The following is a 72,089-nucleotide window of genomic DNA, read 5'->3' as shown; positions in this document are numbered from 1 at the left end:
TTTTCCCCCATAGTGGAGGGTTTTGGCCATAAGGCAATTGATTCTACCCGCTCTATAGGTTACCTTGGCCGTAGGGAGGATGTTGACCTTAAACACCTTGGAAATGTCCCCTATAATGATGGAACTACCTCAAGAGTTAAGACCTTCTCCCATGAGAAGAGGATCCATCTCCCATCCATTCATCCTATATAAACCTCCCTTTTTCCCAATCACAAGCTAGTGTTAAGTTTGGTGTGCTAGTGCTAATTAAGTTTGGAGTAAACAGCAAGCTATTCATAGTTGTAACTCTCTAGTTGTGTGAGGGAGAAATGTGAATTTGGTTTAGTGTAAAACCTAAGGGGAAGAGCCTTAAAACTACTATTGTTGAGGCCATCATGGAATGCTAGCAGAAGTGTGTGGGAACCTGGTTTGTCAGAGGAGAAGGGCAATGTCAAGATAATGGTTGTAATCTCTTCTTGATTCAATATATATGCGACTATCGATTGATTTCCTACATGATGTGTCATCTTGCATGTTCATGGATTAATGTTTCTTGACTTGTTAAGTAGGTTGAATTAAAATTTGTCTATTATCACGGTTTTTGTTTGTTGTTGTTTACTTGTTTAGGGTTTTTGAAGAAGGAAGCAAGAGATAGTTGGAGCAAGCAAGCAAGAACATCATCAAACATGATAAGGGTACTAAGAGGTAGGTCCTCTTAATTGGTTCTAACCTAAGGTAATCTTCCATAGAATGTATCACTTGTGGCTAGACCCATTATGCTGGGCTAGCTATAGGATTTACCTGATTGCTTAAACAAGGAACGCCCTTTGTATGGGATGAGGTTGCCCAAAAATATTTTGATGATCTCAAGGCTATCCTCGTAAATGCTCCTTTGTTGCATCCTCTGGATTATTATCGAGATTACTTCCTTTACCTAGTTGCAGCCCCTAGCACCATTGTTATGGTCTTTGTCCAAGACAATGACGAAGGAAACGAACATGTTATCTATTACCTTATTCGTAATCTCCTCGACACTAAAACATGTTATTCCCATGTAGAGAAGTTGGCTTTATCTATTTTCCAGGTTGTTCAATGCTTTCGGCACTACATCCTCTTATGCATGACTACAGTAATTTCTGAATGCAACCCCATGACCTACATCCTGACTCGTGAGTTGCTGGGGTTCAAATATTCTAAAGGGATTGTCATCCTACAAGAATTTGATTTGGTATTTACTACTGTAAAATCTAAGAAGTCACTCGTCTTCGCTGAATTGATTTGTTCCCTTCCTTCTAAGTCTCTCCCTACTGGTGCAGATGAATAGCTCCCGGACGAGACTCTCTTCCTGATTAGCAACCTTTATCCGTGGTATGGTGATATCATCGTGTATCTCCAGACATCCACATTCCGATCCGCATTGACTAAGGATGTGTTGTGTGTGGAGCTTCATTGTTCAGAGGTCTTTGTTTCAGCCGGATGTATACCCTACGAAGTTTGCACACCCCTCCACTCGGGGGGGACTTGTCCCCCCCCGCGGGGGTCCAGGGGGGCCGATCCCCCTCGGCTAGGGGGTCCGGGGGCCAGCAGTCCCCCGACGGGGGCTCGAGGGCAGCGCTCCCGAAGCTAAAAACAAATGTAAAATTGCCTTGTAAAAGTATAGTAATTTCTAGTCAATCTGGTCCGTTCATTACGCGGATGATCCGACGATAGAACTTATGTTTAGTTTAGGGTTTTTTTCCCTAGAAGGCAACCCCTCTCTTTGTATGAGGGTATTGTATTTGAGGTTATGAAATAGATGTGTATTCTGTGAGCGAGAAATAGAGAGGTGAGACTGTGAGAGAAAACAGAGGATATTACAGCGGATTTGTTGTAGGTTATGTCTCTTCATCTTGCTGGATAATAGAAAGGAAGGACTGGCTATTCGGGGTGGACGTAGCCCAAATTGGGTGAACCACGTATATCTGTGTCTCTCTTGTTTTGTGCGTTTTCTGTGTTTATATTTCTGCAATATTTTATGTGTTCCATTGCTCTGTAATATATAATTTTCTAACAAATGGTATCAGAGCCGAAGGTCTATTTGGCTGATAAACTCGCAGGAAAGAAGGGTTCCTGGTTCGAGTGGGAGCAATGGCGGAAGATGGTAAGTTTAGGGTCGAGAAATTTAACGGCCAAAACTTCTCGTTGTGGAAGATGCAGATGGAAGATTATCTGTATAAAAAAGATATATACCTACCATTGGGCGGAAAAACAAAGATGCCGACGGGTATGAAAGACGAAGAATGGAACCTTCTCGATAGAAAGGCACTCGGAACAATACGTTTGTTCCTTTCTGCATCGGTCGCCTTCAACATTTCGAAGGAAACCACGACATAGGGTTTGATGTAGACATTGTTGAAACTATATGAAAAACCCTCGGCCTCAAACAAGGTATTTCTTATGAAACGGTTATTTAATATGAATATGTCGGAAGGTGGATCTGTTGCAAACCATTTAAATGATTTTAATACAGTTACAAGTCAGTTAAGCTTTGTAGGGGTAAACTTTGATGATGAAGTTAGAGCTTTGTTATTCTTGTGCTCATTACCAGAAAGTTGGAATGGTTTGGCAATGGCCATTAGTAACTCCGTTTCTGGATCTAGTACTTTAAAGTTTGATGATGTTGTCGGTGCTATCCTTAGCGAGGAAATGCGACGGAAAAGCTCCGGTGAGACATCGGGAAATGCTTTGAGTGCAGAGTCTAGAGGAAGAAAAATGGAAAGAGGAAAGAGCTGAGGATATCGCAGTAAATCAAGGAAAGGCAGATCCAAGTCCAGATCGGGGATAGTGTGCTGGAAATGTGGAAAGAAAGGACACCTAAAGAAAGACTGTAGATCTCGGAAGGGAAAAGAAGGAGATTCACAGCAAGAAAACAATCATGAAGCAAATGTGACAGGTGAGGTGTTACAAGATGCTTTGATTCTTTCTTTCGAAAATATTACTGATTCCTGGGTGGTAGATTCAGGGGCTTCATTCCATGCCACACCTGATTAGAAATACTTTCATGACTATGTTCAAGGCGATTTTGGACAAGTTCATTTGGGTGATGATAAACCCTGTAAAATCGTTGGAATGGGTAAGGTTCTTGTAAAACAGCAGAATGGAAACCAATGGCTATTAAAGGAGGTAAGGCATGTTCTAGATCTAAAGAAAAATCTAATTTCAACAGGACAGTTAGGCGGTGAAGGTTGTGTGACAACTTTCACAGATAAAGCTTGGAAGGTCACCAAAGGAGTCTTGGTAATAGCAAAAGGCGAAAAGGTTGGTACATTGTATTTATGCAATGGTATTTCTAACTCTGTTAATGCTTTAACTTCCAAAGGAGCAGATGCAGCATTATGGCATCATAGGCTCGGACACATGAGTGAAAAGGGGATGAAGATTCTTCACTCTAGGAATTTGTTGCCAGGTTTGAAGAATGTTGATTTGGACTTCTGTGAGAATTGCATTTATGGAAAAAAGAAGAGAGTCAGATTTCTCAGAGTTGGGAAAGAAAAGTAGAATGAAAAATTAGAGCTTGTGCATACAGATGTATGGGGACCTGCTCAGGTATCATCTCTCGGTGGCTCTCGTTATTATGTTACTTTTATTGATGATGCAACTAGAAAAACTTGGATTTATTTTATTAAGAATAAATATGATGTATTTGATACTTTCAAGAAATGGAAAGCTTTGGTTGAGATTGAGACAGGAAAGAAATTGAAGTGTCTTAGATCAGACAATGGAGGTGAATATTGCAGCAAAGAGTTTGATAGGTACTGTTCAGAACATGGAATTCGCAGAGAGAAGACAGTTCCAAGAACACCACAAGAAAATGGTGTGTCAGAAAGGATGAACAGAACAATCATGGAGCGTGCAAGGTGCATGAGATTGCATGCAGGATTGCCTTTACAGTTTTGGGCAGATGCTGTAGATATTGTTGTTTATCTAATAAACAGAGGGCCTTCAAGTTCCTTGGATGGTGGTGTTCCGGAGGAAGCATGGACAGGTAAAAAGGTAAACTACTCTTTTTTAAAGCCTTTTGGTTGTGAGGCCTTTGTCCATATTGATAAAGAAAATAGAACAAAGCTTGAGGGAAAGTCAAAGAAATGTACCTTTATTGGATATGGTGTTAATGATTTTGGTTATCGCTTATATGATTATGAAAATCACAAAATCATTAGGAGCAGAGATGTAATATTCAATGAAAAGGTCTTGTATAAGAATCAGTTGCAGGAAAAGAAGAAAGAAAACGAAAGCAAGGAATACGCAGTGCTTGATGACATCACTGAAAAGGTAAAGGTGCCTGAAAATAATAATAATCAACAACAGCAACCACCACAACAACAACAGGCACCCCAAACACCTAAAAGTGGTGTTAGAAGATCTACCAGGATAAGTAGACCCCCTGAACGATACTCTCCTTCATTATATTATTTAATGTTGACTGATTCTGGTGAACCCGAATGTTATGAAGAAGCAATGCAGGTTGAAAGCATGAAGAAGTGGGAGGTAGCCATGGAAGAAGAGATGGACTCCTTAATGCATAACCAGACTTGGAATTTAGTCAGGTTGCCTGCAGGAAAAACTACATTGAAGAATAAATGGGTTTACAGGCTGAAGGAAGAAGATGGAGGAAAACAGAGGTACAAAGCTAGACTTGTGGTGAAGGGGTTTGCACAGAAGAAAGCTATTGATTTTGATGAAATATTTTCTCCTGTTGTTAAAATGACTTCAATCAGAACTATTTTACGTCTTGTAGCAGCTGAAGATTTGCATCTTGAGCAGTTAGATGTAAAGACAGCCTTTCTCCATGGGGATTTGGAGGAAGAGATATATATGTAGCAGCCACAAGGATATGAGGTGAAAGGGGAGGAGAAACTAGTGTGCAGGTTGAAGAAGAGCTTGTATGGCCTAAAACAGGCTCCAAAGCAGTGGTATCTAAAATTTGACAAGTTTATGTCTGAACAAGGTTATACTAGATGTCACTCTGATCATTGTATTTATCTGAAAAAGAAAAATGATGGCAGCTATATGATATTGTTATTGTATGTGGATGACATGCTTGTTGCAGGATCTAACATGCAGGAAATAAATGTACTCAAAAGAAAATTGGCAAATTCATTTGCAATGAAGGATTTGGGAGTTGCAAAACAAATCCTTGGTATGAGAATCACTAGAGACAGAAAAAATCGCAAATTAACATTGTCTCAGAATGAGTACATACAAAAGGTGTTGAAAAGATTTAATATGCACAATGCAAAACCAGTTAGTACACCTTTTTCTAGCCATTTCAAACTTAGTAAGGAAATGTGCCCAAAGACCCAAGAAGACATGGATTATATGTCTAAAGTTCCATATGCATCAGTAGTTGGAAGCTTAATGTATGCAATGGTTTGCACAAGGCCTGATATTGCACATGCAGTGGGAGTTGTAAGCAGGTACATGAAAAATCCAGGAAAGGAACATTGGATGGAAGTGAAATGGATTCTCAGATATTTGAAAGGTACCACAAATCAAGCATTATGCTTTGGTGGTGCAAACATTTCTCTACAGGGATATGTTGATGCAGATATGGCAGGTGACAGGGATAACAGGAGGAGCACTACAGGATATGTATTTACTGTTGGTGGAACTGCTGTCAGTTGGGTTTCAAAAATCCAAAGTGTTGTTGCACTTTCAACAATAGAAGCAGAGTATGTTGCTGCTACAGAGGCTAGTAAAGAAATGATTTGGTTACAGAGGTTTATGGGTGAATTGGGTAAGGAGCATGATAAGGGCACGTTATACAGTGATAGCCAAAGTGCCATTCATCTTGCAAAGAACTCAGCATTTCATTCCAGGACTAAACACATACAACTCAAGTACCATTTCATACGATCAGTGTTGGAAGATGGAGAGTTGAAGCTGGAAAAGATACACACTAGCCAGAATCCTGCAGATATGCTAACAAAAGTTGTAACCAGGGAGAAACTGGGAATATGCTCAGTTTCAATTGGTCTTCAAGGATGACGATGAAGATGAGAAACAGCCAGGTCCAAAGAGGAGTCATTGTCCAGCAAATGAAGCAGCGGTGGAGTTTCTACAATCATTCTCCAAGTGGGAGATTGTTGTGTGTGGAGCTTGATTGTTCAGAGGTCTTTGCTTCAGCCGGATGTATACCCCAGGAAGTTTGCACACCCCTCCACGTGGGCGGGTGTGGCGGGGGGTCCGAGGGCCAACGGTCCCCCGGCGGGGGCTCGGGGGCAGCGCCCCCGAAGCTAAAAGCAAATGTAAAATTTCCTTGTAAAAGTATAGTAATTTCTAGTCAATCTGGTCCGTTCATTAGGCGAATGATCTGACGGTAGAACTTATGTTTAGTTTAGGGTTTTTTTCCCTACAAGGAAACCCCTCTCTTTGTATGAGGGTATTGTATTTGAGGTTGTGTAATAGATGTGTATTCTGTGAGCGAGAAATAGAGAGGTGAGACTGTGAGAGAAAACAGAGGATATTACAGCGGATTTGCTGTAGGTTGTGTCTCTTCATTTTGTTGGATAATAGAAAGGAAGGACTGGCTGTTCGGGGTGGACGTAGCCCAAACTAGGTGAACCACGTATATATGTGTCTCTCTTGTTTTGTGCATTTTCTGTGTTTATATTTCTGCAATATTTTATGTGTTCCATTGCTCCGTAATATATAATTTTCTAACAGGATGATCACTGAAGGATTCGACATCACTCCCAACCCTAGCGTATTATTGGTGATACTTTATACTGTGTCGGTGTCAATTCAGTTCTTTGCTGATGCCTTACACTCGAGGAGGCTGAAAGAATTCTCAATGCCTACCACTCCAGGGCATGTGGGGGTTATATGTCTGGCTACGATGCCGCTTGAAAAATCCTTCGCACTGGTTATTTTTGGCCATCCATTTTCAAGGACTACATCCTTGTTGTTCACAAGTGCCATGAATGCCAAATTTACGAACACAAGATGCGTGCCCCACCGGCTCCCATACACCTCGTCATTATCGTTGGTCCTTTTGCCAAATGGGGCATCAATTATATGACATGTAACCCTTGTTCAGCTGAGGAGCATGGCTATATTATCATTGTTGTGGATTACTTCACCAAATAGGCCGAAGAGATGCCTATATATTCTACAGATGCTAAAACGGTGGCTCAGTTCCTTTTCAATCATGTTATTTCCAAGTTCGGCGTCCCTCAAGCCATTGTCATAGACCATGGCTCCCATTTCGGAAATTACATGATGGTTGAGCTGACATCCGCATTGGGCTTGTGCCATGATGGCTCAACCCCATATTACCCTTAGGCCAATGGCCAAGTTGAAGTCGTGAACAAGGTTTTGTCATAATGCTTCAGTGTACTATTGGGATGCACAAGTCAAATTGGCATCTCATGTTCTTTTCAGCTCTATGGGCTTACCAAACCTCGACCAAATATGCAACTGGTTTCACACTGTTCTAGCTATTATATGGTCTGGAAGCAACATTGCTAATCAAATGTGAGATTCCTTCACTCAAGCTAGTTGTTGAACTTCTCCCCGAGGCAACACCTCAGGAAGAACGCCTCTTATATTTATAACAACTGGATGAGACTCGTTGTCTCGTTGTATTGGTTATTGTAGCATAAAATAAATAGGTCAAGTCCCATTTCGATCAGTCAATCTCCCCTAGGGTGTTCTCTGAGGGTGATTTGGTCTTACTGTATGACCAAGCTAATGATAAGTTGGGGGCAAGCAAGTTCAAACCCATGGGGCACGGGTCCTACATTATGAAATGTGTTTTGCAAAAAGGGGCCTATGAGTTTATTGATTATGATGGAAATCCTCTGGATAAGCCCTGGAATGGGATTTACCTCAAGAAGTACTATGCTTAGGTCATCTTGCATGGTTACTTGTGTACATTAGTGTGTCATTCATTTTTGTGTAGTGTAGTTTGGTGTGTTAGTTTTCAAATAGCTTTCCTGTTTACTATGTTTTCCTTGCTTTGCAAATGTCTGCAACTCCTCACATCGGTTTCGTTGATGGTGCTTTCTGTAGTACCTGGAACATATCATATGTGGCATGGGCTATTTATGACCGTAATGGTGAGTTGATTAACCTTCAAGGTATCTGTTTAGGTCATACAACTAACAACATTGTTGAATACAGTGCGGTCATGAAATTGTTGTCAGAAGCCATTACTCTTAACATTCGAGAGTTGGTTGTCAACTTGGATTCACAGCTTGTTGTCCTTCAACTCAATGGGAAATATTCTATCAGAAACCCTCAAATATTGAGAATGTATCTCTATATTCATCTACTGGAAAGAAATTTTGATTACATTACATATCATCATATTTCTAGGCGCATGAATACATTGACAGATGCATTAGCTAATTATGTGTTGGATAGACATTTACGAAACATGTGAAAAGATAAAACAAACCATTTGTACCATATTAAGCAAGAAAATACAGCATATCTATATATATATGGTTATAATGTTTGATACATCAAAACCACAAAAAATAACATGTGTGTCCAAAATAACATCGACAGTTTGCAGGCCTGATATATCCGTGGCAGGTAGGCCTCCAAAAATGTAAGTGCTGGACATAGGACCTAATCAACATGGTGATCGTGGTAGCATGACACGGCTCACACAACATGAGTCAGCAATCGGCGGATCCGATCTGATACTCCCACAATGTGTCTCTGGTACTGGCGAGGAATGTCTCCCACCCGAGCATACTCTGGGATACCATGAGTCAACCCCTCAAGGTTCCTCGTGATCTCCTCCTCATTTTCACTCCCCTCCTAATAAGGAGCGACAACATCAATCAGGCAGGTGACGCGCCTGGCTATTGGGGACATCCTAGTAGGGCACTCTAGTCCAACGTCTGCATTAACAAAGTGAAATGTTATAAACACATATATACCAAAAAAAAAAAAAAAAATCACAGAATTAAAAAATTGATCTTTTACCTTCATCGTCAAAATCCTCTCCATCTGGTAGCGGGATGTCCAGGTCACCACTGAAGTCAGTGCCACTGTATGGCCAGTCCTCCAGATGATCTTCTATCGTTGTAGCCATGAAAAGAATGCAGGTTTGTATGACATATGCTAGCCCCCAGTGATCCTGGGCATCAAACGACTCCAACAACCATCCATGGGTCACATGGTATGGGAGGATCTACCTCAATCAACTAGTATTGGAACAGTTGCACCCGTTCCAAGAAATAGGTCACTAGTATAGATCTGAATCAAAATTGCTTCAGATTCCCTGCCTTAGCTTTAGTCAGCTAGCATTTTATGTTGATCTTCATAGCCTATGCCCAGTTGAATATTGTTGGTGTTGTGCAGTCGATAGCATACAGGAACTTCAACTTGTTAGTCTCATGCACTGCCTGGAACCCCGCCACTCTGTTGATAATCAATAGTAGCACTCTTAGTGTTAGATCCTGAACAGTGGAAATATCAATCTTTCCACTCTTGGATTTGAGGGCCTTACAGTAATGTTCAGTGAGTAACATGGATATCCTTTCCCCAATCAGTCGTGGCCCGTATAAGTTGACTGGGTCCCCTCTTCAAGACAGTCCTATGATGAAATATATGTCTGAAGTTTCTAAATCCATCTCCCGGTCACCAATGACGAATATTTCTTGATTTATGTCCCAGAGACTAATCAGGTACTGAAGAAACTCAGGTTGGGCCCGCATGCCTGGTGTGAGAAAGAATTTGAGGAACCCACATGCCCTCAAAGCTTCCAGGCAATTTGGATCATTCAGTGCCTAGGTGTCCACATCTTCATGCTCCCATTCTTTCCAGTCTACCATTTTCAGTGATTTTTTCCTGCAAAAGCCATAGCTTTGAGTCAACAATCATTTTTGGCCCATAAATTTTGAGTTTCAACGGAGGTTTTAAGAGGAAATAGGGTTTTTCCCTATTCATGGTGCCAATGCACCTATTTTAAAAACAGTTGCACCATTGACACGATAGGTCATGTTAATTACCCTTGGTTGGCGCGATTCTGTGCCCGGAAGTCGCACCGACCGAAGGTGAAAAACTTTTGATAAATCCTCCCTCAAAAAACCTAAAAATGGTTAAAAACAGGAATAGAAGGCATGAAAATGAAGCTCAGGGCTTTGGCTCTTACCTATAACTGGCGGCTCGGCAAATGACCTCTCGGATCTCTGGCAATCTGCTCCTGAACAATTAGGGCAAAAGTGAGTAAAAAGTCTTTCATAGTAAGGTAAAATGGTAAATGGTAAAAAATATTTACTTTTCCTCCTTTTTATTCAGTTTTTCATGAAAATATTAGGTTTTTGTAAATATTTTAACCTATTTTGCCTCAAGAATTGGATAATGCACTTTACCTTCTTGCGCAGTGATAGGTGGTGGATGTTCGATGATGATGCTGAGTCATGTTTCAGCTCTTTTCTCGACTCGTAAAACTCATATGAAAATATTGTCGAGTATTTTTCCCTTTTGACTAGTAAAAGGGAATAAAATGGGGGGTCCACTTTCAACCTCTTTTCCGACCCTTTAAAAGAAAGAAGATAGTCGAGCCCTTATCATTTCGAACTCATTAACAGATGCAAAATGTCATTAGCCTAGTATAAGTTTACCCCCTTTTCAGCCTGGAATGCACTATTTACGAAAAAGGTACTCCTTAACTGAAATGGTCAAGTGGTTCTCTCAAGTACTGTTTTCTACCTTTTCGGACTCGAGAGACACAAATGTACGAAAAGGGACCATGTGGAGTTTTCTTTTTTGTGTCTTTTTCAAACTCTCTAAACATGAAAATGATATCGAGTTATACCTTTGTCGGACTCATTAAAATATTAAACGACATCGGATTCGTCGTCATGATGCACATGAGCTTCTCCTTCCTAGGGCTCGTTAAACTTACTAGGTTAGATTCGTCCGAAGGATGAACTTATAGTGCAAGCATATGCTATCCCATTCAAGCTTGCGATTAAAAAATAATTGGGGTACCTTCCAGAAATGGTGGGGGAAAATTTGGAAATCTGATCAGTTGTGTCAGCAGCTCACTCTTGAACATGGCACTTTCTACTTCGTGTCAGGTTGGTATATCCTCTTTTGTATCGTTGACCTTCTTGGGTTGGGTCGTTCATTTTTTCCTTCCATTTGATCTCTGCCATGTCATCATGACCACTGATCCTATGGATCCAAAAGCTGACAAACTTCTAGTCGTGTTGACGATATGTTCAAGAGTTGTCCTTCTGTAGTTATATTTACCTCTGATTCTCTGTATTCCAAAATCATTTTGCATCTTTTTGTCTCACATCGATGATGTGGGATACATTATGGCCCTCCTTCGACATGGTCTCTTTCCATCGACTTCAACTCATTATCCAAGAAGTTCACCAAGAGACTCCTTTCCAGTACCTTAGAGATTGCATGTCCTAATGGCAAGTTCTTTGCACTCGACAACAAGTTTACATCATTGGCTTTTGATCGAGTGGTTTCACAGGTGTTCCACTTCAATTCCTTTATTCACATTCTGTGGATTGTGTTGATAGTACCTGGAGGGCCATTATCATTATTGGTGGTTTCTCTTGCGCTTATTAATAGTTTACATCATTGACTGGTAATCAAGTGCCTTTCTAGCATGTTCGACGTCAACACATCTATTCACATGTTAGAATTTGTACTTTGATTGGGTCGTGTTGGAGCGCAAGACACTGGGCTTAGATCACAAAATTCCAAGTTGTGAAGTGATGTGACATGGTTATGTTGATATACATGTCTCTTTCAGATGGATGGCTACGACCGTACCATGAGTTATCATCTGTGATCCTTCTCAATATTGGATGGTTGTGACCATAACTTGGTTTCATTATGATCCTCTTTGATGGATGGTTGTGCCCATACCTGGATCCATTTGCATGATCATTCTGTGGATGGTTGTATTCATGCCATAATTCATGTATCATTTGACAGAGTTCTCAGTTCTGTATCTGTATCTGTACTTGCTTGAGGTTTTTTGATGGCAGACTACAGTTCCCCCCACTGATTCATAAAGCATTTCATCCCTCACTCTAGTTTGGCCTTCACTCTTTAGGGGGCATCTGTTACACAAAATTTTGTCACTGTCCTTATACTCCCCATTCCTTGATCCTAGAGGACCTCTAAAGTGAACCCTATATGATTACCCTTCATGAAGAAACTCCCATTGTATCCCTCTTCATTAGCAAAGCAATTCCCTTTTGCACCATTTTCCTAGAATCTTCTATTTTTCCCAGTTTACAAGACCGATGCTAATGGTCCTTGTCCTCCTCGCACTGATATGAAAGGATTAACACTATCCCTAGTGCCGATTGGAGTGACTGAGCTTTGTTCCAATCACGCCAGTCCTCTTATGAAAATATTTTTAAATAAAGAGCCGAAGCTTTCAGCTCTAGAAGCTTCATAATGGAAGTTTGGTAAATGGTTTGGCCAGATGGGGTCGAGGATGTTAGTTTAGGCTCCTTTCCCCTATAATGATGGAACTACCTCAAGAGTTAAGACCTTCTCCCATGAGAAGAGGATCCATCTCCCATCCATTCATCCTATATAAACCTCCCTTTTTCCCAAGCACAAGTTAGTGTTAAGGTTGGTGTGCTAGTTCTAATTAAGTTTGGAGTAAACAGCAAGTTATTCATAGTTGCAGCTCTCTAGTTGTGTGAGGGAGAAATGTGAATTTGGTTTAGTGTGAAGCCTAAAGGTAAGAGCCTTAAAACGACTATTGTTGAGGCCATCATGGAATGCTAGCAGAAGTGTGTGGGAACCTGGTTTTATCGGAGGAGAATGACAACGTCAAGATAATGGTTGTAATCTCTTCTTGATTCAATATATATGAAACTATCGATTGATTTCCTACATGATCTGTCATCTTGCATGTTCATGGCTTAATGTTTTTTGACTTTTTAAGTAGGTTGAATTACAATTTGTCTATTATCATGGTTGTTGTTTGTTGTTGTTTACTTGTTTCAGGTGTTTGAAGAAGGAAGTGAGGGATAGCTGGAGTGAGCTAGCAAGAACATCACCAAAGAGGATAAGCGTACAAAGAGGTAGGCCCTCTTAATTGGTTCTCACCTAAGGAAATCTTCCATAGAATGTATCAGTTGTGGCTAGACCCATTATCAGGATAGAGGATTTGTTTGTGTCTGCACTCATAATTTTACTTCACCACAGTGGTGGCATAGCTTGGCCACTTACTAGAGGGATCAAAGAACTGACAGTAACATTCCTTGAGACCGTCAGATGAACCAAACAGGTGACTAGGACAGATGAGACAAGAGGTTTTAGAATGGTGGGTTTCACTGGGACTGAGGTAACGGCCTGTTGGGAGGTCGGGTTTGCAATGAACATACCTATAGTAGGCATGGTGCCAGATGCTCAAACAGGGTTGTGATAGAGTGATGAGGCACTAGGTGTACCTGAGACCAATTGTGCTAAAGTCACATAATTAGGTGGAAAATCTCAATACACACTGATGGAAATGCTCCTCGTATAGGGAAAACCTTCAGGAGGAACTTGATGTTCTTCCTCTTAAACAGTGTGTGGAGTAGAAACTTCCGATTGATCTAGAGAGGTAACTGGAGCATCGCCTTCGGATTCCATAGCTAGGAACAAATGACGATGAATGACTAAAGATGTACGAGGGGATAATTCCAAAGGAAGACCCGACAGATCATACAGACTGTACGGACGTTGTAGTAATATCACAACAGGGTGGAACAAAGGATTTGGAGGATATATAACCAGTCCAAGCTAACCGTCAGTGGTCGGTGAACTCTCAGGAGTCTGGATGGGATTGTCCGGAGATTTCGGGCCAATATCAGCAGGTGACCCAGTATCTGAAGTAGGCGGAGGACGAGATGACAAAGGTTGAATGCTCAGAACAATTCTGAGTTCAACACCTTGGTCCTCGAGTGACTCTGGTAATTCAGGAAAAGGCTCCTCAGACAATCTTTTAGATGGAGGAGAGGAAGAGGAACTAGGTGAACCAGATGGTTCAGCCATGATGACCTTGTCTTAGTTAACAGGAAAAGAGAGATAAATTTCAAGGCTTTAAAATGTACTTTTAGGGAAAACTCACGATTTGGTATAGAAAAGACTAATAGGATGTTATAAGATCGCGGGAAAAAAAAAATTAAGACGCATAAACAATTGGTGCTCTTACATATTTTAAGAGTCGAGAAATAAGAAAAGATGACTTTATCAATTTCGATTGTAAACGAGCTCGAAAGGACAAGCGCTTGAATGATCTTTTAAGTTTAATGAGTCAAAAAGATCAAATGACTACTCCTAATGATCTGGGTAAAAAGGATTACCAAGAAACTGTGAACTGTAGAATACCTCCCCGCGAACCAAGAAGTACAGGCAGGTAGTCTCCCCGAATGTTGTCTTCGGTGTATCACGTTTGCAAGGCGGCAGACACAGCTTCCTATGGATAAAGGATTGCGTCCTAGAGGGGTGTCTCGTTATATACTTGATGGTACGGGGAGCACAAGTCTATATTAGTGTTGTCTAGTGCCGAAGGTAACGATAGCTACTAGGTTTAAATATGTCGTAACATGTCTCTAGCCTAGACATTCTAGATGTGATCGTTAGGTTTCAAATGCACCTAAGGTTAATTGAATTCATTTTAAATTTTATCTTGAATTATGTCTCAGTTTTCAAGCCTTAGTGATATGACTCGAAAAGCCCTAAACGCAACTAAATGAGACAAGGCCCTTTCAATTCAATGAATTGTCTACACTAGAGAGGGTAAAAAACAAACTCAAATGCAAACAACCAAGCAGCCGAAACCAAAATGATTTTTCACTATTTCACTTTTCGAGAAAATAAACTAATGAAAAATACATTCCAATTCCTAATTTCCTAACAAGTACACTCGAACAGTCCTTTCAAAAGTAAAGAGAATTTTTTTTCTTTTCAAATGCCAATGCAATCGTAGTCTTCAATGATGCTAACTACCGTAACATATTGATGCAGCAAACTAGAATTTTTTACTTTTCATGGAATGAAAAAATGAATTTCTCATAAAACACTTCAGTGAAAAAAGTTCCGAGACAATTGATTCTCAAGCAAAATGAAAAACATGAAAAGAGAATCTCTTTCAAACTAATGACACGATGACTTTACCAAAGACAAGACAAGCAATGTGATCTATGCTGGAAAAGAGACGTTTAGACAAGTAAATGAGACTTTTCAAACTTGTGTAATGGAGGTCAAAGCCATAGAATGACCATAAATGAAATGCAAGGAGTAAATGCACTAACAACTTGACTCACTGAGTTCATAATCAGCTGAATGGATGACAACCTAGATGCCCTAGGGCCACAAACCATCTAATTACCCAAGAAATCAAGTGAAAAGATGTCAAATCAACAAGCAAATAAACCAAATGAAAAGCAGCTTTCTAGTTAGGGAGAAGACGATTTAAACAACTTACAAGGCAGAAATCAAGAGAGCAAGACACAATGGCCAAGATTTGGGGTGAACCCTAATATTCACTTATAGGCATCGGCGCGACTGCCTAACTGAAAACAGGCGCTAGAAGGGGGCCGGCACGACAATTTCTCAGCATATCATGCTGATCAGTGTAACTGGTAGAGAAATAAGTGCACTGAGTGAGGATGCAAAGAAAAAAATAAAAATTTTCAAGAGTTGGGACCAGACTTGCTACTATGAATTTCAAACCCAAAGTAGTAAGAAAAGCAAAGTAGACATAACTAAAGGGAAATGGTGAAATTAGAAAAGTTCACACAAAACCATGAAATTCCAATCAAACAAAAAAAGGATTGGATCCCCAGCAGAGTCGCCAATTTGTGGTGAAGTAAAATTATAAGTGTGGACACAAACAATTCCTCTAGCCCGATAGCGGGTCTAGCCACAAACAAGACATTCTATGGAATATTTCCTTAGGTTAGAACCAATTAAGAGCGCTGTTGACCGGATAAATCATTCTTGCGGACAAGACCGATCTCCCTAGTATCAACAGATATCTAGCAACAAGCAAGACAAGCAAATCTACCTTTCTCTAAATATATTGCGATTCATTAATAAAAACTAAGAGGTGTTTTAGACCCTACCTTAAATCCAACGCTAGTTTGTGGCAGCCATACTTCGATCGTCTGAAAGAGTTTCCTTTTAAGAACCTGCAATCACAAACAAGCACACATCAAATAACACCTGCATAGCTAATATAATAAATCATATTCATCATGGTGATCAAGGAATCCATGAAATAAACCATAAAACACAGCTTATTGAGAAAAATAAACTTGATTGTATTAACTTTGAAAAAAGAAGAACTTTACAACCTTTGGTGCCTTGATGTTGTACAAGCTCCTCTCAGGGTCCGAAACAAGAATCTCCTCTACTTTGACAAGCCTCACACTCTTCCAAATGAGATCAACAAGGTATGTAATATTTCCTCACAAAATCTCAATTAGGAAGACTAAGTTCCAACAACATTTCACCTCAAAAATCTTCAGCTTTCAACCTCTCCAGTAACCAGCCCAATGCTTCATTTTATAGTGCAAAGGAAGGAGGTTACAGGTCCACCTATGAAGGGATAGAGTCCTCCTTCAAAGGGATAAGCTCCTCACATCAAGGGGTTAGCTCCTTAAGGTATGGGATGCATGAACCTTAAAGGAGCAAACTTGCCACCTCAAGATTCCTTCTAGAAACTTCCAGAAATGACTCAGAGTGGGTTTTTAAGAATGTACTTGCTCCTTTTTTACTTTTATAGGGGTCCGCACCCATTACAAAGAGACAGAGCGGTCAGGTACGTAGGGGACATGACCATTAGGTGTGGGACCGCAGGTAATGCTAAGAGAAAGTGCAGAACCATAGTTTTGAGAGACTTTTAAGGGTTTTCTCTTATTTTCAAGGTTTGACATGAAGAACTGAGGTTTAAGACTTGCAAAGGAGGAAATTATGAGTGATGATAGACTCACACAGATTGTAGAATGTCAAGGTGACAATATTTTGTGCAAAATATTGGCCCCTAAAGTGCGAAGTCTGTAATAGATGAGGATAGCATTTGTCATCTAAGAAGAGTGAAGTACTTTATCATTTAAAAGATCATCTTGTGGACACCCTAGTTGGAACCTCTCAAAACATTCAATACAAAATATATATATATGTGAACATATCATCGCTGAGGTAGGCATTCCCATGCTCAGATCAAAACTGACTAGAGAACTAACTAAACTGCTCTGATACAGGAATGATTTTGTAATACATCACAAGTATAGACATATGTAGACACAGTATGGGCGCAACCATCTATTTATGAATAGTCTACTGTATAATGAATAACAAAATTCCTCGCAACCTGGATGGTGGAAACTAGATCTAGGGTCTTGATTTCTGCTTCCCAAACTAGTACGATTCTATCCATGTGAATGAATGTGTCGAAGTCGAACATGGTAGAAACCACTTGATTACCAGTCAATGATGTGAACTATTAACAAGTGTGAGAGAAACCACCAGTAATGTTAATGGCTCTCAAAGTACTCAGTACAATCCATGAAATGTGAATAGATGAGCTGATGTCGAACATGTCATAGAATCCTTTGATCGAAGGTCAATGATGCAACCTATCGTCGAAGGCGAGAAACCTGCCATTGAGGCATGCAGATTCCAAGGTACTGACGATTTCTAGATCATCTTTCTAGATAATGAGCTGAAGTCGATAGAAAGCGATCTGTCGTAGGCAAGCCCACAACACGAAATCATAGATCAAGTTTGAAGAAATATATTTAGCAAGGACTAACTCGAGGATGGTCAATATGGATGACATATATTTTGCAGATGAATGGTTTATTTGAACTGACCTCTTGAACACATAACGACACTGCAGATGGTTTGGTGACAATTGACCCAAAGCTAATACCCAGAAACCGGCTGAAGACTTTCAATATGGTTTGATTAACTGTTAGGCAAAGGATTTCCCAACCTAGGTGAACAAAAAGTGTCGTGTTCAAGAGTGGTTAAATGATTTTCTAAAACACAAAGTATAACAAACAGGTTCATTTTTCTCTCTTTTCCCCCACCATTTCTGGCAAGTACCTCTTTATTTTTGACAAGCTTGAGGAGGATAACATTTGCTTGGTTATAAGCTCATCCTTCGGATGAGTCCAACTTAGTTTAAAATTTGAACCCTAAGAAGGAGTGGTTCGTTCCTGTTTAAAATTGAACAGGTCCTTTACTGTTAAATTTTAACGAGTCCAGTATAGGAGAAACTCGGTGTTTTTCAATTTTAGGGAGTCAGAAGAAAAACTTAAGAAAACTCCATGGTTGTCCTTTTTCGTAAATTTGTGTCCCCCAAGCCCAAAAAAGTATAAAATAATACTTGAGAGAACCGCTTGACCATTACGATCAAGGAGTACTTTTCATAATTAGTGTCCCTGATCTGAAAAAGTAAAAAAGCGATCAAAGACACGTCATTTTATAACCAATATCGAACTTGAAACAACAAAAGCCCGGCAATCTTTTCATGCTTATACGGTCAGAAAAGAGTTGTAAGTGGACCGTCATTTTAATTCCATTTTAATGAGTTTAAAAAGAAAAAACTCAGCAATCTTTTCATATTTTATGAGTCAGAAAAGAGCTTAAAGAGGACTCGTCCTAGAGGAACGAGTGGTATAAAGGGTAGCGACTGGTTCTGGCAATGGAGGAACTGCTCAAAACATGTAATGGTTAAGAGGCTGGCTAATAAAACCACTCATAGATGCGGTCCCTCAGGAAGGGTAAACAACCAAGTGAAAGCATATGATCAGCCAAAGAGATGGGGGCGATGGAATGAAAACAACCAAGGCTCATCTAATATAATTTAGTGGATAAAAATGGTAATCACGAGATGTAAATCAGGTATAGGTTCATTTTTACACAAGCTTGAACCATAGAGAACTCTGCTTGGATTCGGTTTCATGTTTACGCGAGCTTGAAATGAAAAACTATGTTTTTTATAAGTTCGCATGTCCCCAGCATAATGACTCAAAATGAGGTACATGCCCCACAAGCTTCATTGCATTGAACGAGGTGGATGGAATGAAGGTTCACTTTCGAGATCTTAGAGAGACTCGAGTTGGAAAGGGAGTTGTTTCATTTTTTAATGAAGTTGACACAGGAAAATAACTATCCTCAAACCCTTGTTTCATTTTTCAACGAGCTTGACACAAGACAAGGAACTATTCTCATGACTCCTTGTTTCATTTTTTAAACGAGCTTGAAACAAGACCAGGAACTATGCTCGAGACTTCTAGTTTCATTTTTTAACGAGGTTGATACAGGAAGAAGCTAACCTCATTGACTTCTTGTTTCATTTTTTAACGAGCTTGACACAAGACTGGGAACTATCCTCAAAACCCTTGTTTCATTTTTTAACGAGGTTGAGACAGGAACAAACTATCCTCGGTGACTCCTTGTTTCATTTTTTAACAAGCTTGACACAATACAAGGAACTATGCTCATAACATACGGTTTCATTTTTAACGAGGTTGACATGGGAAAAGAACTGTCCTCGATGACTCCTTGTTTCATTTTTTAATGAGCTTGACACAAGACAAGGAACTATGCTCATAACATCTGGTTTCATTTTTAACGAGGTTGACACGGGAAAAGAACTGTCCTCGATGACTCCTTGTTTCATTTTTTAATGAGCTTGACACAAGACAAGGAACTATGCTCATAACATCCGGTTTCATTTTTTAACGAGGTTGAGACAGGAAAAAACTATCCTTGCGATAGGTTAGGAATCAGAAAATGACTGTATCGCTTGATATGCAATTTCAAAGGGATTCAAAGGCATCGTGCCATCAAATAAATCCACCTCGGATACAGAAGGTACAATCCAAGGATCATCGAAAGCAATAGTGTTCGATGAAATCATATGAATAGATGCAATAGAAGGCGATACGTTAGGAGGAGGGAGAGAAAAATTTCCTAGTAAACCAGAATCTTTAATCAATCCTACCCCAACATCCTTGTAATGGATAGTCATTTTACCAACGTGCTGAACACTATCCGTAGAGGCTGGGTCAGATGAGAAATAACTCAACTGGTCTATCGTAACGATCTTTCTATTATGAGGAAACTTAACAAGCCGAAAGACCGATGAAACAATAGCAATCATAGCATAAGACCAACTGCGACCCAAAACAAGGTTGTAATCTAGAGGGGCATCAACCACTTCGACATCTAGATTTACAGTTTTGCCTTCTACCCTTGTAGGTAAATCTTCTAAAATACCAAAAGGATGGAACCCTCACCCATCAAAAGCCTTTAGAATTGTTGGAGACTGATTGAGTGGAGGAGAACTAAGAGATCTCCAACACTGGATCGACATAATACACGTAGAAGCTCCCTCATCAATCACAGTCCTAAAGCAAGGTCTGTTTTTGACTAACACTGGAATCTAGAAAGCCATTTGATGAGGAAGGCGGGGTGTACTATTTTCTAAATCAAATATTATTAGGTTCGAATCCTGAAGATCAAAAGCTCCTATAGCAGACAATAGTATTTTACGCTGTGCTGGGCATGATTGCAGCACTTCCAAAGCCGACATTGTTGAAGGGGCAATGGCTAGGTCTTCAACAATGTTATAATCCTAAGTAGCTTGCACAGTTGATTTCTGAAATATACCTTTAGCAGGCGGTTTGGTTACTAAGTTTGATTTGGGTTTCTCAATCTGTAATAGACCAGAAACAGGAGGAGTTGAAGTTGATGGGTTTGAATTAGGAGATTCTGTTTCTTTACTGTTGGAGAGGTAAATCCCCTCTACGGATAGAGGCGATCCCTACTAACCCAGAATGGGTCTAGCAACAATCAAACAATGCTACTGTGCAAGTTCCTAATTGCAATTAAAGAGAGGCAAAGGACACCTACTTGGATTCCAACGCTATTGTTTGATGAAGAAATGTCGCTCTCCGTGAATAGATACCTGCACACACGAAGAGAAATACAAATACAAGCATGAAATCTAATAAAAGCAATTATACATCAGTCAGAAAGGATGTAATTCACATTAACCATTGCAAGACAAATGAGAATGGGACCATAACAGTAGTCATCTATTATTAAATCAATAACAGAGAAAGGTACAACCAATGTTCTGACGCTGAGTCCTTCTCTTGAGGGTCCAGCCAGCAAGCCTCTCAAGCATTCACCCTTGGAAGTGGATTCTCCCAACACAAAAAGTTTCTCTCTCACACAAGCAATACTCACAACCTTCCTTAAGCTTCCTCTAACAAAACCACACTTGTCACACCAACTACCTACTAGCAGCAGCAATCCAAGCACTATGAATTCCACACTATCAAAAACTAGCTGCTCATGGCAATGGTGGACGTTTAAATAGAGAAGGAGTCTCCATGAATGGTGGGAGGACAAGCTTATCTTCAAGGAAGGTGGTTCCAAATGATGAAAAGACATGCCATAGAAGGGAGGGCGACACTCACAAGGCTAACAACCAGGCCTGGAACCATCTGGAAGGCTGGTTGTTGGAACAAATTCACCCAAACTGGATCAGCGTGGGTGTAACACTGAACTGACGCGCTGACAGCGCATCACAATAACAGTGAAGACCGTGTCAGCGTGGCTCTATACTTTCATAGGATGCGCTGGCGCACAAAATTCGACCAGCGCGGGAAACCCGTGTGCTTCCGCGCTGGCAGCGCACCAGTAACACTATAAGCCGCCCGTCAGCGCGGTTATTTTAATAACAGACGCGCTGATGCAGTAAACTTTGGAAAAGTGGGTCATTTGGCCAGTTTAGAGAGCATGAGCATGGTGCATTTGATTTCATGAGACATTAGGGAGACTGACAGGGAGACAGTGACAAATTACTGCGTAACAGATGCCCCCTAAAGCATGAGACTCGAGAGAGTGGGAGGGGTGAAATGCTTTACAAAACTGCTGAACTGGAACACCACCAGGAAGGACCTGCATGAATGTACAACTGATATCTCGATCACATGTAGTCTAGGCATGGGCGCAGCCATCCAAAAGACATACGAAGAAGGTCTGTGGTATGGACGCAGCCACCCAGCTGAAGAGACCATAAAGATAAGAGGGTATGGTCGCAGCCATCCCAAAGACTCAGGTATGGGCGCAGCCATCCATCAATGAGTCATGTAATAACAATCCACAAAATCGCAGCCTGGTTCCTAACAGACAAAAACCAGGGTCTTGCGCTCCATCCCAACCCGAACAAAGTACAAGTTCAAGCATGTGAATACATGAGTTGAAGTCGAACATGCATGAACATCGTCTGATTACCAGTCAATGATGGAAACCGTTAACAGACGCGAGAGGTACCACCAATAATGACAATGGTCCTCAAGGTACTTATAGGTACAATCCGCGGCATGTGAATCAATGAGCTGGTGTCGAACACCCGTAGAATCATCCGATCGGAGGCCAATGATGAAAACCTCACGTCGAACACGAAGAACCTGCCATTGAGGCATGCAGGCTCTAAGGCACCTGAAGGGAGTCTCTAGGTCACTTTCCTGGATAATGAGCTGAAGTCGACAAGAAGTAACCTTGATCGAAGGTGGGCCATAATGTTTCCCACATCATCGACACGAGACAGTGAAAGATAAGAGATTTTGTGTGAGACATCAGAGGGAGGTGGTAATCTTGCAGAGGCCAACTTCTCTTGAACATATCGGTGGCACAATAGCGGATTTGGCAGTATCTGACATCAAAGGAGCAGAGGTCATGGTGACAATGGCAATGAGCAGATGAGAGGTCAAATAGGATAACCCAAACCCACGGAGGCCAGTGTAAAACAAGATGAGAAATCCCCACCCAGACACGAACGCAGATGAGTGCCATGTTCAAGAGCGACATACGGCCGACACGACCATTATTACAGTTTCATTTTCCCCACCATTTCTGGCAGGTACCCCGGTTATTTTTGGATGACAAGCTCGACGGGGATAGCATATGCTTGCAGAGGCGTCATGTTGACGATATCCAATGTCATCGAGTTTTAACGAGCCTGACAAAGGAGGAGCTCGACATCTTTTCTTGTTTAGAGAGTCTGAACAGACAGCGGAAAAGGAAACTCCAAGGGGGTCCTTTTTCGTAAAGTTGTGTCTCTCGAGCCCGAAAAAGTATAAAACAATGCTCGAAAGAACCGCCCGACCATTACGACCGAGGAGTACTTTTCGTGAATAGTAGCTTCGACCTGAAAAATTAAAAAAGCGGTCGGAAGCACGTCGTTTTAGAGCCAATAACGAGTGCGAAACGACAAACACCCGGCAATCTTTTTAAGTTAAAAGGTCGGCAAAAGAGCTTAAAACGACCGCCTCTCGGTCCTTTTAACGAGCCGAAAGGAAGCTCGGCTATCTTTTCTTGATTAATGTCGGAAAAGAGCTTAAAGACGACATTTTTTTGGGACCAAGTGTGCGAAAAATCGCTATGACCACGCCGGTTACGAGAACCTGCACAAGAACACCACCCGCATAAACCTATTCGATATGTGTAAAAACATAGTAAAACATGCATAAAGGCATAATTCAGTGACATTAACGCTAAATCCATGATGAAAATACGACAAAAACCCACATTGATAAGAAATTATGGCTAATTATGAAATTTTTACCATAAATAGGGGGTAAAAGTCATTTTTTACCATTGTTAAAGAACGTCAAGGAGCTTCAAGGTAGACGGAGCGATTTCCAGCCTGTACAGACACCATTCATCCGACAGCTTGTTCCAGGTAGGTTCTCCTCCTCCTGCGCTTTAATTTAAGTCTTTTTGGGAGAAATTCCACGGTGGGAAGTGGCCCTTTGGGCAAATTTGTTGAGCGTTGGTACGCTCTCGGTCAGCGCGGGTTTCCCGCTCGGGTCCGCGCTGATCGATTTATATTTACATGTACCACCACATGGGTCAGCGTGGAAAACACGTGTGCTTCCGCGCTGACCCAAGGAAAAAACAACGGTCCGCCATTATCAGCACGACTGTTTTAAAAACAGTCGCGCTGGCGTCGTAAAGATTTATTTTTTAAGAATTGGACGTACAAATCTCAACGGTTAGCAACCTAATATTTTTTCATGGTCTTGCAGGGCAAAATGTCTTTTGTTTGGCAAGAGAGAGCTCACGATGATGAGGATATAGCCGCCTATTCACTTGCCGAATGCCGAAATGCAATGTGGGCATGCGGGTTCTTGAAATTCTTCCTTACTCCGCGCCTGAGGGCGCAACCTGACTTGCTTGAGTTCTTAATCAGAGCTTGGAACCCAGTGGATGGAAAATTCACGATCCGTGGCCAGGACATTGAGTTTGATTCCATGGACATTTATTTTTTGACTGGATTATCGCGCCGGGGCCAAATGCCCATCCTGGAGGGGCAACGACCCAGCGGTGAGACTCTCGATCAGCTCATGGCTCGAGTGTGCCCACGGGCTGCGAAAACACGAAGCGGGAAAGTTGGTATTCCGACAGTGGAGGACATGCCTCTTCGCACCATACTCTTCCTGGTGACACGAGCAGCAGGCTCTTTGGCCAATCATGAGGCCTCAAAGACCCAACTGTTACTGGCTCTGGAGTGCTTATAGCCCACCATTTTCAACTGGGCAGCAACTGTGACCACTAGCATGAAGAGGCAACTGAACAACTGCCGACGCGGAGAGTCGAAGTAGTTTTCATATGGGTCGCTTCTACTTCCGCTCATGCTGGAGCGGGTGCTGGCCTTGCAGCTACAGACCATGGCTGTGGATCCACCTAGAGGTCCTCGGGAGACGAGGGCCAGTCGATGGGCCCGCGTCATGCCACATGGAGGTGGAGGCCGCCCAGTGTCTTGGGGAGTGTATATCCGAGAGTGGCTGGATCGACAAGTTGTCATCGTGGAGGACTGGCCATATGCTGGCATGGACTTCCGCAATGATCCTGACATGCCACTACCCGCAGGAGAGCATTGGGACGATGGAGGTATGACACTTGATCTCTTTTCAATGTTTTTTGATGTTTTTTGATTTTTCATGTACATGTCTTAATAAATGTCACGGTGTGCAGATGTGGGACCTGTGAGACCCATTGGCCTAGCCCCAACGGCACGGAGAGAGGGGCAAGGAGCTGGAGCCCTGGCCCTAGTTCCTCCAGGAGTTGACACATCGGAGACTGTAGCTCGCAACCTCGAGGGTTTGCTGGAGGGGGTGCCAGATTACCAGGGGGTCGAGGAGGTCCCTATAGAGCATCAGATCCACACAGTGGGGGTGGCACCCAGGATGCACCGCCTTTTGAGGCGAGTGGCACGGGCAGCAGTATGCTATAGAGAGCATAACCCAGATCAGTAGTCACCTAGGTTTTTCCACTGATGTTTTTGAGAGACACCTGTCTCGGATGTACCGAGGACACCGGCTTTTATTTTTTGGACATATACACTTATTTTTGAGCGCCTCAGTGCGCCACACGATATATATATATATATATATATATATATATATATATATATATATATATATATATATATATATATATATATATATATATATATATATATATATATATATATATATATATATATATATATATATATATATATATATATATATATATATATACTGTTTTGCATGGATCATTTCACATGTGATGATGTTTTTTATATGCTATGCAAATGTCTAATACAAATGTGATCTAATGTATCAGTTGCACAACACACGACCCATGTATTTTAATTTTTATACAAGCTTAAAAACACATATGCAGGCACACATGAAAATTATGCTTGGAAAAGAAATTATTTACATATGCTTATTCTATGGTCTTATTATGTTTTCTATCTCTTCTTGTATGATGTTTATCTATTACGCAAATTTCTATCCAACACATGGTTTGCCAATGCATCGGTTAACGCATTTAATCGTCTCGGAATATGTTGATATGTGATGTAATCAAAATTCCTTTCTAACAATCTCACACGTAAATACAACCTTAGAATGCGTTGGTCTCTGACGGAATATCGCCCGTTGAGTTGATGGACAACAAGTTGAGAGTCCAGGTTTACCACCAAAGCACGAATGCCAAGATCAACTGCTTCGGCTAGTAATTCAATTACAGCACTGTATTCGGCAACATTGTTGGTGGTACGGCCCAAGCACATGCCTTGAAGATCTAGCAACTCGCCGTGAGGATCGTAGATTGCCCACGCCGCAGAAGACAAATTACAAGTACTACGGCAGGCGCCATCGGCGAAGCCAACGTAAGGTGTACTAGACATCTGCACAAGAAGCAGAAAACAAAATAAGAGGCAAACACGTCTTCACACCAAAGCAAAAACTAGAAATCATGCACACATGACACACTTGCTAAGAACACACGTATGTACAAACTCGGTGCACGAAATCATGCATAATATTTTTTCAAATAGAGCCCGTTGCGGGGCTTGTCAAGAGGATTTCCTTCGTAATCGATCAGCTCATATGCCCCCTTTTGCAAAACTCTCTTCACAATATAGGGGCCTAGCCACATGGATTCGAGTTTTCCTGCCCCCAACTTATCCTTAGCTTGATCATAGAGCAGTACTAAATCTCCCTCAACAAAGGAACGAGGTCGAATGGTATCGTCGAAGTGGGCCTTAACCCTCTTCTTCTGCGCTTCAATAGCTAGAGAGGCTAAGCGACGGGTCTCGTCTAGCCGTTCTAAATAGAGAAGCCGTTCCTCCACCGGAGTGGTGTTGGGAAGTAACTCGACAGCTAACTTCAACGAAGGAATCTCACACTCAACAGGAAGGGTGGCCTCCAGTCCATAAACAAGCTGAAAAGGAGTGAAACTGGTGGCGTCCTTCACAGAGGTCCGGTAAGCCCACAAGGCGGGGAACAACATCAGATGCCAGTTAGAATTGTGCGTATTCACGGTGCGTTGGATCATTGTGATCAAAACTTTGTTCACGGCTTCAACTTGGCCGTTGGATTGAGGGTAATACGGCGTCGAGCTATCTTGACGCAAGCCTAGCTGGGTCGTTAGTTCCGTCATCATGTGATTACGGAAATGTTTTCCATGATCTGTGACAATAGCCTGGGGGACTCCGAACCGAGTAATGACATGATTAAACAAGAACTGCGCCGCCGTGTAACCATCTTCGTTCAATGTAGGCATCGCTTCGGCCCATTTGGTGAAATAATCGACGACAACGATGATATACCCGTGCCCCCCAGCTGAACGAGGGTTACAGGACGTATAATCGATGCCCCATTTGGCAAATGGACCTACGGTAACAACGGGGTGCAGTGGTGCAGGAGGTGCACGCATTTTCCGGTGGTAGACCTGGCATTCATGGCATGCACGGACGACAAGGATGCAATCCTTGAATATAGAAGGCCAGAAATAACTAGCACGGAGAATCTTCTGGGCGGTAGCATATCCGGACATATGGCCGCCACAAGCACCGGAGTGGCAGTCATTCAACACCCGCTCAGCCTCCTCGAGAGTCAAGCATCGGTGGAGAACAGAATCAACGCCGAGGCGGTACAGGGTATCGCCAATAATGCGATAGGGTTGAGATTGGTGACGAATCCTTCGTCGAGCATCTTTCGATACATCAGGACGGAAGGAAGACATCTGCAAATATACTATGATGTCCCCATACCAAGGGTCGAGGGTGCTGATTAGAAACAATGTTTCATCCAGGATATGCTCTTCCGAACGGGATGGTACAGAAGGGGATGGCAAAGAACAGAGCAGTTCTGCAAAGACCAGAGATTTCTTAGACTTGGCAGCAGTAAATTCCAAGTCAAACTCTTGTAGGATGACAATCCATTTCGAGTACTTGCCCCCCAGCAGCTGACGCGACAAGATGTAGGTCATAGGGTTGCAGTCGGAAATCACGATTGTAGTACGCAACAGGATATAGTGCCGAAATCGTTGGACGTCGCAGACAGCTGCCAATGCCAACTTCTCGACATATGCGTAGCGAGTTTCTGTATCCAAGAGATTGCGACTAAGGTAATAGATAACGTGCTCGTTGCCATTATCGTCATCCTGCACCAGAACCATGCCGATGGTGGTGTCAGCGGTAGCTAGATAGAGAGAATAATCACGGTGATAGTTCGGAGGTCTTAAGAGTGGAGCCGAGACAAGGAGATCCTTGAGTCGCTCGAAAGACTCCTGGGCGATGGTATCCCAACGAAAGGGTGTGTCTTGCTTTAATAATCGTGTGAAACCCTTAGCTACCTCGGCATAATTCGAAATGAATCGTCTAAGAAAATTTGCTTTGCCCTGCAAGCTCTGCAATTGCTGCAAAGAGGCAGGGGGAGGAAGATTCAAGATGGCCTCAACTTTGAGGGGATCCAAACGGATGCCTTCTCGGGAGACGATGAACCCGAGCAGTCGGCCAGATTCTACGTAGAAGACACACTTATGAGGATTAAGCCTTATGCGGTAGTGTCGACAGTGGAGAAAAATCTCGCGAAGATGAGAAGGATGGTCCTGTCGCTTAGCTGAATGAGCCGGAAGGTCATCTAGGTAAGGTTGCACAATGTGACGAATATCATGAAAAGCGTAAGACATTGCACGTTGAAATGTAGTGCCGGCATTCTTTAGACCGAAAGGAAGCTTCTTATAGGCGAAGGTGCCCCAAGGACAAATAAAAGCTGTCTTATGCTGGTCCGTGGGTGCAATGTTGATATGGTTATATCCAGAGAAGCCGTCCATAAACGAGTAAATCTCACTTCCTGCGCACTCATCAATAAGATGATCGATGAAGGGCGTAGGGAAGTTATCCTTCGGACAAGCACGGTTGATATCACGATAATCAACACAAACCCAGATAGTACCTTGCTTTTTATTCACAGGGACTATATTAGACACCCAATTCGTAAGAGGAATGGGGTAGATGAAACCAGCTTTAAGAAGCTTTTCGACTTCGGCCTTGATGGTTGCAGCCTTTCGGGGGTGCACTGGGCGTAAGCGCTGACGAACAGGCTTAGCGTCTGGATATGTAGGTATTTCGTGCACCACTATACTAGGATCGATGCCAGGCATTTCCTCATAGGACCACGCGAAGACAGCACGAAATTCGCGAAATAAAGCAGTATAAAGTTGAACTTCCTCTGGAGTGCAAGTGACTCCAATATGGATGTGCTCGACGACCCTTGGTTTAACGGAGATGTCGATCGGTTGGGTTTGCGTGATATTGCCCATATTGCCCTCTGACACTTGATAAAGCTGAATGGGTGTTTGGAGGGGCGGGGATGGGACACATGAAGGAAACCGCTCGAGACATGCGGTCATTTCCGGATGGGGAGGGAGAAACGAAGAGCGATGGTGGTGGTCTGACCAAGGGAGCTCTTCGAGAGACATGGTCTCTATGATGGCTTCGTCGGAAGGAAATATTTCCTTCAATGGATCCGACGTAGCCTCATCTCCTAGCCAAGGGAAATGATCATATGAATCGGGAACACTGCTCAAAAGAGCAGGTTCATCAGGGGGAGCCGATGCAGCGACAATCTCGATGTAGTTGAGTTCGGCAGGGCTCAACGGCATCATATCACCCCAAGAGTCTTCCTGATTAGCAGGAGGAAGAACCCACGGATCAGAGCGTACAGAGATCATGTTGATAGGGGCGAGATTGGGGGGTGCGTGGGGAAAGACTCCCATTAAGGTGGGATCTTTGAAAAGTCCAGCACCCACATTCACGAGTGATTTTGAGGTATGCTCCACGAATGGCACATTACCTTCAGAAGAAGAGGCGAAGAAAGAGAGCTGGTCCACCGTGACAATCTTCCCCTGGTGAGGGAAACGAATGACACGGAACAGGGAGGAAGCCACGGCTTGCATGGCATATGTCCAGCTCCGTCCGAGGAGGAGGTTGTAGGTCAGATTGGCGTCAACAACTTCAACCTCTACTTCTACGGTCTTTCCTTCCAAAGAGATGGGTAAGCGTTGGAGGATACCGTAAGGGCGAGATTCTCTTCCATCGAAAGCTTCGAGCGTCGTAGGGGACTGACTCAAAGCAGGGGAACCAATCGCTTTCCAGCAAGCAACGGACATGATGCAGGTTGAGGCACCTTCATCAATAACCGTACGATGAATCATTCTGTTATTGATGATGACCTGTATAAGGAAAGCGACTTGGTGAGGCAGTCTCTGTGTAAAACCCTCGAGATCGAAAGAAATCAAATCTGAATCTGCCGGGTCAATGCCACCAATCGCTGATAGCAGGGACTTCCTCTGGGAGGGGCAGCTCTGGAGGACTTCTAAAGCGGACATAGCAGACGGAGCCTGGGCTAGGTCCCCAACAATGCTATAGTGCTGGGCAGCACGAGCATTAGGGTTGTAAGATGACTTCCTAAGTACACCTTTTTGAGGGGGTCAGGGTATCGTCTCAGTGCTGGGCCTTTCGATATGGAGAGGACCAGAACTAGACGGAGGAGCGCTAGAGGGAACCTCCGGCTCTTTCCCGGCACGAGATGGATAATCTTTCGCTCGAGTTGAAACATGGATGGGGATCGTGCCAGCCATGAACACTTGAGAACCGAACGAGGAAGAGGATTGAGATGGGTCTGCCACCATTTGAGTCTGCTGGGAAGGGAAAGGCTCTTTAAGCATGGCAGGGGTCCCAGGAGCTCCTTTCAATAACCGACTAACTTCGGACCGCCTTGGGCAGTCCTTAGTGTAGTGATCCTCATCACATATGAGACAAGGATACTTAGGTTTTCGTTTAGCTCCTTCCTCGGGTGGAGGTTTAGGGGCATCCTGCTTGGGCTGACCAGATTTATCTTTAGCTTTTCCCTTCTTTTTCCCTTTTGAGGATTTATCCGCCGCGGTGGACTGGACGGCGTTTACCTCGGAGGTACTTCCAGGATTAGGTTGGCCCTGAGGAGCATTTTCATTAGAAGTGTTCTGTTTTTGCTTCCCAGGGTTCGCGGCTAATTTCTTTGATGATGAGTTAACAAAGCCAATGACCCCATCGACAGATGGTTTAGGCGGAGCCTTGGTCTGTCCAGGCCTCAGGGTGTCTAGCAAATAATCATATAGAGTACCCGACTGAGAGTAAACTAAGTCTAGGTACTGAGCTCGCGCGATCGCTTGCTCTTCAGTTACACAAGCTCCCATAGCAATGTCCTTCGCGATTTTAGGGACAAAGGAAGTTGTGAACCAATCGGTCAGGAATCCAGAATTTGATCAAGCGACGACGCCTTCTCCATTCATGTATATGATCAGATATGTGCGTAGCCATGTCCTGTTTAAGATACGTGAGGAGATTGGTCCCTGTCTCGTACCGAATGGGTAACTGAAAATGAGTTAAAAACGCCATAGCCAGCGAGTTGAAATCTTGAAACATGCCGCGATTGAGCTCAATATACCATTTAGCGGCTGAACCGGTGAGGGTTCTCTGAAAGAGACGAAGTCGGATAGAGTCATCAAGCCATGAGTTCGATGAACACCAAAGGTGATAGGTCATAACATGTGCTTGAGGATCCTCACCTGCTTTGCCATCAAATTTTGGACAATCACCGGGTATTTTAGTTGGAACTGGTGGCCAATACGCATTATGCAGAATGGGATCATTCGTTAACTTGGACACATCCGGAAGTTCCAACGTCGCTAAGAATGGCAACTGAGGGTTAAAGGACATTTGTGGCTGTGGGTTCAAGGCAGTATTAGGGTTCCAACCAGGTGGTGGTTGCCCCCACGAACTCTGTCCAGATGGACCTGGCCCAAAAGGGCCTGGTGCATAAGAACTTTGTCTCGATGGACCTGGCCCTAAAGGGCCTGGCTCATAAGAACCTTGTCCGTACGGGTTCTGCCCATATGTATCCTGTCCATATGCAGACAGTTGACCCTGGGTCTGGCCCCCAGCACCCCATGCGTTAGCAACTTGACCCGCAGGTGCAGCATACTGATAATTTTGGTAAGGGGTGACCTGCATCTGTTGATAATTTTGGTAAGGGGTAAACTGTGTTTGCCCCTGGGGTTGCTGGTAGCCATACGTTTGTTGGGCTCCATACTGAGCCTAGTAAGCAGGCTACGCTTGGTAGGAAGGTTGGGGTTGTGGCCCGCCTTGCATTTGATAACCCATTTGAGTTTGAGGCCCAGAATAATGTCCTTGAACCAGCTGGGCTTGGATCATCTGGCCGGAAGGTTGGCCTGGTTGAACCTGGGATGGACCTGCTTGCCCAGAAGGATGTACTTGCTGGGTGTCAGGCTGTCCTTGAGCAACCACGGGTTGTCCTTGCGGAACAGACGGCCGAGCTGGCTGGATGGCTGGTTGACCTTGCGGTTGACTAGCCTGTCCAACTGGATGAGTAGGACGGACAGTGGGTTCGCCTTGTTGCACAGAGGGCTGGCCCGTTTGTCCGGAGGGTTGTACTGGCTGAGCAGTGGGTTGGCCCTGCTGTACGTAGGGTTGCCCCCCTTGCCCAGAAGGTTGCATGGTCTGAGCAGCGAGTTGGCCCTGCTGTACGTAGGGTTGCCCCCCCTGCCCAGAAAGATGACTAGACTGGACAGTGGGTTGGCCCTACTGCACGTAGGGTTGTCCCCCCTGCCCAGAAGGATACCCTTGTTGGACTGCTGGTTGACCTTGAGGGGTGTAATTTTGCCCAGCTTGTCCAGTGGGATACCCTTCCTGAAAACCAGGTTGGCCTTGTTGGATGTAAGGCTGCCCTGGCTGACTAGACGGATAACCTTGCTGGATACCAGGTTGCCCTGGGTAACCAGAAGGTTGACTCTGATAGGAAAAGTATGGACCTCCCATGGTCGAAGGTTGTCCCGGGTAGGGTTGTCCTTGTGGGCCGCCAGATTGTCTTGGGTAAGACTGGCCATACAGTGGTTTCCCTTGGGGGGCTTGCACATAAGGTGGCTGGCCTAGATTAGGTGGTCCTTGGGGCTGTCCAGGAATTGCCCGGCGCCCACGAAAAGTATGAGTAGCGGGATCATAAGTAACGTCTAACGGTGTCAAGACTTCAACGAAAGGTTGACGAGGCAGGGATTGAATGTGCTCGAGGTACTAACCGTTAGAATCATAATAAAAGAGTGGACCTTGGTAATTCGGGTCCGTAATGGGTTGCCCATGGGCATCATACGGCCCTGCTCCTGGAACAGGACCAGAAGAGGGTTGAGCACTTTGTGCAGGATCGATGACTCCAGACAAAACCCCTGGTTGGCCACTGCTCACTTGACTGTGAGAGGGACCAACCCCAGAGTTTGTAGATGAAGATGTTGTCACAGCACTGACGACTGGAGTTGAGTACGCTACAAAAACAGTTGGATTTGTGGGAACTGAGGTAACAGGCGTATTAGGGGGTTGCGAAAGAAAGGGTTCCGTGGTGGCAATGACACTAGGATCCCATATAGTCGTAGAAGGAATTCTGGCAGCTATCCTATCCCTCATTGATTGATTCCGTGGAGGGAGTGGAGAAGTAGCTGGAATGGGAGTTTCAATACTTGTCACCGCGGGTGTCTCACCTGCGCTGGGTGATGTCTCATCCATTTGGGAATTTGACATCGGAGATGACATACCGGGAGGGGTAACAGGAGTATCGTCTTCGTCAGGCTCCCAAATAGGGTTCCAATCCTCTTCGTAATCTGGGTCGCCCGGGGCACGTACGTTGATAGGCTGGATACTCGGGATAACCAGAAGAGTATCGCTTACAACTGGCACCTCAGGAGCAACAGAAGATGGAGAACCTTGATCACTTGGACCAGGAGTTGACGGGTCAGCCAGGATGACAAACCCCACACAAAACCCTAAAGGAAACTAACGACAAAGACCCTACTCAAACTAACGCATACAAAATCTAACCAGGTAATGTTATTGTGGCCGAATAAATTTTTAAGACACAGGAACTGAACTTGACCTTTTCATGTTTCGAGAGTCGAGAAAAGGACGAAAAGATGACTCTAGTCTCCTTCGAATGTTTAATGAGCACGAAGTGACAAGAAGCTCACTGGCACCTTTTCATTTAGGGAGTCCTAAAAGGATCAAAAGTGACTGCTCTGGAGATTCTAGGCAAAGGGTTTACCAAGCAATCTGTAAAACTGCTTATACACCTTGGCAATCGTATGAGAACCAAGGACTTTCCGTACTGCAGTCAATCTTCCCAAATGTTGTGTTCGGTGCGTTACGGTTCGCAGGGCGGCAGACTCGGCTTCCTATGGATCAAGGTCGATAACCTAGTGGGGTCTCCCCTATATACGCGACGGTACGTGGGAGCTCAAATCCGTGCTAGACCACTATCGAGTCACAAGAGGAGGAATCACCCAACCGTAATGTGAAACAACAGTGACTAGGTTTAACGACGCCGGAGCACGTCTCTAGCCTAGACCTCTACAATATGAGCGTTAAGTTCCAATGCGTTTTTAGATTTATTCAGTTTATTTTATGGTTGATCTTGAATTAAGTTTCGGTTTCAGGCCTTATCGTATGATCTCTCACAATTTCCTAGATGCAAACTACATGCCAAAGAATACCATTTTGTTCGATGAATTCTAACTATGAGAAGGTTAAGAGCTTTCAATCAAACAAAATGAACTCAAACAATCAAACAATCTAATGCAGCTAATGACAAAGAAATAAAATTTTTCCTTTTAAGAACACAAATCAATAAAATGCTCTTCTTTTCATTAACTATTGAATGCAAAAGATGCTAGTTTGATTTTCTCTTTCAATGGAACTAATGCACTTTAAACGAATTTTGAGAGACAGCAACACTGAGCAAAAAGAATTAAAATCACTCAATGAAAAGCACAACAAGCGTGAAAAGAGCCGATTGAACCCTAGCAACTGTGATCTGTGCCTGGGTAGTGAAACAATCGAAGGATTGGTTCAACAACAATCACCTCAAGCAAACAAGCAAAGAAAGTGAAAAGAGGAAGGTTTCCGCAATATCAAAGGCAAGCAGCAACGAACTTTTGTGAACAAGTGAACAAGTGAGCAAAACAAGGTCAATCCAGTGAAAACGGGATGATGGCACTAGGTCACGGGACACAAAAATGAAATCCGTCCAACAAAACTTCGCAAACAAGTGTGTAACAGTTCAAGCAATGAATATCAAATCATAAACCAAGTAGAAAAAGCTGGAGATAGTGAAACCAACAGGCTCAGGAGGTAAAATTGAAACAAATTCAATTTTACAGGATCAGCGCGGGTAGCGCTCAGCAACTGTGCGCTGACAAAAGGTCACGCGTAGCAACTTGGCGCTGTCAGCGCGGAAGGACACGTATTAAGCGCGCTGGTTCGATTTCAGAACCGTCGCGACTGTTTTACGTACAAGCGCGATGACAACAGGTTCAAAGAAACAGCTATGCGCTGTCAGCGCAACTGTTTTGATATAAACCGCGCTGAGGTTAAAAAAGAGGCAAAATCAAGCCAAAAACTCCCAAACCAAGGCCAGGACTCTTTAAACAATTAAGACACTTCCCAGATTGAACCAGGAGGGATAAAAGCAGAGAACTAATCCCCAATTTCAAAAAGAGAGAACAATCAAATTCAAACACAAAGATGGACAAAAGAGACAAAAAGGCCAGCTCCCCAGTGGAGTCGCCAAATTGTTGGAGAGGTAAATCCCCTCTACGGATAGAGGCGATCCCTACTAGCCCAGAATGGGTCTAGCAACAATCAAACAATGCTACTGTGCAAGTTCCTAATTGCAATTAAAGAGAGGCAAAGGACACCTACTTGGATTCCAACGCTATTGTTTGATGAAGAAATGTCACTCTCGCTCCTTCGCTCTGGCTGGTCACGATCTTCCACGATCTCCGTGAATAGATACCTGCACACACGAAGAGAAAGACAAACACAAGCGTGAAATCTAATAAAAGCAATTATACATCAGTTAGAAAGGATGTAATTCACATTAACCATTGCAAGACAAATGAGAATGGGACCATAACAGTAGTCATCTATTATTAAATCAATAACAGAGAAAGGTACAACCAATGTTCTGATGCTGAGTCCTTCTCTTGAGGGTCCAGCCAGCAAGCCTCTCAAGCATTCACCCTTGGAAGTGGATTCTCCCAACACAAAAAGCTTCTCTCTCACACAAGCAATACTCACAACCTTCCTTAAACTTCCTCTAACAAAACCACACTTGTCACACCAACTACCTACTAGCAGCAGCAATCCAAGCACTATGAATTCCACACTATCAAAATCTAGCTGCTCATGGCAATGGTGGAGGTTTAAATAGAGAAGGAGTCTCCATGAATGGTGGGAGGACAAGCTTATATTCAAGGAAGGTGGTTCCAAATGACGAACAGACATGCCATAGAAGGGAGGGCGACACTCACAAGGCTAACAACCAGGCCTGGAACCATCTGGAAGGCTGGCTATTGGAACAAATTCGCCCAAACTGGATCAGCGCGGGTGTAACACTGAACTGACGCGCTGACAGCGCATCACAATAACAATGAAGACCGTGTCAGCGCGGCTCTATACTTTTATAGGATGCGCTGGCGCACAAAATTCGACCAGCACGAGAAACCCGTGTGCTTCCGTGCTGGCAGCGCACCAGTAACACTATAAGCCACCCGTCAGCGCGGTTATTTTAATAACAGACGCGCTGATGCAGTAAACTTTGGAAAAGTGGGTCATTTGGCCAGTTTAGAGAGCATGAGCATGGTGCATTTGATTTCATGAGACATTAGGGAGACTGACAGGGAGACAGTGACAAATTACTGCGTAACATTTACCATCAACAGGATTGTTACTACCATAATCTTGCGATCGTGTCGCAATCATGACATGAGACATCATCATGATGGGTTCTTCTGAGGTATTCGAGGAAGAAGCAACCGCTTTACTATCTTGAGTAGGAGAAGGATCCTTCAAGACAGCATGCATTTGAGAACCTTTAACGAATTTCGGAAACTCTGCTCGATAGGGGCATTCTTTAGTAAAATGATCCTCGTCGCAGATGAAACAAGCATAGTGAGGTTTTCGTTTTTCGTCAATAGATTCATTTTTATTTGTTTTTCTTTCGATTTTGATTTTTTTTGTTCTTCCCCTTTTCTTCACTACCAGATTTGGTCGTAGATGAATCTACGACATGGACGTCGGCAGAAACTTTAGTGGAAGAATCTCCTTTCTGGGAATCAGGTAAAGTTATTGTAGGAGAAGAATTCTTTGAATATTTCTTCTTACTTTTAGTACTAACTGAACCAATGATACCATCAGCGGCATGAGATCCTGAAGGAGATGTAGTTTTCGGAAGATTAGGGATTTTTTTGTGTAAAGTACCTGACTGCGTATAAACAAGGTCAAGGTACTGAGCCTGAGAAATTACTTGCTCTTCAATAACAACTCCTGCCTTAGCTACATCCTCAGTGATTTTAGGTAACAATGATTTAACAAACCATTATGCTAAAATTTGATCTGGAATAAAAACTTTCACTAAATGCCTTCTACGTCGCCATTCATGAATATGGTCAGAAATATATGTGGATGTAGATTGTTTTAGTGAAGTTAACAATTCCGTGTCATTGTCGTATCTGACAGGCAACTGAAAATGAGTTAAGAAAGAAGTAGCTAACTGACTAAAATTATAAAAATAGCCTCGTGGTAACTCAATGTAACATTTGGCGGCAAGACCAATTAGAGTTCGTTGAAAAAGACGTAAGCAAATTGAATCATCTATGATAGAATTAGATGCACACCAGAGGTGATAAGTCATCACATGATTTGACGGATCCTCTCCTGACTTACCCTCAAACTTCAGGATATCACTGGGCAACCTATTAGGCATTGGCGTCCAGTACAAAAGATAGTAAATCAGATCGTTCGTAAGGTGCGACAAATCAGGTAAATCCAAAGTTGCAATAAATGGTAACTGACGGTTAGGTTCATGAAAACCTTGTGTAATGAGACCAGATCCAGGAGGAGGATATCCAGGATAACTTGGAATCGTATTTGCATTAGGGATGTTATAACCTCCTGGAAAACCAGGATTAACCGGACCAAACTGGGGTTGTTGACGCTGTTGATAAGTATAGCCAGGGTACGGTTGATATTGATAAGCTGGATTTTGTATAGAAGGACCAGATTGATACTGTCCCTAGTACGGTTGACTTGTGGCAATTGTACTTGGACCAGCTTGTCCTACAGGCATCTGGACCAAAGTCTGAACTATAGGTCCTGACTGGGGCACAGAGACTTGAGGAGTTGACACTGGTGCAAGGATAGTAGAAACTGGAGCTACAGATACTCCAGAAATAGGTGTGGTAGATTGAACAGAAAATGCAGTAGTTGCAGCAGCAGTTTGAGGCGGAGTCTGAGGTCAGCTAGGCCCATGCGACTGAACTAAACGAGGTGTATATGTTTGAACTGTAGGTTGGATAGGTTGCTAGATTGGACCAGAAACCGAAGGCTATCCAACTTGATAAGGTAACTGCACATTAGGTTGCAAAGTCTGTTGAGTTTGAGATGGATCCCACACCATATTCATTCCAGGACCCATAAAAGGTTGTACGTATGAAGGACCATAACCTGGTTGAACGTAGGGCTGATAATTAGGTGGTACACTTCCAGCTCCTTGTAAAAATGACTGATCAGAAGGCAGTTGGAAACCTTGAGTTGGGTACTGACCCTGAGGTTGATAACCCTGAGGCACATACTGATTCTAGGGTTGATAAGCATCCTGAGGAATATGGGGTTGACCTTGGGGTATGTACTGTCCTAAAGGTTGAAAACCTTGAGGTAGCCCTCCAAACAGAAACTGACTACCTTGGGGTTGCCCCCAAGGTAATAATTGACTACCTTGAGGTTGCCTCCCAGGCGGTAACTAACTACCTTGCCCCCCAGGCGGTAACTGAATACCTTGAGGTTGAGGGTTTGGAATACTACCAGACATCATAAAAATATGTTCTACGTTCAACATTTTAGTTCCATTATTACCAGGAGGTAACTAATGTTTAGTCGGTCGAGGAACAGTAGGACCGCCATATAAAAATGTTTCCGGTGATTGGGAAAACATGGATGACTGTCTTCACATGATTGATCAAGGATAATAATCTCTGGGTGTAGGATGAAAATAATCACACACAAACAAAGAAAATTTCAATAAAAGCACCTAAAGTCTCTAAAGAAACAAACAAGTGAACCACATGCCTAAAAAATCTAAGAGTTCAAACCACACACAAACAGTAACTTTCCGTACCAAAAACACTAGTTGGTGATGAAATCCAATGTCACAGAATTCAATACAAAAAAGGCGATTGGAACAATTACTCCGACAACCTGCTTAATGAAATAGACTGGCACAATTTTCTTCACATAACCATCTCAAGTGAAGATAACCCCCCAGAAAGTCCAAGTGAGTCTAGTCGACCTCTGCTCCAAGTACAATGAGACCCATCCTTCACCATCACCTTAGGAAAGAATCTTAAGATTATGGTCACTAAGGTTACCAATAGTAACAAATACAACTGGGGGAACAGTCTATGATCCGATCTACGTGCAAAGGCAGAGTAACAAAGCTCAATCCCCTTGAAGGCTCCTTGACATGATCAATCTGAGGTTTACCGTTTTTAATACGCGCAAATCTTCTATCTTTCCCAATGAGACAGACTTGATTGTCTCAAAGGTTCGGACATGATCTCGTGATTGACTCCTTTAAGAGGAGCTTTCCAGATTATATCAATTACAATCAGATTTATTTCCTACCTCAAGATATAGCTACTTATTTGTTTTAACTATATTGGAGAGTTAATTACTCCCTACTCCAAGATACTAGCCTAAGCTATATTGGTGATAAGAGCCCTAGAAATAAAAAGATTGCTAGATCAATTTTAATTAAGCGTTATTTTTATGGGTTGTTTCTTAAGTCAATAGGTATGGAAATGAAACTTTGATGGTGTCAATATTTGACTCCAAAAACACTAAAAATGCACCTAAAATGATAAATAATTCGATTTCTTTCAATGAATTTCTAGCTAAAAGAAAGAGTTTGAGAATGCAATATTTGATAAACAAATCTTTCTTTCAACATGCAAATGAAAAGAAAATCCTTTTGTCTTTTTCAATAAGAACTCAAAACGAGACTACTAGTTAAAGCTCACGAAAATTCCTTTTTCTTTTTCAACACTCAAAAACTACAAAAACAATTTTCTTTCAAAAGAGATTCTAGAATTTCTAGAAAACACTCAAAACTATGAAAGACTAATCTTGAGATCTAAAAACTTCTAAAAATCTAATGTATAAAAGCTTCAAATCTTTTTGAGGACGTTTTACTTAGTTATTCAATGAACTAAGGATTAATTCATTCAAAAAAACAAATCAATCAAAAAACATTCAAATGTGTTTTCTTTTATAAAAATGAAATTCAAAACTTATAAGCAAGTTCGTTCAAAGCTTTGCAAAGAGAAAACGAAATCTATTTCTCAACAAGGGCAGATTTCACAAACCAGTCAGACTCATCAAGAAGAAAAAAAAGAGACCAGGGTAATCTAAGGTTTCTTAGGTTTCTAATCTCTGAGTCTCTACAAAGACCAAGTGAAAAGCAATCCAGGCATGCAAAACTTCTAGAAAATCATCTAAAACAAAAATGCCAATGGAACTTACTTGCAAGAGACTTTTGACAGAAAACATGCAGATCTGGGTAGACACTAAAAGCTGTAAATAAAACCTAAACTTAACTAGAAGAAAACATTTTAAGTTTTTCAAAAATTTTGACAGTGTCCGCAGGATTCCAGAAGAACCAGATGCGGTACTTCTCTATGTACTAAAGGAAAAGTGCGAAGAGGTCCGCACTACCTGTAAACAGAAAGTGTGGTTCCTTGTAAACTTTGGAAAAAACGAAAAATAATCCAAATTCTAAAAACTACCCAATCCCACACACATCAGGCAAAAACCAGAAACAAAAACAAGTTTCTCTAGTCAAAGAGCAAGGAAAACCAAAAACCAAATTCAGCTCCCCAGTGGATTCGCCAATTTGTTGGCCGGATAAATCGTTCTTGCAGACAAGACCGATCTCCCTAGTATCAATAGATATCTAGAAACAAGCAGGACAAGCAAATCTACCTTTCTCTAAATATATTGTGATTCATTAATAAAAACTAAGAGGTGTTTTATACCCTACCTTAAATCCAACGCTAGTTTGTGGCAGCCATACTTCGATCGTCCGAAAGAGTTTCCTTTTAAGAACCTGCAATCACAAACAAACACACATCAAATAACACATGCATAGCTAATATAATAAATCATATTTATCATGGTGATCAAGGAATCCATGAAATAAACCATAAAACATAGCTTATTGAGAAAAATAAACTTGATTGTATTAACTTTGAAAAAAGAAGAGCTTTACAACCTTTGGTGCCTTGATGTTGTACAAGTTCCTCTCAGGGTCCGAAATAGGAATCTCCTCTACTTTGACAAGCCTCACACTCTTCCAAATGAGATCAACAAGGTATGTAATCTTTCCTCACAAAAGCTCAATTAGGAAGACTAAGTTCCAGCAGCATTTCACCTCAAAAATCTTCAATTTTCAACGTCTCCAGTAACTAGCCCAATGCTTCATTTTATAGTGCAAAGGAAGGAGGTTACAGGTCCACCTATGAAGGGATAGAGTCCTCCTTCAAAGGGATAAGCTCCTCACATCAAGGGGTTATCTCCTTAAGGTATGGGATGCATGAACCTTAAAGGAGCGAACTTTCCACCTCAAGATTCCTTCTAGAAGCTTTCAAAAATGACTCAAAGTGAGTTTTTAAGAATGTACTTGTGCCTTTTTGACTTTTACAGGGGTCCACACCCATTACATAGAGATAGAGTGGTCAGGTATGCAAGGGACATGACCATTAGGTGCAGGACCGCAGGTAATCCTAAGAGAAAGTGCAGAACCAAAGTTTTAGAGACTTTTAAGGGCTTTCTCTTATTTTCAAGGCTTGACATGAAGAACTGAGGTTTAAGACTTGTAAAGGAGGAAAGTATGAGTGATGATAGACTCACACAGATTGCAGAATGTCAAGGTGACAATATTTTGTGCAACAAGGGCCTACATCTTCGTACGCTTATCCCTTTTGGTGATGGCCTTGCTTGCTCGCTCTAATTATCCCCCATTTCCTTCTTCGAACGCTTGAAACAAGTAAACAACAGCAAACAACAATTGTTGGCTTATTGGGGCCTGACCCAGGTTCGGAGTTAATTAGCCAAACAAATCCTTGTACTAATGGACCTTTCGAAAATAGTCCACGGAGCGCAGACTTAGGTCTCACCCGAAGTAGTATGGGGGGTGCTAGTTTCTACACCCTTGAGATGTCTGAGGGGTTAATTCAGTCCAATTGTTAGTCCCTTCACGTAGGTTACTTCACGCACTTCCCTAGCCTTCGTACCCTAATATATTCATCTTCGCGCAGCCCTAACCAGGGGTTGTGGGGCTTCCGCGCTGTTAGAGCAACGATCTGCACTATTTCCCTAAGTCACACCTGAGATATTACATATCTTCCTATACTAGTTAGTTATCTTCGTGCAACCAGTTGTCTTATGTTATATTTACTTTTTCAGCACATTCATATGAGTTTGCATAGTAAATAAATAGTAAACTTGCAATTCATACCCAATAATACATAAAACAGGGAAAGATACACAAAAATATGGTAAAACTTCTCTTTATTAATGCTTTCAACAGTTACAGACTCGACCTGCCCTGCGCACTCAGCTGCAGGGGTCCGCGCACTCAGCTGCGGACTATTAGGCCTCTGTGCACTCAGCTATAGAGACTTCTCCTACTCTACGACCCAAAGATGCAACTTACATTTCGACTCAATGCTTCTATTCCTTCTATTCCATTCTCTTAGCTGCCTTCTACACTTAGAGCCTCGCTCTATTTATACAATCCCATAGTCCGCGAACCATGGGTAAATCTTTCAAACCGACATTACATTAAAAAAACAAGGGTGGACAACCCTGTGACTCTATCATGACTTCGCGGTCTGTGCCCACAAATCGTGGAGTCTTTACAATGGACTTAGTCAAAAGTTGGGCTTTAAGCCCCAAAACATGCCTTGGGGGGATTCCACGCCCAACAACAACTGTGATAATAGACAAATTGTAATTCAACCTAATTAAAAAGTCAAGAAGCATCAAGCCATAAACATGTGAGATGACATATTATGTAGGAAATCAATCGGTAGTTTCATATATATTAAATCAAGAAGGGATTACAACCATTGTCCTGACATTGTTGTTCTCCGCCGAAAAATCTGGGTTCCCACACACTTTCGTTAGCATTCCATGATGGCCTCAACAATAATAGTTTTAAGGATCTTTCCTTTAGTCTTCACATTAAACCAAATTCACACTTCTCCCTCACACACAACTAGAGAGCTACAATTATGAATAACTTGATGTTTACTCCAAACTTAATTAGCACTAGCACACCCACATTAACACTAGCTTGTGCTTAGGAAAAAGGAAGGTTTATATAGCATGAATGGATGGGAGATGGTTCCTCTTCTCATGGGAGAAGGTCTTATCTATTGACGTAGTTCCATCCTAATAGGGGAAAGGAGCCCAAACTAACATCCTCAACTCCAAGCTGCCCAACCATTTACCAGACTTCTGTTACAAAGCTTCTAGAGCTGGAAGGTTTAGCTCCTTATTAGGAAAAATTTCCAAAAGAGGATTGGTGTGACTGGAACAAGGCTTAGTCGCTCCGGTCGGTGCTAGGGACAGTGTTAATCCTTGCATATTGGCGTGTTGGGCTTCAGTTTTGATCTCATTTTGCTTTAATAAACTTATCTAGTTATCCATTTATCCCTCATTTTCACTTCATCCATCTCATTTTAATGAATATTTGATGTCTAATCAGGTATTTAGCTTTAATTTATCAATTTCTAAAGTTTTTATTAAAGTTTGATTTTAAGTGCAATTTTGGCAATTTCAGAAATTCCCGTAATCACTTCATGTTGGATATGGATGCAGGCCACTTCAGCACGAATGGGATGCATGAATAGGAAGCTTGGGAACTAGGACCAAGCCACCTATGCGTGGTTCCAACAGAATGAGTTTTCTTATGCCTTTTTGGAGCTAGTCAATCATGACTAGTCATCCAGAAATCCCATCTAAATAGGGCTGTTTTGGGATTCCATGATATTAGTCATATTTCTTGGGATGATGGAGTTGGATTCGACTTGAATAGGTGGACTAAATTAGATATGATTGTTAGAGTGATTTTAGATCAGTTGGTTTCATGAACTCATTATTTAAGAGCCACACTTTGATGGCTCAACACACTTGACATATGATACTATTATGCTGTAATATTTTTGGTTTGAAGAATTGAGTTGGAGACTTATGTTACTTTCATTTTTCTGATCAATACATGGATGTTTTGCTGATCTAAAGATTCTGATATCATCTTCATAAGTGTGCAAGGCAAGGGTGGAGGGCCCCCACTCCAAGCTAAGTACACTTCCAAGTTAGACTAGTTTTATTTCATTGCAAATCTGGTTGATGATAGCTTTAGTTTTTCAAAGTCTTATTTCAGATTGCATCATGGTTATGAATAGTGATTGATTTCATTTGTTAATGGTTTATTCATCATCTAATTGAGTTGGAAAACAAATGTTCAAGTTGGGCATTCTCTCTATGAAATGGTGAATTAGAATTAGTCTCTTTCATTTACATGCAAATGGTTTGTTTTCATTTAGATTTATATCTTGAGATGAATGAGTTATTATGGAAAGCTTTGAGTGTCTCTTAAGTTAAGAGCCTTTTTCATGTATGATTTATGCATCTTGAGTCTTTGATTATAATCTCTAATTCATTGAAGTAATACTTGAGGTGGAAGTAGATTTCTTGAGTCAAGAACTCTTCCAAAGTTACCTCTTTTAAGCTGATTGAATCAAGAGTTTTAAGATATATTTCCTCTTAGTTTTTAATCATTTATCTTTCAAGAATTGATTATATTAGATCTTCACAAATAGTGGTTTGCCTCCAAGAATAAACAACCCGGATTGATAGTAAATAATTGTGTTAATTTAGGAACATAAATTAGCTCAACATTTTGGCGCCGTTGCCGGGGAGGCAAATATCAGCATAGTCAATAGAGAGATAAAATCCAAAATAAACAAAAACATTAGTTACATTTCATTTCTTTAATTATGTTTCTTTATGCCTAGGGTTAGAGATCCTCAAGGTAGATTTATCAAAAACCCCCCACAAGTAGAGATAGGATCATCACATACACCTGTTACTGGTAATCCAATCATTGAAGAGCTGATTGAAAAACAAAGAAGTGGCCAAAGATTAACTTTGATTGAAAGGCACACTTTGTCAGCTTGGGAAGCAAAGCAAAAACTCTCCACTTCCGGAAAACCAAAAGAGAAAGGAAAACAACTTGTCTTTCCACCCATCAATCCTCCTATCTTCCCACAACTTGAATCTCCACTTGAAACTCCACCTGAAATTGAAACAAATCAAACAATGGCAGAAGGACATGGATCAGTTCATCTTAATAACTCCACCTGAAATTGAAACAAATCAAACAATGGCAGAAGGACATGGATCAGTTCATCTTAATGATAATGAACAAAGAGCTGAAAATGAAAGACAAGAAAGAGAATGGAGGAGGAAGAGAGAGGAAGACATGAAAAATGAAAATGATAGGAAGCTAGAAAATGATAGAAAAAGACAAGAAGATGGACTTGACCAAGAATCAACATTTGGTTTCCCAATAATAGATACAAGTGCAATACTAGGAGAAGAAGTAAAGATGAAAAACATTCCACCTTCTGTGTTGCCGAACTTCTATGGAATGTCTACAGAAGATCCGGATTCATTCATGTTTGAATTCGATATCTTATGTAGAACATATGGCTATACTGATGATGTCCATAAGCTTCGTCTTTTTCCTGCAACATTAAAAGCAGCAGCATTAAAATGGTTTATGGGGTTAGGAGAACAAACAATAGCCTCTTGGGATGATATGCGAACTGTCTTCCTTAAGAAATACCAACCTTATTGTAGATCTAGAGATTCAAAGGAAGATGTGTTTAGAATGACACAGCAAGAAGATGAAAATCTAGAAGAATACTTAGAACGGTTTGCATATAATCTTCAGAAGTCTAAACAACATTCCCTAAATCAAGAAACTGTTCGCACAATCTTCCTCAAAGGTATAAGAGATGAATACCTTGACATTTTAAATGTAATGGGTAAAGGAGATATTTCAAATCTTCCATTTGATGAAATTGTCGAGTTATGTCAGAAATATTCTAGAGGAAGATCAAAAACCGGAAGAAGAGAAGTAAGTTCTAAAGCGGCAAAGTCAGCTGCAGGAGGGATAACAAGGGCTGAAATAGGAAGTCTATTGGAAAATTTCAAAACAGATCTTTTGAGTACATTAGGGACACAAGTAGATGTGCTAAAGGCAAACAAGAAAAAGGAAGAACAAGAGCAAGCCTTAGCAATATTTTGTTCAAAATGTAAAAAGAAACATCCTCTGAGAGACTGTCCTTTAGATAGCATTCAAGTGTGTGGTCTTTGTACAGGCAATCATTCCACTGAAAATTGTGTAACATTGAAAGAATTGCAAAATCCTTCAATGGACGAAATGCAAGGAGCAGAAGGTTTCTATTATGTTGCACCAAGAAGACCATGGCCACCTAGAATGCCTCAGCCAAATCAGCAACAAATCCCTCAGCAAAATTATGCTTATCCATCTTATAATCCTTGGGCCCCTCCTATGCCATGGCAAGCTTGGCCTCCACAACAATATCCACAACAACCTGCACAAGGTTGGAGAGGATATGGTTATGGAAACCAACAACCACAACAGTCTCAACAATATCAACAACCTTACCAGCAACAATACCAACAACCATTTCCATATCCTGCATCCATGCCATTTCCGCAACAAAATTCTGCATATCCATTCCAGCAGCAGAATCCACCACCATTATTCACACAACAACAACAGTTACAGTTACCTTCAAATCAACCCAGACCAACGCAATTGCCAGCCCAACCGGTTGCCAATCCAAATAACAAAGTGGACAAATCTGCATACATTGTAGAAGAAGCAGCATATTTTCCAACTTATTCTATTCTTCCTTTGAATGATGTCCATCTAAGGTCTGGAAAAGTGGTTAAAAAGGATTCTCCTCCAATTGTTGAAGAACCAAATGAACAAGGAGAGTCATCTGAAACATCACAAACAAAGATACAAAATCAGAAAGGAACAAATGTTACAACACAAACACCACCTTATCCTGAAAGGTTGGTAGAACAACAAAATCAAAATCAGATAACCCTTCCTGAATTTGATATCTTAGATGAGTTAAGGAATGCATATGTTAAGATTCCTTTGTTAAAAGCTATTAAAGAAATACCTATATATGCAAAAACAATAAAGGAATTATGCATTCGAAAAGAAAGAAAGAAAAAGGATCCTACAACAGTCCAAGTCATTGGAAAATTAGCAAGTCTCATGTCTACTCAACCTATGGTAGAAAAATATATTGACCCTGGTATCCCAATGGTTACCATATCAATAAACAATTTCTCTGTACCAAACACATTAATAGACTTGGGAGCAGCTATCAACGTAATGACAATGGAGACAATGAAAACTTTGCAATTAAACAACATTAGATCAACTTCAACAGTCTTGGAATTAGCAGATAGATCTAAAGTTGTTCCTGAAGGAATGTTAGAAGATATCATAGTCTCATTGGACTCATGGGAATATCCTGTTGACTTCCTGATCCTGCAACCAAAGACAAACTTGGGAGGACATCCTTTAATTTTAGGCAGACCATGGTTAGCCACTGCTGATGCCTTCATAGGATGCAGATCTGGAAGCATGATAATTTCACATGGAGATGAAAAGAAACATATCACTCTTTATTCACCTGCACAATCCACTTCTTTAGAATCAACACTTGAAACTCAAGAAAAACAGCAAACAAAAGCAGTTTTAAGTATAAATCAATTCTTTGATTTTAGAGAAGAAGAAGAGAATGAAGATTTGATGGATCTTTTTATCTCAGAGCCAAGTATTTCAGAGCAGCTTAGAAAAGTTCAATATGAAGCTGCAGATGAACTTCTGAATCAATGTTTTCAGGAAACATGTACTATTCAAACATTGCAAAACTCTTTGGTAGACATCTTTCCTGTAAACACAATCAACAACCCAACCATTAAAACAATTGAGATACATCCTGGAAAACATTTAAATATTGGAACCCAGCTGCAATCACAACAAGAACAAGAGGTAATTGCATTACTACAGAAATACTCAAAAGCATTTGCCTGGGATTACACTGATATGCAAGGAATTCATCCTAATACATGTATCCATCACATCTACACAGATGATAAACTGAAACCTGTTAGACAACCTCAAAGACGAATGAATCCAATGATAAAAGAAATAGTAAAAGAAGAATTACAAAAACTGTTAAATGTTGGATTCATCTATCCTATTTCGGATAGTCAATGGGTTTCTCCACTGGTAGTTGTACCAAAGAAAAATGGAAAGTGGAGGGTATGTGTAGACTATAGAGAGCTAAATAAAGCTACATTAAAAGATCATTTTCCTCTACCATTCATTGATCAGGTGTTAGACTCCTTGGCTGGAAAGAAATACTTTTCTTTCTTGGATGGGTTTAGCGGATACAATCAGATTAGAATAGCAAAGGAAGACCAAGACAAAACTACATTTACGTGCCCATGGGGAACCTATGCATACAATGTTTTGCCATTTGGTTTATGCAATGCACCTGCAACTTTTCAAAGAGCAGTGCTTGCGATATTTGCTGATCTAGTCCATGAATGTGTAGAAGTTTATATGGATGACTTCACAGTGTATGGAAACACATATGATGATTGCTTGAACAATCTTGAGAAAGTCTTGAAGAGATGTATTGAAACAAATCTGTCATTAAGTAATGAAAAATGCTACATGATGTTGACAGAGGGTATAGTTCTGGGACACCATATTTCCGCTTCTGGAATTAAGGTGGATCCAGCTAAAATTCAAGTCCTAGTTAACCTGATGCCACCTACAACACAGAAGGAGGTCAGAAGTTTCTTGGGATATGTAGGCTATTATAGACGGTTCATAGAAAACTTTAGCAAAATAGCTCAACCCCTGTTTAAATTATTAGCAAAAGATGTTGAATTTCAATGGACAAATAGCTGTCAGAATGCTTTTCAAATCTTAAAAGATAAGCTGTCAGTGGCACCCATACTTAGAGGACCAAATTGGTCTTTGCCATTTCATATTTCCACTGATGCATCAGATACAGCAATAGGTGCCTCTTTGGGACAGAAAGAAAATTTGTTCAACTATGCAATATACTTTATCAGTAAAAATTTAACACCTGCAGAAACAAATTATACAGTCACTGAAAAGGAAATGTTAGCCGTCATACATGCAGTAAACAAATTCAGACATTACATAACAGGATATCAAGTTTTTGTTCACACAGATCATTCAGCAATAAAATACTTGATGAACAAACCCATCACTAATGGACGAATTACAAGATGGCTCCTGTTATTGCAAGAATTTAATATTACAATCCAAGACCGGCCAGGCAAAGAAAACCAAGTGGCTGACTTTCTTTCCCGTATCCAATCACCAGAAGACCCAATCCTGTGATAGACAACTTCCCTGATGAACATCTGTTTGCCATAACAGTGAAAACACCTTGGTTTGCAGATATTGCTAATTACTTGTCATCTGGAAAATTTCCAACTCAATTCACAAGTAAGCAAAGAAAGAAAATTGTTAGAGAAAGTTCTAGATATAGCTAGGTGAATGGTGACTTGTTTTATACTGGTTCAGATCTAATGATTAGAAAGTGTGTGCGTGAAGATGAAATACTAGATATACTCAGGGCATGTCATGACGAACCATGTGGTGGTCATTTTGCAGACAAACGAACAGCATACAAGGTGCTGCAACTGGGGTATTAGTGGCCATCTGTCTTCAAGGATTCTAAGGCATATGTCAAACAGTGTGACAGTTGCCAAAGAATAGGAAGACCTATCATGTCAGATGAAATGTTGCTCAAGCCTCAAGTCCTCATTGAGCCATTTGAACAGTGGGCACTTGACTTTGTTGGACCCATTAATCCACCGTCAAATGGAAAAAGATACATTCTGGTATGCACGGATTATGTAACAAAATGGGCAGAAGCCAAAGCAGTGAGCAGAGCAACTGAAGACACAGTGGTCACATTCCTCTTTGAAGAAATTTTTGTGAGATATGGAGTACCTAGAAAAATTGTGACAGATCAAGGAACACAGTTTACATCAAAGTTAGTACAGGATCTGACAGAGAAATACAAGATTAAACACAGAAAGTCTACTCCATATCACCCTCAAGCAAATGGTCAAGTAGAATCCACAAATAAGGTCTTAGAAAACATCATGACTAAGACAGTGCAGCTGAATAGGAAAGATTGGTCTGAGAAGTTAAAGGATGCATTATGGGCTTACAGAATAACATGGAAAAATACAACTGGGTTTAGTCCATATCAGTTGGTCTATGGGAAAGAAGCCTTATTGCCTATTGAGTTCCAGATACAAACATTTAGGCTAGCAGCTGAATTGGGCATAGACTTGACAGAAGCACAACAACAAAGGATCATGGAGCTGAATCAATTGGATGAGCATCGTCAGCAAGCTATAGAGCATACAAGATTGGTACAAGAGCAAAGAATGAAATGGCACGACAGATATATTAAAACCAAGACATTTCAGAAGGGAGACTGGGCCTTATTATTTGACTCCAAGTTCAAGGATTTCAAGGCAAAATTTACCACACATTGGCTTGGGCCATATGAAATCGAGGAAATCTTTGATAATGGAGCAGTGAAGATAAAGACCATTGACCAGGACCCCACCTCATTTGTTGTAAATGGTCATAGGCTGAAAGTTTATCATCAGCCTATTAGTAAAGAGACATTCATGAAACAACTGGTAGAAGAATCAGAACTGGAAATTATGGCTCTGCCATCTTCCAGTTCAGAAAAAGAATAAAGCAATAGATATATATATAAATATATATATATATATATATATATAAACAAAACAAAACATAAAAATAAATTGTTTGCTGGTGAAAACCAGGCAACTGGCACTAAGCAAACACGAATTCATAGGGGAAAACCAGGGAAACCTGGACTCTATGAATTCACTATTCTTGTTTTACTATTCTCACATCATTTCAATGCAGGACCTTTCCACAATTGACTTGAGGACAAGTCAAACATTCAACAAGGGAGAGTCTTGTAGCAAGCTTTTAGCTGTCACAGCTAAGGTATTATGTTGATCACTTTGGACCTGAAGCAAACTTGTTGCAGCAGAACCTGAAGGGACCTGAGTTGAAACATTCTTCAGTGGGACCTGAAGCAAACTTAGTTGCAGCAGATCAAATCATTCCAGAAGCATTTGCAGAGGGACCTGAGATAAAATAATATTGCAGTGGGACCTGAAGCAAACTTGTTGCAGCAGAACCAGAACAGAACCGACACAATATACCAGAAGCATTGCAGAGGGACCTGAAATGAAAACATTATTCAAAGGGACCTGAACAATTCAAGAAGCAGAGCATAGTGAACAAGGAGCAGTAATAAAAGTCTACTATCCACAACATTTTGGATTCCATTCCACCTGTACAAACAACAGCAAGGGAGTATATTCACAAGCCATTTTGTGCTTGAAATTCAAATTTTTTTTAGAAACTTCTAGTTTTGATTTAATTGAAGTTAGTATCTGCAAATATTCATTAATATTCATTCCAAATATATACCCTACATTCCCTATCCACATTTCATTTCATTCACATAAAACTTCCCTAGATATTTTCCTTAAATGCAAAAAGATCAAACTGGGACCATTTTTTTTCTCACCTGCACATGAACTCAAAGCATTAGAATGGTTATAATTTTAAAAATGACCCCATGGTCATTTTAAAATTATAAAAGCTATGTTATAAAAAGTATTGCGCATACAATATGAAGACATATATATAACCTAATGCGCATATTCAAACAAACAAAAGCATATAACATAGTGATACAAGGGCCGCGGGCAATGTAATGGTGCAAGTGATATATGTGATGATATAAGTGGAGACCATAAGCATTCCAATACGATAGTAAGGGAGGAATAAGATATAAACAAAGTATGGACATAACTATGATATAACGTTGCGGAGTGCAAAGGTTATACAGTTAAACCATAATCTTTGTGTATAAATCGTATGGAATGGAAGGAATAAGTTTACGGCACAATTGCACACGCCATATGATAATGATCACACAGTAGTGCTGCGGCCAGGTAAAATAAACGATAATAATCAAGTGATATCATTATCGTGAAGGGTATGGGAGCGGCCATAATCAACCATACAGCAGCAGTGAATGGAATGGGAAACCATATGCACCACACAGACCAGCACATGATACGGTAGGTGACACGGTGTTATAGCAGTCAGAGGGTATTGGTTGATGGAAACGGCGGAGAATAAGTAATTCAAACAGCCATACGGCCATCCTCATTGCTCAGTCGGGAGACTGAGTCAATGAGGACGGCCAGCTACCAACGTCTACCAACAATGAACCGCAGGGTACAAGGAGAAACGGTCATGAAATAACCATCCCTGCGTTGTTCAAACCACCATTTCTTCATTGCCGAGAGCTCAGAGAGTCGGGTTTGATACCAAAACAAAGCAAAAGGCGGAAGGAGTGAGTTGAGAGGAATTTTAAAGGGAAAATCTGAGTCGAAGAAGCCGAGTTTAGCAAACAAACAAGGTAAGAACTCGAATGCTTTTCGCTCGGCGACTGTAGATAAGAATGAGTCCGCCATTACTCACAAGGTTTCATTGTTTGACACCAGTGCGACTGACCGAGAAAGAAGGGATTCGAATGTTTGTTTGCATCCCACGCGGCCAGTGACAGCAAGGTAACTCTAAATCCGGGATAACTCTCAGTCTACAGCACGTAGGGAAAGATTGAATAGATATCAATGCGTAGATTGTGGTGTGAAAACAATGGTAATCGCCCAGCATTTAAAGTCACATGTTGCATGCATAACACGATAGAGGAAAATGAGAAATCTAATGCATCCAACGCGGAGAGGTAGTTTGAATGACTGAGCGTGAGGGTTGTTATATTTATGAGCACTCATTGTTGAACTATGGTTGCATTTATTTGTTTGCCGAGAGCCAAGTCTTGATATGCATGTAAATGCGTTTTCATTGTGCGCAATTGTCATCGGCTGCCAAACAGAGAACGCCTAAGTCATGAAGTGTTTGTGAATACGTGGTTGCCCAGAACAGAGTGTTGTCATATGCGTTGGGAAAAGCATTAAATTAGATTTTTGAAGTGCTGTTGTATATATGTATGAGCTGTAAACAGAGTGCGCATTGGTATATGCTGTGAAGACTGTCAAATAGAACAGAGGAATGCTGTAGGGTGCATGTCAAAACGAGTCAAACGCATTCATGCTTCACTGTGCGCCTATATATTCATATATTTGTGCCATTGAAATGCATGGGATTGTCTGCAAACATGTTGTATTGACTGCAAATCCTAGTTGAAAGTCGACTTTGCATTGTTTGTGCCTTGAGGCCGAGGGTTCATAGACTGCGTTTTTTTTTTTTTTTTTAATTTTTTTTTTTGCCATTTGTTATGAGCAGTAAAGAATATGAGGCTGAGCGCATGTGATTAGTCCTCTAGGCTTATAACGTTGTCTGCAGTCTTTATAACACAGTGATATTTTTGTAAAATGATGAAAGGATTGAGGCCGAGAGCAATTTGCTTGTTTATACAGTCATGTTTTTAAAGAATTTGTTGAAAGGCCAAGAGCAACTTTTGCATTACACAGTCATGTTTTTCCATTGTGAATAGGCAGAGAATGTTTTTAAGGATCTGTTGAGAGGCCGAGAGCAAAATTTTTCAAGTTTTTGTTTGTTTAAATACACAGTAACGCATGTTAATTTGAGTCAAGGAAACATGGTTATTGCTTAATGTGTATTTAATTTTCAAAACAAACAGAAAACAGAGTATTGATCGAAGATATTCAGGTGTGGTGTGCTTAAACAGGGAATTGAAACAGAGTCAGTGCAGAGGAAAGACAGCAGAGGTCAAAGAAGACAGAATCAAACAGATTAAAGTTGAGTCAGAGGGGGAAGGTAAGCCTCGTTGCTTCTACAATTTCATTTAAAAACAATAATCATTATCCTTGTTAAAATGAAGTTAGTAACAGCAGAGGATTATATTTATTGGTTCACAGAAATCATGACAAACCGGGTAGAACCAAGATTTCAAATAGAGAGTTGGGGCAAAGAAACTGTAGAAAAATTGTATCAGTCAGGAATGATAGGATTTCTACAGAAGTTTAATGGTCATTCAGAACAGATAACTAAGGAGTTTATCAATAATTTCAGTCAAGACAAAACTCAAGTAGGTGAACTCAGTATCCCCGTAACTCAGGAGTTCTTATCCAAAGCCTTAGAGTTGCCTATGATAGGAGAAAAATATCATAAGGGTTTGCATTTCAAGGAGAAAGCATGGACTTTCTTCCTTGAAAAGAACAGGATATAGCACAAGAACCCCTTGAGAGAGATTCCATATTTGATAATGATGCAGGAGAATCATTGATGAAAACCACCCAGGATTTTGAAAAGGAACTGAATTTGGCCAAAATCCAAGACTTAACAGATCAGATAGAAATAAGCAAAATTGTGGAAAAGGAGTTAAAATCAGATAACAAGGCACAGAAAAAGGACAATGCAAAACTAATGAAGACAAATGAAAAGTTGCAAGAAGAAATAAGCAGGTTAAAAAGGAGAAATGAATTGCTTTCCAAACAGGCATTTCAGTGGTTAAAAGATAAAAACATGTGGAAAGCTAAATATGAAAAGCAGAAGGTTAAAGCAGCAATGTTAAAGGCCAAACAGGAATCAGAATTTGATTGTGTGAACAGGGAAACAGATACAGGTACAGCATCTACTTCAGAGGGCAGAAGGTCCAAGAGGAGCAAGCAAGCATGGGGACATGCTTGATCATAAGCATGGGAGAGATGTTGGGCTTCAATTTTGATCTCATTTTGCTTTAATAAACTTATCTAGTTATCCATTTATCCCTCATTTTCACTTCATCCATCTCATTTTACTGAATATTTGATGTCTAATCAGGTATTTAGCTTTAATTTATCAATTTCTAAAGTTTTTATTAAAGTTTGATTTTAAGTGCAATTTTGGCAATTTCAGAAATTCCCGTAATCACTTCATGTTGGATATGGATGCAGGCCACTTCAGCACGAATGGGATGCATGAATAGGAAGCTTGGGAACTAGGACCAAGCCACCTATGCTTGGTTCCAACAGAACGAGTTTTCTTATGCCTTTTTGGAGCTAGTCAATCATGACTAGTCATCCAGAAATCCCATCTAAATAGGGTTGTTTTGGGATTCCATGATATTAGTCATATTTCTTGGGATGATGGAGTTGGATTCGACTTGAATAGGTGGACTAAAGTATATATGATTGTTAGAGTGATTTTAGATCAGTTGGTTTCATGAACTCATTATTTAAGAGCCACACTTTGATGGCTCAACACACTTGACATATGATACTATTATGCTGTAATATTTTTGGTTTGAAGACTTGAGTTGGAGACTTATGTTACTTTCATTTTGCTGATCAATACATGGATGTTTTGCTGATCTAAAGATTCTGATATCATCTTCATAAGTGTGCAAGGCAAGGGTGGAGGGCCCCCACTCCAAGCTAAGTACACTTCGAAGTTAGACTAGTTTTATTTCATTGCAAATCTGGTTGATGATAGCTTTAGTTTTTCAAAGTCTTATTTCAGATTGCATCATGGTTATGAATAGTGATTGATTTCATTTGTTAATGGTTTATTCATCATCTAATTGAGTTGGAAAACAAATGTTCAAGTTGGGCATTCTCTCTATGAAATGGTGAATTAGAATTAGTCTCTTTCATTTACATGCAAATGGTTTGTTTTCATTTAGATTTATATCTTGAGATGAATGAGTTATTATGGAAAGCTTTGAGTGTCTCTTAATTTAAGAGCCTTTTTCATGTATGATTTATGCATCTTGAGTCTTTGATTATAATCTCTAATTCATTGAAGTAATACTTGAGGTGGAAGTAGATTTCTTGAGTCAAGAACTCTTCCCTAGTTACCTCTTTTAAGCTGATTGAATCAAGAGTTTTAAGATATATTTCCTCTTAGTTTTTAATCATTTATCTTTCAAGAATTGATTATATTAGATCTTCACAAATAGTGGTTTGCCTCCAAGAATAAACAACCCGGATTGATAGTAAATAATTGTGTTAATTTAGGAACATAAATTAGCTCAACATGGCGCGAGGAGGACACTGGTCATTAGCATCGGTCTTGTTAACTGGGAAAAACAGAAGATTTTTGGGAAATGATGCAAAATGGAATTGTTTTGCTCATGAAGAGGGACACAATGGGAGTTTCTTCATGAAGGGGAAGCATGTAGGGTTCACTATAGAGGTCCTCTAGGATCATGGAATGGGGAGTACAGGGATAGTGACAAAATGTTGTGTAACAGTGTGCATCGACACTATGTTCTTCCGTCATGGATTCACGATACTTCCTTAGGGATTCCAATACTTCTTTGAGTTTGTCATTAAAGGATGACTAGAAGTCATGAAATTTTTCTCGAGGACTTCAAATTTTTCTGTAGCCTTCTCCGCAACCATAACTTGAGACCTAGTACCGTGCATACACTAGCCCCAATCAAATTTTGAGCTTACTTAAGAGTAGTATGGCCGGAAAGAAGGCAAGCTCAGGAGTCTAATGATGTTGGTCGCTTGAAGTCATGTCGGAAAAAATTTGGGACCACATGAAAATTAGGGGATTACAAGTGAATGGTACCACTGCGATCAACCTGTCGTCCTAAATCTTAAGGGATAGGTCTCTTGCAAGCATCCCTTGTTGACCCTAGAGTTTTTTTTGTTACTCTAAAATGATTTTTACTCCTAGGTGATCAATACTGTGATGGAAGAAATCCAAAATGCTTGATACAGCCAAATATCCTGCGAAAATCAGGTTTGGACTGTACTAGTACGAACCCTGAAGTCTTGGCACTACAAAATGTTCTATGACAATCTGATATGGACTATAGTGGCCAAAACCCTCCCTCCACAAAGAGTCTGATCGACATTGTTAAAACCCCAACTATTGAATCTGATATGTGTGGTGGTGACAAAACCCCAACTGCTGGATCAAATTTGTATGCTGGTGACCAAACCCCTACTGTTGGATCTGATTCGGATGAAAAGGGTATGGGGTGATCTTCAGATAGCTAAGGGAAATATGGTCACAAAGGAGTTTCAGGTGCTATAGATTGCAGTATATGCAGGGGTCCAACAGAGTACCCATCCCAATATTTTAGAGTTCTAACTAAGGAGGATCAATTGTACCCTTAGTCGTACTACTTGACTACCTTATTGTATGTGCGAGTAATATCCCCAAGTTTATTTATTAGTGGACTGTAACAACAATAAGGTCAATGACTTATCTAAGGTTAGGTTTTAGGTTACCCTTGGGAGGGCTTCTGATATACCCAAGGGTACATGGAAGTGCAGTGTGTGCATGGTTCTTACTAATGCGCTACTACTCGAAGGTGTACCCATAAGGGTTACAAGGGAGTCCAACAACCGTGACCACCTCTTGTGGTTCTTATGTTCATGCCTCACCAAATCCATAGGTTTATGTACTCAACGATAGATCTCATGGTTTAAAGATGCCAGAACATGTCTCTAGCCTAAAAAACATTATGCCATAATTTGAGGTACATCTGGCCCTGAAAAGTGCTCTGATACCACTTATTATGAACTTTAACTATGAGAATAATAGAATGCCATAAATATGAAATAATCTTGCCAGAAACACAGAAATATAACATGAATTGAGAAAAGATGAAAATATATTTTATTATTCAAAGTAGAATATGTGTTCACTTGCCTCTTCGAGGGGGAAAGCTCCAACATAGCATAGATTAATTACAATAAAACTTGATTATTCTTCCCTTTCTATCTAAGATTATTTATAGCTTCATGACATCCAAAACCCTAACTACTAGTGTGTAGAAATTCCCACTGTAGATCAACAAATTATGCAATATACTAAAACACAATAGAAGATCTACTTCTACAACACTTTGTGGAAGCTTAATTGAATTGAGCAAGATCAAGAGAACACATATAACTGAGAATGAGAAATCAATCACACATAACATAGAAGAAATAACCCGGGGAAGCCTCAGCCTAAAACCCCAATCTCTGTATTATCATACAAGTGGAAATCTTGTTCAAGTTACAAAAAGAATGAGCTCTCAAGCTATCCTACTTTCTCTGCAATCAAACAATATATCTCACAAACTGAATAGACATTGTATATGTCCTCCTCAAGCCCTCCAAGCCTCCTGTTTCCTTGCACAGCTTTTTCTTGGGGTCCAGTGAAGCCACATGTGTGAATTGGCCTCATCACACTCACAAAACCTAAAGAAGTAACTGTGCAATCCTCAAGGAAGGAATTCCTTCTGCATGCAAATAATATTCACAATGGAATGTTCTAGCAACTGATAGTACACTGCCCCTCCATCTAATCTCAACTAGGTCTTTGTCTAAACTGACATGCATGAGTTATTTATGAGAGAATATTCAGTTATCTGAAGTGCAGTAGTTACATGCATGCATGCATTAACTAAATGAACTCACATTAATTCAACAAACTATTTGAATTAATCTAATTGGACTTGACTAAGTTAACTGAGCCAACTAATTACAACTCAATATTACAACTCATCCTTATCTCTTTAACTGATGGATAAATTCCTCAATTAATGGAGAAATTGTTGCATGTCCCCACATAGACTTCATGTTTGATTTTCCTTAACAAATTAACTCAAGATGAATTAATTAACTATTTTACAAAAAACTGCTAAGATCAAATTCGAATTTTACTCAAGATGAATTAATTAACTATTTTACAAACAACTGCTAAGATCAAATTCGAATTTTACTTCTCTATTTTAGTTTAGGGACTGACTAAAATAGGAAGGTATCCCAAAATGCTATTTATAGTAGTACTAAATTTAGCACTTCTATATTTAGCATTTCTTGTTGTTATTTTCAACATAGTGGTCCCTTGCATAACACTGGTTGATTATTTTATTTATTAACTATCGCTGGTTTACAACTAATTTTGGTCCCTTTTCTATACTATGGGTCAACCACTTACAATTATTATTAATGTGAATAACTGCTTACGGGCTTTATTGACTCAACTAACTAATTATGACTTTGATGAGGCCCCTTAGACTTATTACATAAATAAATGGGTTAGGGTTGGACCCTAACATAACAAGAAAGATAGGAAACACTCTTTCTATCACTCTAAGAAAGAGGGCCACGATAGTGAACCTATTGGAAGTTGCACCTTGAGTTGAAGCCTAAGAAATTCTAAGATAAAAGAGGCAAGCAGAAGGGAAACTAGGAAGTGTTTGGAATAACTCAGTGGGATCATGGATCGAAGTATGAAGATGAGACTTGAATCTTAGTAGTAGGGTATGTTGGAAAATCCTTCCTGCTCCTGTCAACAAAAGTAGGCAAAGGAGTAGTAGATCTGAAGTGAGGAAGTGAAACGGTTGTTGATAGACCCAACCATGTGCTTTAGCAGACAACAACACTATGACATGAGGTTTTATCCTGCGAACTTGTCAAGAAAGTGAAACATATCGGTTCATTGTTATTAACATATTTTTTTTATCATCATTGCTAATGTATTCTACATGGGAAGTAGCTAAAGTAATGAAAGAATAAAGATGTGGAAAAATGCAAATGAATAACAATATGTTTATAGTTGTAATAGTTATCATTCAGTTGATTGTGATGAGATAGGCGCACAAGATAGGGTGGACAAACACATGACAAGTGGGGAGAAAAATCCCACACTTCGTGTATGATTAATAGTATTTTGTAGATCCGAAATGCCTCAATGGGAAGGAATCATCTGAGAGGATATCAGAATGGCCAAAAATTCAATGTCTTTATATTTGAGTAAGAGTAGTTCCATTATGTATAGATCAGAAAATTGAATCCAATGCAACTTGAACGGGTAAAACCTGAGTCTGTATGACAGAGATACTGTAGTTTGAAGTCCAAGGTAAACAAGAAAAAATTCAAATTCAAGTCAACACTAACATGGTAGCATGTAGCGTGGTAGGTGACATGACAACACATTTGGATCACACATTGGTAGGCTGACTAGGTACGCTTGACTGGTTGACTTGGTGCTGACAGAGTTGTGCGTGGACCGGTGGTGTGATGCCACATGGATCAATGAAATGGTTCCATATGGCACCATAGTGGTAGCTAAAAGGGCCCACATGCTTGGGTCAAAGAGCAGTCGTGGAGCACATGCTGTGAAAAGGTCACACACATCTAGGTCAAAAATTATTCTTGGAACGCATGACGTTTGAATATGTTACCTCCCAACAATAATACGAGCACCCTACCATTAGACCATGTGGTTTAATTGTAAAAGGATTTGGTATATATCATATTTAAATTGTTTACATTGATATGGAGGAAAGGGGGGATGGAGCCTGCCGTATATGGCGGGTTCTCCAAACTTAGTCACAGCTAAACCTCTTCCAAATGAAGCATGGTGCACCTAATTTTATAATAAAGTTTGTTATGGATTAAAGGTAGGTTGGCATATTATTAATGGACCATTAGGATTGTCACCATGTATTAAAAAGTATTGGACCATTTGTAATGTAAGTAGATTGATTACAAACCTATGTGTGTAGGCATTTGTTATAATGATGCCAATGTACAATATTTTATATGGTGTGAAATAGTTTGGCATAATGTGGTTTAATATAATTCGACGATCAACTATTAATTGCTATATGTTTTATGCCATATGGTGCCACCCCTGCGGGTTTGATCCCAAGTGGTTTGGCTGCCAAATTTATCTATGTTAAAAATAATATCAATGCACTAGACATTTCAATATTAAATTTTTGCAGAGCCACAAGTTTTCATGCAAACCCGAGAGACTATAGACTAGCGAGGTAGCTAAACTTTGGAGGCCATTTGGAGGAGTTATACTTAGCCTTTGTTCAGTGTCCTCATTTGCAGCTGGTTGCTAGGGTCGAGTAGAACCTATTAGAGCTAGCAAGGGGTAGTTTTGATGTACTTTTTATGTACTTTTGAAGGCTTTTTCATTCAAGTTCAATTTGTAGACAGTGAGATTGAGCCTAGGTTTTGGAAGCAAGAAGGGGGAAAGTGGTTTGTGAATACCACTACCTTAGTTGCAATTTTTGGGCTTACTATAGTAGATTGAAGAATTGGTGATGTAACATATTTTGTATGACTTAGAATCTTATTAATAAAAGTGGCCTCCCCACTTGGTGAAAAGGGCCCGAAGATGTAGTCCGAGCAGTGGATGATCTCCGTTAACAATACTGTTGTGCACTTTTTTTTGTGTTCTCTTCTCATTTTTGCAATTTCCATAAGTTCTTCATGTTATATGCTTAAGTTGCTCAATTGGTGAATTAATAATTAAAACACACTCAAACACTTTTTAATACCAAAGTCATTATTCCATGTTTCTGGATCAGTGGGAACAAGATTATTAGAGATAGGATAATGTCTTACCTTTGTGCCAATCCATCGAGTAGATAAGACAATTTTGCATCTCCTCGAATATAATTCATGGTATCCTTGCTTCCATTTTTCTAGCATCAACTTTGAACTAGATTTAGTATTTTGAACACATCGGCAACTAAGTAACCCATCAATTATAGGATTAATATAATACTCCATGTTCCCTACAGTTAGTTAATATAGTTGATCAAGGACATTGGTATCTTCTGCACAATTGATAGGCTTTATGTATTGAGGACCTCGATAAGGATTCAAAGGTTGAACGACTGTGACCCCATATACTTCAAAATTCATAGTTTGTCCCTTTGAATCAATGATGGTATAGTTATGGAAAGCCCAATTAAATCTCAGTAATGTTGGATAAGCATCTTTATCACCGATAATGTCAATCAATTTGAAATTAGTATAAGTCTTCTCGCTGAAAACATCTACTTCCACATATTCTAAGAGACTAATAGGAATGATGCTGTATTGGTTAGCCATCTGCATCTGGATTAAAGAGAACACTAGTTTATGCCTTCCCAGTGCCTCCCAAGTCTTCTTTGGAAAATGATTAGCATCAAATTCCAAATCCAACATAGTGCCTTTGATTTAATACCCATCAATCTAGGCATCAATCTGGAACTCTCTCCTTGTTCTTCATTTGTTATACTTGACTCTTCTACTATGTCACTTTGGTAAATTTGCAGAAATATGTTGTTATGATAACTACTAATCTATCATGAATCCCTTCATCTCCTTTCACAATTGTTGAAAAAGCTATTCATTGCTCAAAATACCAAGAAATAGTTGGAACCACATAGTAACTTACTAAGCAGATTCTGGATAAAATCAAGGGATGATTGGGGATCTTTTCTTAGTGTGTGAAGGTTGGGCCTTCTCTGATCCTGAAACTCTAGGGCTATGAGAGGAATAAATGTCTCAGAAGATATCTGCAACATCCTTAGAATATCTCTTCTACTAAACATGATCATATCTATCCTTTGAAGGCTCGACTTTTCTTATGATAGGTTGTTCAAAAGAGTTCTTATTAGCACTAGTCCTAGTGCCTCCTCAAGAAACAATATTAATATTCATCTGTTGGACTGATTCTGGGCTCCATGGCTAAGAAATAATCATATTAGCTCCTCTTTTATGATTACACTCCCCCCATTGAGAAATTAGCTATGGACAATCTTCATTTGCATGAGTATTAACATGGTAATGTGAAAACCATGGTCCTTTCAGTAGCTGACAAATCCTAGTAACATGTCCCTACTCATCACAATTATAGCATCTAACTGGCCCTCTGCTATCAATTCTTCCCCCTATATGAACTGCACCTTCTACGAGTGGAATCATTCACTCGACATGTAGTGTGATCTAGTTGAGCACCTAGAACATCCAAGGTTATGCACTGGTCAATATGATGTGTGGGATACCCATAAAACTCACAGAAAATAAATTTAGGTAAATTAGAGAAATTCTTGTAGTATAGGAAACAATTGAGTTTAGTGACCAATAGAATGACATATCTCGTAATACTCATTTGAATACATACCTTATTGGTTTGGAAATACATGATACTAGGTATGTACTTGAAAAGGAACACTCATTGACACTTACAAAACTACTCCTCAAGGTCCTGCATGAGGAGGAGGGGGTCCTAGAAGAACATTAGAGGATCCCACCCTTCTAAAGAACCTTTCTACAATAAATGAATAAAACACATTACACAGGAACTTGACCCAACAATTCAAAAATTTAAAATAGGCTCACAATCACAAATGCATCCACGCACATTGCACAATAAATCTCCTTGCAATAGTTTTCTCTTATCATTATTGGGCCAGATCATGATTACAATTGTAGAGCTGCAATATCTCAGTTAGAGCTTTAAAATATAATTCCCAAGAATTCTCATTACAAACACAAAATCACAATAACATAATATGAGTTATATTTTCAACAACATATCAGTCTTTCTCTACTATTTCCCTCTTGTACAACTCGCCTTACATGCCTTTATATAGTTTTGGCTTATTAATCTCGTTAATTTTAACTCACGCTTTCTTGATACATTAAACTCTAACCACTTTGATGATATCAATCAACTTCTCGCTCACTTATTCCACACTCACTTGATTCCTTCAAACTACAACAGCCCAATCCTTCTTTATGCACACTTGGTGAATTCCAAAATAACTACTTGGTCCACTACTTACTGTTTCTTGTTTTTTGCCACTGAATTCTGTTCAAATTAACCCTTCTTTTTTGGTCTTGCGATTCCTTTTTTCCACAACCATATTTTGACCAAAATTGTCCAAAAAGTGAATAACCTAATAGGAAACATTGATGATACAGTTACGGGATTTAGCTAGAGGCAAAGAGAAGCGTGAATAATTCTTATTCACCATATTTAGAAAGGAGGGACACCACCAAAGAAAATGCCTAATTGTAACAACATACATGGCTATGAGAGCTGTGAATCCATTAGCACAAGGTAGCAGATTATGGTGTGAGGTTTGTAGAGTTTGGGGACATATACCTACATCTTATTCGATGATGAAAAAGTATCAAAGATTGGAGAAAACCATGTTTTGTGATTTTTTCAAGTCGGTAGGGCATGGAATACATACATGTCATGCATTATACTTAAAGAGAGAGTGCACTACTAATACTTATAGGGTGTAGGAAGTAGAAGGTTCTGAAGTCGCTATGCCAATGTACAACACACCCAGAGGATACTATCTAGGTAGAGGCCAAGGGACGCAGGGCATAGGCCAGGGATTTCTAGGTAGAGGCATGGGAGGTTTTGGAAGGGGTTGGGACTCATTCGTTATAACTTTGTATAGCGAGGAAATTATGCTTGATATTTCCCTAAACCTTACATGAATTGTACCTACCATAATAAATTGGACCATGTTACTGAGGACTATCTTAAACTAATTGTGAAGTGGCAAGAAAAGAAGGGACATATTGTACAGATGATAGTAGATGAAGAGCACACAGATCAACCATAAATATTATCAATTACATGGGGAGAAGAAACAATGGGAGAATATGTAAGTGGACCAGGGAACCAACCATACCAATGGGCGATAAAGGCAGTAGAGACGCCTCCAAAGTTTGATCTAGTAAGAGAAAAGGAAACATACAAAGAAGCAAGAAGAGAGTTGAGTGAAATGGAATGGGGTTAGTTGGGGTCGTCTGGGCAACAAGCACAACCCATATACAATACGCCACCAATATATGGCAAGTCTATGCCAAAAGAAGGAGGAGGAGAGGTAAGCCCAATCAAGAGTGTCTTGTATAATTGTTTATACTTAATAAAAAATAGATTGTCCCTAGATAAGTTACACAAAATGATTGACCAATGTGTGTAAAGGTAGGAAGGACCTATAGAATTGGACCCAAGGTGTGTAGTTAAGAATTTTTTGTGCAAGAAGTGAACAAGCAAAGAGTTTAGACTTAATGCACACATTGGAGCATACGATATGGACCATATTATCCTTGACCTAGGATTAGATGTGAACATTATTCCAAAGAAAACATGGTAGATGATGGGTAAACCAAAGATGATTTGGTCACCTATTCAGCTGAGAATGGATAATTAATCAATAATATTCCATTTTGGCATGTTGGTGGGTGTATAAGTTAATATTGATGGAGTCAAGAGCATTATTGATTTCAAGATAATTGAGATTGTGTATGACACTAACCTGTATCCAACATTACTAGGGATGAATGGGGATTTGACAATAAATTTATAATCAACCTTAAGAAAAGGTAGATGATATTTGAATTGGGAAAGCTAAGAGTGATAATGCCATTAGATCCAATGGAAGGAGATCGATATGTGGATCCATTAAAGGATGGATTTAGCACCCAAAAAATGAGAATTTTTATAATATAATAATGCACAAGGAAGATTATGTTAATACAATTGTTGATGGAGTGATCAGCTAGCGAAGTGTTCGCTCCTTCAAATTAGATTTGGACTAATATTTTTAGAATTGGCAGCATAGGCTACATGAAGTATCCACCAGAAAATGTGTTCATACTACCCATGCAGTGCGCTAGATCAGAACAAACGTGCAAGACCCCCCTAACTATGATGCAATGAAAAAAGTAGAATATTTTGTAAAAGGATTTGAGGCACAAATACCAAAACAAATCAGGTTGTTCTCCATGGATTTGATGCTAAAAGCGAATCATGCACAATGATGGGCTGCACACAAGGAAAACATAAAAAGTTGGCAAACATGTAGACATTTATTGTAAATAAGGTTCTAACTAAATATAGAAACTAGAAAATATAAATATCCTAGCTTGGGGTGTCCAACCACTCATCTAAAAGGGTGTGTTGCAACATGGACCAGGAAAGGATACCAAAAGAAGAGTGGGTGCATAGGTTCATACATACATTAAACATTATCCGTAGAAATTGGTTTACATAATTAGAAGTGCATAGAGGGACCACCAATTGGGGAGAGATGTCCTAGAACTTCAAGATAACATTTATATTTTAATTAGATGACCTGCCCTTGGATATGACACTACAAATTATTAAGGAGAATATTTTTACGCTAAAAGTATAGACTGGGCCAATGTTATGCTCTTAACCTGCAAAGCGATACCCAAACATAGAATTTGCGAAGAAAAGATACCGAGAACACAGAATATGCGAAAAATTATACCCAGAGCACAGAATAGCAATGATTTTATTATTCAGAGAGAAATGTTCACAGGCCTCTTCGAGGGGGCAACCTCCAATAGAGCAGAGCTTGATTACAAACAAGACACAATGCTCCTCGCAGGGAGTCTCTATCCTTTATATATGACTCATACATGCAATACCACGAGCCAATATCGTGGGTTTTATTAATACCATCTATCTAATACTACCGCCCATTTACCATCTAACTAATACTACCGCCCATTTGCAACTAACTGTGGTCCCGTAATTAATTGCGGGTTAACCACTTACAAATATTAATATGGGCTTTATTGATTCTTGACTATGACGTGATCCCATGACATAAATAAGGGGGTTAGGGTGGGACCCTAACATGCCCTCCCCCTTAAGACTAGCCTTGTCCTCAAGGCTGAAGCTGCGGAAACTGCTGAAGAATAGCGGCTGGTTCCCAAGTTGCATCTTCCGACGAGGTATCTTTCCATTTGACGAGGACCTCCTTAATCATGCGGCCACGTAGGTGCTTGTCTCGAGTGTCTAGAACCTGTTCAAGTTGAAGCCAGATTGATCCTTCTTCATCCAACTCAGGTAGACTGGTTTGAACTCGGCAATTGTTCCCAATCACTTTCTTGAGGCACGATACATGGAAAACTGGGTGGATTTTTGCTGTAGGTGGCAAAGCCAACTTGTAAGCCACTTCTCCAATGCGTTGAAGTACTTGATATGGTCCGTAGAATTTTGGAGAGAGCTTTTGACAGCCCTTGTCTTTGAGTGATGTTTGCTTATATGGTTGCAGCTTCAAAAAGACCTGATCCCCTTCTTGAAATTGGCGCTCTGAGCGATGTTGGTCAGCCTGTTGCTTCATACGGTTCTGAGCTTGATGAAGATTCTCGCGCAGGTGGGCAAGCATGGTTGCACGGTGTTGTAGGAGTTGATCCACGGCTTGTACTTTGGAGCATCCCGTGAGATAAGAAGTAGGGGACGGCGGAAGTTGTCCATAGACTGCTTCATAGGGAGTCATTTTGGTGGTGGCATGATAGTTGGTGTTATACCACCATTCCGCCAGAGGTAACCATTGTACCCAAAGGTGTTGTTTTTCTGAAGTGAAACACCTAAGGTAGGTTTCTAGACATTTGTTGACGGCTTCAGTTTGACCATCTGTTTGCGGATGATATGAAGTACTGAGTTTGAGTTGAGTGCCTTGTATTCTGAAGAGCTCCTGCCAAAAATTACTGGTGAAGATTGGGTCGCGGTCGGACACAATAGAAGTGGGCATGCCATGCAATTTGAAGATTTGATCCATGAAATTTTGAGCAACCAAAGTGGGTGTGAATGGTTGGGGTAGGGCGCAGAAATGAGCATACTTCGACAGTCGGTCCACAACCACCATGATGACTGATTTGTTCCCGGACTTTGGAAGACCTGTAATGAAATCCATGGAGACCTCCATCCAAATTGACGCTGGAATGGGCAATGGTTGTAATGTGCCTGGTGTGTTGACGGTTTCCCCTTTGTGGCGTTGACAGACGTCACATTCTGCTACAAAAGTAAGGATATCCTGCTTCATGCCGGTCCAAAAAAATGATCTTCTGGTGCGAGCATATGTCTTCTGAAAGCCCGAATGTCCTGCAATGGGAGATGAATGCAATTCTGCCAAAATGCGATTTTTGAGGGTGGTTGTTGGTGATATGACGACTCTGTCCTTGTAGCGAAGAATATCATTCTGCCACGAGTAGCCCTTGCTGGAATTAGGATCTGCCTGTAATTGAGAAATGAGTTGGGAGAGCCCCGGATGTGAAAACCATTCCCTGTGAGCCTCTTCAATCCAGTCTGGAATGGGGAGGGATATTGCGAGCAGAGTACTTTCCTCCTCAAATTGGCGCGACAATGCATCTGCTACCCTGTTGTCTTTCCCTTTCTTGTAAATGATCTCATAATCATATCCCAGCATTTTGGCTAACCATTTATTTTGTTGGGGGGACGATAGGCATTGCTCCAAAAAATATTTAAGACTGTGATGATCTGTTCGGATTTGGAAACGTCGCCCCAACAGGTAGGGTCGCCAGGTCTCAACTGCATGTAAGATGACCATCATTTCCTTCTCATAGGTAGATTGGCCCAAGTTCTTCCCACTTAGTTGTTGGCTGGTGAAGGCCAATGGTCGCCCTTCCTGCATTAAGACTGCTCCAATACCTGTTCCCGAAGCATCAGATTCAATGACAAATGTTTTGGTGAAGTCCGGTAGTGCTAAGACCGGAGTGGAACACATGGCAGTTTTGAGAGCGGTAAATGCCTGTTGTTCTTCTTCGTTCCAAAAGAAGGAATTTTTCTTTAGAAGTTGCGTCAGGGGCTTCGCTATGCGGCCATAGTTGCGGACAAATTTACGATAATAGCCTGTGAGACCCAAAAATCCTCTCAAGCTTTTCAAGGTCTTAGGTTGAGGCCATTCTTGCATTGCCTGGATCTTTTTGGGATCCACCTTGACACCTTCACGCCCCACAATGTGGCCTAGATACTCAACTTCTTCCATGCCAAATGCACACTTAGACATTTTGATAAATAGTTTATGCGTGTGGAGCAGTTGCAAGAGGATATCTACATGCTGAAGATGTGCTGCCCAAGTGCCACTATAGATGAGTATGTCATCGAAGAAAACCTGGACAAATTTTCTGAGATATGGTTTGAGGAGGTGATTCATAAGGCTCTGAAAAGTAGAGGGGGCATTACAGAGACCAAATGGCATGACCAAGAACTCATAATGGCCTTCATGAGTTCTGAAAGCTGTCTTGGGAATGTCGACTTCCTTCATGCGAATTTGGTGGTAGCCTGAGCGAAGATCCAATTTAGTGAAGAATTGAGCCCCATTAAGTTCGTCCAGCAAATCGTCAACCACTGGGATGGGAAATTTATCTTTGACTGTTAACTTATTGAGGGCCCTGAAGTCTGGACACATCCGCCACTCCCCATCTTTCTTGAGGACCATGACGACTGGAGATGAATAAGGACTAATGCTAGGACGAATGACACCTGCTTCCAACAATTCCTTGATGATTTTTTCTATTTCATTCTTTTGGGTGAACGGATGTCTGTATGGCCTCACATTTGGGGGTTGGGCCCCTGGAACCAATGTGATGCTATGATCATGTTCCCCTCGCGAGGGTGGAAGTTCATGAGGTTTGTCAAAGACCATCCGATGTTTATTTAAAATCTATTGCATCTCAGGATGAATTGGCGAAGACATGGTGTCTACTACCTAGATGGAATTAAATTGAGCTACCACTCCATGATGGCCCTTTTTTAACAAATTTTCCATCCTATGCGAGCTTATGATAGAGGGGGCTCCCGCCTGTAGTCCACTGAGGGTATGTGTGAAGTCGTTCTACTTAAAACTCATATATAACTCCTGGAAATCCATTGTGATTGGCCCAAGAGTGCGGAGCCATTCCGCACCGAGGACAATGTCGCAACCCCCCATGTGTATTGCAAACATGTGGGTTTTCAAATGATAATCCCCCATTTGAATTTTGACATTTTCACAGCGACCTTCACATTTCATTGTGCCCCCATCTGCAATCTGGACTTGGAAGTTAGAAACTGCCCGGACAAAACAATGTGCTGCTTCAGCGATCTTTTGATGTATGAAATTATGGGTACTTCCACTATCAATCAAGACTACTACTGGGCGATGTTTAAGAAAACCCCTGATTTTGAGAGTTTGAGGGGAAGAAATTCCTGCCAATGCATGTAGCGAAATCATTGGTTCATTAGATACCATCTCCTGTTGGTTATCTTCTTCGGTCGCCTCTGGTTCCTCAAGTGGTGGATCTTCCTCGGTGGAGATGTAGTCAGTGGCATCTATTTGAAAAAACTTGTGCTCTTTCCATTTATGACCTGGGGAATATTTTTCATCACAGTAGTAACATAGTCCTTTCTTCCTTCTTTCGGCCATTTCTGCCGGTGACACCTTTTGAATCTTAAGTGTCTGGGTCATATTGGGAGCCTGTGAGGGACGACCTTTAGCGGGGAAGTTGGGGCGGCTGGATTGGGCTGTTAATGCACGTTCCACCTTACGGGCTACCTGGCAAGCCTCGGTCCATGTGGGGGGGTGGTGGAGTAGAACCTGAGCTTTGATGGCTTCTTTAAGACCGCTGATAAAGAATTCCATGTAGAACTCATCTGTGAGACCCTTAGTGCGGAAGGCTAAAGCTTCAAAAGCAGTCATATATTCCTCCACTGTACCCGTCTGTCGAAGCTTAGTGAGACGCCCCAAAAAAGAGTCTTCCTGTTCAAAGCGACTGCGGAGAGTTTTGGCAAATTGGGCCCAATTCTGAAAATGTCCATTGCAGCGTTGATGCCATTCCTTCCATTGCCATCTTTCATTGTCCAAGTACATGGTGCCCACCATAAGCTTAGTTCCCTCATCTGTGATATGATTCAATTGGAAATACTGCTCCATTTGTGCTAGCCATGTTGACGTGTGAGAACCATCAAATTTCTGCATATCCAACTTGGGAGGATGCTGACTGGGTGGTGGACGGGAGTGCCAAATGTGAGGAGAGTGGCTAGACTCACCCTCATGGTAGTTATGGCCATTATACCCCTCCTCGTGGGCTGGCTCCTTGCCTTCTGGGAATGCCTGCTGTATCTGGTTACTCATTCCTTTAAGCTGAAGTTGTATGAAGCTACTCATTCCTTGAAGCTCATGTTCGATCTTGGACATAGCCGTTTGGAGGGTCTCCATATGGTTTTCAATTTTGTCGATCCGTTCATTGGCCATCGCTTGAGCGCGAGTTTCTACCATACACCAACCTGATGAAAATTTGGGACCGCCTAAAAATTTTTACTAAGAGATTGAGTGGTACCACCTTGCTCAGCTCGTCGTCCTGATACTGATGGGCTAGGTCACCAATAATCGTCCTGGAAGATCTCAGACTCGTTTTTTTTTTTATTTTTTTTATTTTTTTTATTTTTTTTATTTTTTTTGGAAAACTCCTAACGGAGTTTTACTCCTTCCTGATCAATACTGCAGTCGCCAAATCCTCAAAATGTCAATGCTGCCAAAAGTCCTGTGAAAATTATATCCAGGTACAGGAACCCTTCCCAACTACTCCGATCTGGTGAATGTGAGAGATCTGAATGGTGGAACAACTGTTGCTGCTGATCTGATATATCTGATCTGGTGGATCTGAGAGATCTGAATGGTGGACAACTGCTGCTGCTGATCTGGAATATCCGATCTGGTGGATCTGAGAGATCTGAATGGTGGAACAACCGCTGCTGTTGATCTGGAATAGATGATGTGTGATCCCCCGATAGAAAGGGAACTATGGTCTTGGGGAGTGTCAGGTGCTACAGATCGCAATATACATAAGGGTCTGACAGTAGTACTCGGCCCAATGTTTCAGGGCTCTAACTAAGGAGGATCGACCGTACCCTTAGCCGTACCACCTGACTACCCTATCGTACGGGTGAGTAATCTCTCCGAGTGCTGTTCTCGGTGTACTGTAGCCACAAGACGGCCGAAGGTTGATCTATGGCGAGGTTTCAAGGGAGCTAGGGGGCTTCCTATATACCCAGAGGGTACGTGGAAGACAGTCCGTGCGCGGTTCTGTCTAATGCGCTACTACTCGAAGGGGTACCCACAGGGGTTACAAGGGAGTCCAACAGACGTGACCACCTCTTGTATTTCCTGCGTGCATGCCTCCCCAAATCCGCAGGTTTATGCGCTTAATGACAGATCCCGTGGTTTAAAGATGTCGGAACACGTCTCTAGCCTAA

Source organism: Pinus tabuliformis, chromosome 3_1 (assembly GCF_031772625.1).
Source record: "Pinus tabuliformis cultivar Carrire ecotype Pingquan chromosome 3_1, CPIR1, whole genome shotgun sequence".
Lineage (NCBI taxonomy): Eukaryota > Viridiplantae > Streptophyta > Pinopsida > Pinales > Pinaceae > Pinus > Pinus tabuliformis.
This window is presented reverse-complemented; position numbering follows the sequence as displayed.